Source organism: Pseudoliparis swirei, chromosome 4, assembly GCF_029220125.1.
Source record: "Pseudoliparis swirei isolate HS2019 ecotype Mariana Trench chromosome 4, NWPU_hadal_v1, whole genome shotgun sequence".
NCBI classification, from domain to species: Eukaryota; Metazoa; Chordata; class Actinopteri; order Perciformes; family Liparidae; genus Pseudoliparis; species Pseudoliparis swirei.
In genome coordinates, this window is record NC_079391.1 from 32868415 (window position 1) to 32929362 (window position 60948).

General features: G+C 46.0%; 4 protein-coding genes across 18 annotated transcripts; 2 read left to right on the forward strand and 2 right to left on the reverse strand.

Annotated features, from left to right (window-relative positions):
* Positions 1–6513: 6513 nt before the first annotated feature.
* tp53bp1 (tumor protein p53 binding protein, 1) lies at positions 6514–26106 on the forward strand. Of its 12 annotated transcripts, none has more exons than XM_056413238.1 (29): positions 6514–6604; positions 7099–7310; positions 8124–8211; positions 8292–8373; positions 8450–8517; positions 8592–8729; positions 9044–9098; positions 9167–9348; positions 9990–10104; positions 10183–10268; positions 10363–10550; positions 11077–11965; positions 12091–12207; positions 12308–12496; positions 14364–14430; positions 14748–14840; positions 14934–15171; positions 15754–15798; positions 15871–16023; positions 19852–20063; positions 20388–20558; positions 20693–21066; positions 21801–21992; positions 22077–22244; positions 23532–23729; positions 23812–23906; positions 24794–24990; positions 25560–25696; positions 25782–26106. In XM_056413238.1, the coding sequence occupies exons 2-29, from the start codon at positions 7131–7133 to the stop codon at positions 25976–25978; spliced, it is 4914 nt and encodes a 1637-aa protein (XP_056269213.1). In that variant the 5' UTR covers positions 6514–6604; positions 7099–7130; the 3' UTR covers positions 25979–26106. The 12 variants fall into 12 exon arrangements, with proteins under 12 accessions (XP_056269213.1, XP_056269218.1, XP_056269219.1 ...); XM_056413243.1 differs by having other exon boundaries at positions 23535–23729; XM_056413244.1 differs by having other exon boundaries at positions 14751–14840.
* On the reverse strand, positions 26096–37230 carry tubgcp4 (tubulin, gamma complex associated protein 4). Its single transcript, XM_056413285.1, has 18 exons — positions 37080–37230; positions 36088–36216; positions 33105–33227; positions 32968–33021; positions 32843–32899; positions 32634–32713; positions 31571–31772; positions 31328–31493; positions 30717–30841; positions 30574–30624; positions 30382–30487; positions 30153–30260; positions 29316–29460; positions 29056–29233; positions 28411–28545; positions 28157–28273; positions 26560–26699; positions 26096–26483 (listed from the first exon to the last, which is right to left on the reverse strand). Exons 1-18 carry the CDS (start codon positions 37155–37157, stop codon positions 26477–26479), a joined length of 2001 nt encoding a protein of 666 aa, XP_056269260.1. The 5' UTR covers positions 37158–37230; the 3' UTR covers positions 26096–26476.
* Positions 37231–37737: 507 nt separating this feature from the next.
* cdkn2aip (CDKN2A interacting protein) lies at positions 37738–45783 on the forward strand. Of its 4 annotated transcripts, XR_008831494.1 has the most exons (5): positions 37738–37782; positions 38037–38289; positions 38393–38517; positions 42819–43591; positions 44927–45783. XR_008831494.1 is itself a non-coding variant. In XM_056413351.1 (4 exons), exons 2-4 carry the CDS (start codon positions 38042–38044, stop codon positions 43409–43411), a joined length of 966 nt encoding a protein of 321 aa, XP_056269326.1. In that variant the 5' UTR covers positions 37738–37782; positions 38037–38041; the 3' UTR covers positions 43412–44898. The 4 variants fall into 4 exon arrangements, 3 of the variants coding, with proteins under 3 accessions (XP_056269326.1, XP_056269327.1, XP_056269328.1); XM_056413351.1 differs by lacking the exon at positions 44927–45783 and having other exon boundaries at positions 42819–44898; XM_056413352.1 differs by lacking the exon at positions 44927–45783 and having other exon boundaries at positions 37749–37782; positions 38040–38289; positions 42819–44898.
* Positions 45784–46267: 484 nt separating this feature from the next.
* Positions 46268–51934, reverse strand: cart3 (cocaine- and amphetamine-regulated transcript 3). Its single transcript, XM_056413694.1, has 4 exons — positions 51854–51934; positions 47774–47983; positions 46834–46917; positions 46268–46758 (listed from the first exon to the last, which is right to left on the reverse strand). Exons 1-4 carry the CDS (start codon positions 51932–51934, stop codon positions 46651–46653), a joined length of 483 nt encoding a protein of 160 aa, XP_056269669.1. The 3' UTR covers positions 46268–46650.
* Positions 51935–60948: the final 9014 nt, after the last annotated feature.

The following is a 60948-nucleotide window of genomic DNA, read 5'->3' on the forward strand; positions in this document are numbered from 1 at the left end:
AGAGAGGGAGAGAGAGAGGGGGAGAGGGAGGGAGAGAGAGAGAGAGAGAGAGAGGGGAGAGAGGCACACATCTAAATGAAACAAGGAGGGGACGTTGTCGTGGGAACGGTCGTTACCGATGAGCTGATGAGGTGGCGACACATTAAATCCCTCCAGCCACTCTGACACCAACACAGCCCAGTTATTGTCACCAAGCAGCAACAACAATAACAACAACAACAAACATACCCGCTCGTGGACACAATGTAAAGTACAGTAACTGGCGTCGGGCTGACCTTTGACCTCCGGGGAGAACTGCGCGGTGTGCCTGTCGTTGAACAGCTGCAGCTCCGTGTTCAGGTCGCAGACCGTCGGGTCTATGCTCCAGGACCGCAGACCTGGGACCAGCAGAACCGCATCAGCCCGGATCAGGAACATGGATGCACAACACTAACGTGTGTTTATGATAATGTGTTCAGGTTCCTACTCGTATTTTGGGTTTATAATAAAACACATTCACGTGCTTTGAAATGTTCGAACGACACTCTTATTGTTTTCGTACTGTCTCTTTAAGTGTCCCCTCCCGCTCCCACACTCGTACTGTCTCTTTAAGTGTCCCCTCCCGCTCCCACACTCGTACTGTCTCTTTAAGAGTCCCCTCCCGTTTCCACACTCGTACTGTCTCTTTAAGAGTCCCCTCCCGCTCCCACACTCGTACTGTCTCTTTAAGAGTCCCCTCCCGTTTCCACACTCGTACTGTCTCTTTAAGTGTCCCCTCCCGCTCCCACACTCGTACTGTCTCTTTAAGAGTCCCCTCCCACACCCAGCCTGCTCTGATTGGCTCATGAGAACAAGATGGCAGTACCTTTGCAAAGGTAGATCTCAAACTGTGGGAGGGGCCTCCATTCTTATTGGCTTGTTGAATCACGTGTTTTATAATAAAGTTTACCCACAAAATATCAATATTTCACAGTTAGTGTCGATATCTCCTGAGTGGAAATGTTATGAAACTTATTATTTATGTAACTTATTTGGAGAAATGATGACATTTTCCTAATATTACTTAATATTTGTTCTAAACAATTAGAATGTCCAATATTCAAAGACAATAGATTCATAGAAGATATAATCATATAATAAGTGGGAAGTACACTCAAGTTCTGTATTTAAGTTCTTAACTTTAGTACTTTTTATACATTTCATCGGCCAACATTGCAATTTTAAGAAGTTTACGAAATATGAAGCAGTGTTTTACTGATGCCCCCCCCCCCCTTCCTCCCTCCTCCTCCTCCTCCCCCCACTCACCTCGTGTGATCTGCTCCTTGGCGGCGGCGAGCTGATGGCAGGTGGAAATCTCTCCGATGGCGACCAGCACGCGGTGTTCCCGCCGCCGCCGTGCGTGGCGGTGAGCGCTCTCCTCCGGGATCTCCATGGTAACGGGGCCACCGGCGGCGGAGAGCTTTTCCATCTCCATGACAACTGCATCTGGAGTGAGCACCATGACGGTGCAGGATGAGCTGGGAGGGATCGGGGGGGGGGGGCGTGGCTATTTGGTGGTGGCGTGCCCTGTGATTGGAGCGCGGGCGATGTGGCTATTTGACATCACACCGTCGCTATTGGCCGACGGGGAACAGAAGAGACATCACGGCTCAGACGTGACCGAGGACAGACGGACATGAACCGATTCACTAAAACATGGACGCAAAGAAACGAGAATAAAACATTTAAAGTGAATAACTGTTAACGTCACGTTGCTCTTATTTCTTTCATTCTTTTATTATCACCAGGACAACAAGAAGACCATAGACTTCTATACAACCAGAGGAGTCGCCCATTGGTGGTCAGGAGAGAGAATGCAGCTTTAACACATGAAGCATAGACTTCTATACAACCAGAGGAGTCGCCCCCTGGTGGTCAGGAGAGAGAATGCAGCTTTAACACATGAAGCATAGACTTCTATACAACCAGAGGAGTCGCCCCCTGGTGGTCAGCAGAGAGAATGCAGCTTTAACACATGAAGCATTGACTTCTACACAACCAGAGGAGTCGCCCCTGGTGGTCAGGAGAGAGAATGCAGCTTTAACACATGAAGCATTGACTTCTACACAACCAGAGGAGTCGCCCCCTGGTGGTCAGCGGTTGCCGTTTGGTCTGTTTAGACTGCTGAAGTGTCTCCTTGGTGTTTCAGGGTAAACCGATGACGACGGTTGTGAGAAGTTAAAATGATGTCGGAGTTTCTTTTTAAATCTGAATCTGTCCAACACGTTGAACTCTTAGAGGTCATCTTGTAATCTTCCTCACCGTGTGGAGGACAGTGACTCCTCCTCATCGCTTCTCTCTGTAAATCTCTCCCCAGGAGGAGGTGAGGAGTGAGTCAGCACTCCAGTCTCAGACAGAGCGTCTACTGCCCTCTGCTGGGAGGGGGATGAACGACATGAGCACAGTGTTGTGTTCTGTATTTTATTACTAATAGACCCACAATGTTTTAACCAAAGAACAAAATTAACGATAAATATTATCAGTAATTTTCAGCTAACAACAGCTAAAAAAATCAAATTTGTTTAGAAATGTTATAGAGTTATAGATTAAATATAATAGAGGTTTTTTTGGGGGTCAAATATATATTTATTCATATGAAGAGAGAACATTTTGAAAATGAGGGTGAGAAAATCATAAAAATTGACAATATCTAAGACAAAAATAGGTTATTGCATTAAAATATGGCGCTTTAATATGCACATATATATGTGTGTGTGTGTGTGTGTGTGTGCATATTGTATGTAACATGATGTATGTCATAAACATGTGTACTTTCAAAGCAATACACAATAAAAAAAATACATGTTTTTGTTTTTTGCATCCAGTCTTTTATGATTTATTTATTTCACATATTCCAACATGAATTATTATGAATTATTGCATCTGCAAAATATTAATGTCTATTTTTTAAATTATTATTTTTTTAACCATCTTTATTATATTTTTGTATGTTTGTTATTTTTCAAGTGCCATTTATTTTGCGTAATTTCTGCGTATTTTAAATCAACGTAATCACTGATCCTCATGCACGTGAAGCAGCTGCGCGCGCGCGTGTGCGTGTGTGTGCGCGTGTGTGTGTGTGTAGGGGGGACACACACACTCCAGAGGACGAAAAGGCATCTTCATTTTGAGAAAAAAAAATGCCTTAGCATCTTTACGTGCCATGCGTGTTGTGCTCCACACCCAGACTCTCCACAGAGGCGGCGCGCAGCACGCTGCACGCGCTATGACCGGCACGGCGCGCGGAGGAGGAGGAGGAGGAGGAGGAGAAGAAGAAGAAGGAGGAGAAGAAGCTGAAACATATTGATCTCTGCAAGGTAATATTGTGTTTATTTAGATTTTTACATTGCGGTAGAAATAACACGATGAAGGACGCGCGCGTGCGCGTGTGCGCGGTCTTTCATCTCCAGCAGAGGTGGAGACGATTAGACATTTTATTTTGGGGTTATGGCTGCGCATTTTTTTCTTCATCTGCATCTTCATCTTCGATCCATCCCGACCTGCAGACATGACGATGTGACGCTGAACTTGCGGTCCGGCTACGGTCACGGTGCACGAGGCGGATGCCCACCTGCATCCAAACCCGAGGGGGGGGGGGCTGCGAATGATATATTTCCTGTGTGTGTGTGTGTGTGTGTGTGTGTGTGTGTGTGTGTGTGTGTGTGTGTGTGTGTGTGTGTGTGTGTGTGTGTGTGTGTGTGTGTGTGTGTGTGTGTGATGAATAGACAGCTCTTATTGTTGCATGGCCTCCAGCCTGCGCGGCTCCACCTCGCTCTCATCGCTGCTGTCTGGCGGCGTGAAGACGCCTTCACGTGACTTACAGCAGAGCCGGAAAACACAGAGATCCCACAGACAGGCTGACATTCATGGTTTTTGGGGATTCTGCAGGAAGCCTGCGGGGGGGGAAAAATGCAATTTCCCCCTCTGCAGAATCCCTGATATAGTATTCTAGTCCTGGGGGGGATTACAATGACCTCATCCGGTTGTTATGGGACAACAGAGGGTTACATTAAAAAGATCCTCAATTGGTTTTCAAGGCTTCAGCTCACTCGTGTTGACCTGTGTGTGTGTGTGTGTGTGTGTGTGTGTGTGTGTGTGTGTGTGTGTGTGTGTGTGTGTGTGTGTGTGTGTGTGTGTGTGTGTGTGTGTGTGTGTGTGTGTGATGAATAGACAGCTCTCATTGTTGCATGGCCTCCACGGACTACAACTCCCAGCAGGCCTCAGGTGGGAGTTGAAGTCAGAATAAGATCTGGAGTTGAAACGATTATATCCCTCTGAAGAGCTTTACATAAAGCTAAAGACTTCCTGTTTTCTTATTGGCCAATGGACTGTGTGTGTGTGTGTGTTATACAGTGACCTTTTATTAAGATACAGTTACCTTATTGGGCTTTTATTTTGAAAGAAAAGTCAGCCCAGTCCTAGTTGCCTTATTATAACAAACTGAGTTACAGTTCAGGATTAACTATATCCTAAAAAGCAACTCAGGTAAGGCTGTTTTGTTTTAAAAATAAAAGCCCCGTAGAGTAACTCTACCCAAACAGGGAGCTTCGGATAACAAGAAAATAAAAGCCTTAACTCTCACTCTATGTGATAGGGATGGAACTACCTTTGTTTCAAAATAAAAGCCAGAGAAGGCAAGAGGAATTTAACAGCTAACTCAAGATGAGGGAGTTTCTTTTCAAAATAAAAGCCCTATACATTACCCTTTCCTACCGGGAAGCTGAAGCTGTGGGATGCACACGAAGTAGCAAGGACACTGTCCAATGTCCTTGTGAAATGTTCCCGTCATTGTTTACGACGTGATCGATTTAAAAAAATCAATATTTTATTGTCTCTTCTTTTATTTATATATGTTTTATTATTAGGCACGTTGTGTTTTTTATCCACTCAACTCACTTTGTTCCTGCAGCCTCAATCAGTCGAGCGATCGCCGCTTCAATCCTCTCCCTCTGATCGTAACGCTGCAGTGTTCCAGGACATGTGTTGTCACCATGGCAACAGGGCCTGTCATGGTCATAACAACGTGATGCTTAATATTTGAAAGGCCACCTGCTATTCGTCAAAACCTCTGTGAGCGTCACGCGTTAAAAGCTCTTTCCAAAACCCATCTGGGAGACGGGCACAAAATAATGACCGGACCATTTTGCTTCCCCAACCTTCTTCCAGACGAGTGGAAAACAAAACGCCACAAATACACAATGCATCGCTCATTTTACTACTCTGTCTATATTTGAGTCTGTAATCCAAAAATGTACCGTTAGATAATGTCTCATTTGCATATTTTAAATTGTAATACAATAAATAATCCTCATTTATACATGTATTAATAAAAACATGGAGAACATAGATTTTCTTCTATTGTTGACAGTATTTTCTGAAAATATCCAAAATATTCTGTTAAAACCCTTTAACTAACAATAATCTTTATCCAATGTTCACTTTTCTAAAGAAAAAAATAAGCACATAGACTCATGTTGATTATGACGTCACACTTTCTAAAAGAGAAATACATATCTTTAAAAAAGCGTTCAGCCAAACGGAGTCCCGGCTGATCGGAATGACTGGGAGAGATAACCTATATCTCGTTTTGCCCGGATGTCCCTGAACGCCTCTCAAGGACCTCTGAAGGTCTCAGTGCCCTAGATCTATTTCACAGGATTCCTCAGTACAGAGTACAACTCTACAGTAATGCATCACAGAGAAGGATCTGTATGATTATAAATACTAGTAAGAGGGTCTTAATACTGGGGGGAGGGGGGGGGGGGATTGCAGACGCTACGACAGGATGGGAGTATTTACTTGATTTCTTTCCAGATTACAATATAAATGTCATTGTGCATTCATGTTACGCTGTGTATACTGTGACTATGTACTGATTTTTGATGAAATAAAAATATATTGAATAATAGTATACAAAATAATACAGAATGAATAATCTACAATATTTGTATGGAAGTACATGAACCAAAAAAACTAATGAAAAATAAGTAAATTAAACGTTTTTTCCAATCTTTATTGAAGAAATATTAAAATATACAAATATTGAAAGCATTATGCAACATAATAGTGCAGAGAAAGTAAAATATTAATTAAAATAATCAAAGAAAAGTCAGAAGGTCAGACACTAGACTATGTGAATAATATTAAATCATGATTATGAAAAATTACTTCCTAGTTAAGTTATACTATATTTAGTGGAAATTCATTTGAGTATTAATATATTTATTATTATTATGAATTATATTTATATATTTATTCTAACATGTTACACAATATATATATCGATTTAAAACAGTTATGATTCATTGTTGTTGATTTGGAGAAATATAGATATTGTGTAAAATGTTGATGTGTGCGTGATCTTTAAGCTTTATTCATAACACACGTTTGTTAAAGTGAAAGCATAAAAACCCCACAACCATAAAACTAACCAGGCGTTCTCACGTGACGTCATCGCGCCGTTCTGACCAATGAAACCGCTGCTTGGAAGTTTTTGCCGCGCGTCGCGTGAGCTGAGCTCCGGTGGGTGTGGAGTCGGTACCAACAACCGTGAGCTTCTGAAACAGAATTACGAATGAACCCTCCGGTAACTTGTTAACGTGGGTCGGTCCCGGTGTGGAGGTTTCCGGTAGTCGGTGGTGGGGGGTGGGGGCAGATTGACGACTCCGCTGGGCATAAACCACACGCTTTGTTGTGGGGCGGAGCGTTCAAGCTAACATGTTAGCATGCTACGGTTTAAAGGGCCATCGTGTCAACTGGCGAACACGTAGCTGTCCTCGCGAATGCCGCATTGTTTATTTTTTATAATCTTTTTATTATACATTTATATTATATATATGTGTATATGAATGTATGTTTTATATACACACACATATATATGTATGATGGTATATAATACGATATGGTCTGCCACTGTATTGAAGAATAACACTGCGGCATTCCCGAGGACAACCATGTGTCGAATGTCTCCAGTTACCACGGCCGCCTGTTCAACCACACCACCGGATACTTCCCGGGAACAATAACCGGCTCTCGACTCACATGTCCGCCCTCGCTGTCGTTGTTGTGTCCCGCTCACAGCAGCCCGTCTCCCGTCGCCCCGGCCCGACCTCATGGATCCCGGAGGAAGTGAGCTGGACTCCAGCCTGCCGCAGGCCGACAGCCCGTGTCTGATCGTGGAGGACTCGCAGCCGGACAGCGTCGCCTTGGAGGACGACCCCGAGACCAGCTACCGAGCCCTGCTGGCCCGGCGCCTGTCCAGCCTGCAGCCCACCTCCCGCAGCCCGGTTCTGGTGAGCGGCTGGTTTCTGGGTCCTGATGCTCGGGTCTTATAGTGGATTGTTCTCCAGCCAGTTAGAAACACGTTTCCGTGAACAATGAAATGGTTTTAAATGAAAGTGTTACAGTATTGTATGTTGTATTATTACCGTCGCATTTAAAATGCAGAAGGTTATGTTTTCATCGCCGTGTATTTATTGTATTTTTTGTATGCGTGTTACTCGCATAACTCAAAAAGTATTAAACCGAATCGCATGACATTTGGTGGGATGATTGGTTATTATCCGGGGACCATTTGTTTAGATTTTGGGATTGATCGGGTCAAAGGTCAAGGTCAAGGCCATGAAAAGGTCAAAATCTTCTTTTTACCATAGCGTGGTCAATTTTTATCCAATTGGCAACTAATGCCAACATGTTCATAATTCAATGCCCAATCTTGTGATATGCGAAGGTATGCACTCTACCGAGTGCCCGTTCTAGTTAGGTTATTAATTCAGATTAGTTCATTGCATTTAAGATCACCGTAACATGACAATAATCCCTGTTGTGTAGTTTACTCATTAACAATTCATCACACGTGACTTGATTTCATTTAGCAGTAAATAGTACGATGTTTTCTTCTGAAACACTCCAGTAAAGTACCCTTTATATTGTGCTTGAGTACACACACTTACTGCTGCTCAGACATGTTGTTGACACTTTTCCTAACCGATATATTTTATTGAGATATTCAGGGTCACAAAGCTGAAGGCCGGTGCGATGGCGAGAGAGGAGGAAGCAGAGAGAGCTGTAAACATACAGTTTGATTCTGATTTGTCTGTTTCCAGGAGCTGATATCCTCCCCGCTGGGTAGCAGATACTCTCAGAGTGACAGCCAATCAGAGAGCTCCCAGAGTAACAACCAAGCTGAACCCGGTCAGTGCTTTTCTAACACGTCACGTACCCATAATGCACTTCTCCTGCACAAAGAAACCAACGCTACCTTCTTCATTCAGGCGTTGTGATGGAGGCCGATCCCAGTTCTGCCATCGAGGAGGAAAGTCCGGCTCTCTTTGTTTGCCCTCCCAACAAGAACAAGTATGGAGGCCGGACATGTTTACTTGTTGTTGTTCGCGTGACGTGTGCTCACCGCCTCTGCTCTCTGTGTGCTCAGGTGTGTCCCCGAGGACGGAGACGTGGACCCCGGGGCCGACTCCACCACGCACTGCGTCCAGTCTGAGGGTACGCAGGAACGCCGCCGAGGGCTTCGCGGTGTCTTCACGCGCTGACGCCTTCGCGTGTGTGTCGTGTTTCAGGGGAACCGTCTCAGTTCGACTTCCTGGAGCTCTCCCAGAGTCAGGACCAGAGGGGGGAGGCGGCCAACAGCCGGCAGGAAGAGGAAGAGGAGGAGGAGGAGGAGCCCCAGCCGGGCAGCGAGGGACGCACCAGATTAGGTATTGACCTCTGAACCACGACGCGCCTGAAGGGTTCTTATTGCCCTCAAACTTCACACATTATTATAATGTTATTACATCATTATTACATCATTAATACAACATTAATACAACATTATTACATCATTAATACATCGTTATTACATCATCATTAAAGGAAACGACGCCATGATAGTGAGAGTAGAAAGAACTCAAAACATGTGTTTAATGCAGAATAACACTGTGTGTGTGTGTCTGTCTGTCTGTCTGTCTGTCTGTCTCTGTGTGTGTGTGTGTTTAAAGACTCACTCTAACTTTGACCTCTTCATCTCCAGCAGGTCAGAACTTCAGCTTACGGTCTTCAGAGAGTCAGGACAACAAAGCTTTGAGGTTCGTCTCCACGCCGTGTGTGTGTGTGTGTGTGTGTGTGTTTTATTTAATAACATGTTTGTATTTAGATCCTCGGTTCTTGACAGCGCTCCCCTCGTGTCCTCCAGGTCCGAGGTGAGCTCCAGCAGCTCGTCTGCGAGGCCCCTGGGGATCCAGGCCCTGCTGCACTCTGAGGGCCCGCAGGCCTCCGGCGAGCAGGACGGCGAGGGCCCGTCCTCGCAGGACGACATGTTCGACGCCGACAAGACCGGTGAGTGGCATGCACACGCGGGCTCGAACACCGGCGCCGGAAGTGTAGGAGGCCACGCCCCCAAGCGCCTCGCCAAAAAACTACATTTTACGAGATTAGATTCAAAACACACGATGATGTCATTCACCTTCTTGCTCAATTCCAATTTTTATTCCATGGAGCTTGAACGCATCGTAACGATCAGTTACGCAGTCTGACCATCAGGAGATGGTGGTGGTGGTGATGGTGTTGATTGTGATAATGATGATGATGGTGGTGGTGGTACTGATGATGATGATGATGATGATGGTGAACAACAATTAGCAGGGGAGCTGGTAACGTTGGAAGCACCTGAGGTTGCAGTCGGTTATATGGTGATGCGTTCATGGTCTCGTTAGTAAAAATGAGTATTGGAGGGCAATGTCAATTCTAATATTATCGTGCTGTGTTCAAATGTAATCTGGTAAATCCAGTTAGATGTGTTCACGGGAACAGAATGATTAACTTCACCAGCAGCTTTGGTGTTTGTTTATATGCAAACTATTGACATTTATTTGTTTAAATGTAAATAACCACGATAGACGACAACAAGGTAAACATGTAAATAGTCTGGACCTTTGGATACCAACAACAACAACAACCACCACCACCTGTCCCCTCAGGTGCCGCGGTGGACAGCACGGTGTCCGAGCCGGAGCAGCCGGGCCGGCCGGCTCAGAGCCTCGGCCTGCTGCAGCTGTCCGGCCGGGCGGCGCTGGTCCAGGAGAGTCTGTCCCAGTGAGTCCAGCGCAGAACTCACAAGAACCGCGTGGAACCAGAACCGCCCGTCTCTAATCTGTCCCGCTTTGTCTCCAGGGACTACGTGTCCCCGACCCCGGACCCCTTCCCCCACACGCCGCTGATCATTCCCAGCTCGCCGACCGACCCGGACGCCGAGCACGGTAAACGATGTGAATCTGTTTCACGGCCGAGCGAGCCGATTGGTCGAAAGAGATTTAACGTCGTCGTCCCCCCCCCCCCCGTCGTCGTCGTCAGGTGCCGATGAGCCGATGGACACGTCTCTGCCCCCGGAGGACCGGGCGGGAGGGAAGGGGGAGGAGCCTATGGACACGGAGGCCGCCTCTAAGCCACACCCATCCGCCTCCACTCCCGTCTCCCAGAATGCACCTGGTTTTGCGTTGGAGCGAACGCTGTCGCTGCCCTCACAGCCCGAGTTCTCTCACGTACGTTCTCCTCTCTTTGGTCACGTGACTCTTCACATGTGAAGATAATAATTTAAAATATATTAAATTGATATTAAACATATTCACATTTACAGAACTTGTTTATCAGTTTCATTTGATAAATGAGGAATTTTTTTTTTTTTTTTATCTCATGCAATGATGCGTTTATTGATTATTCAACACATAAATAATTATTCATCAGTTTTGATAATAAAATTGATATTTTTAGTCATTTACAAAAAATAAAACTTCTCTTTACCCTAAAAGACTTCATCAACTTTGAAGTATTTTGTTCTATTCTGTTAAAGTTTTCTCCCTTTAAGTAATTCATGAAGGAGAAATTAAGATTTTTCACTCCATATTTTACGACATTTCTGCTTTTACATCCGTGTAAATTTAAATGTATTTTGAGATGTTGGTGCAGCGAAACGAACCATTTGATTTGATTGGGATATTTAAGTATGTTAAAAAAAAAAAAATCCTTCGTTGCTGCATCATTCATTCCCGATGTTCTTGTTCCCCTCAGGATGCGTTCGCCCCGACTCAGAGCCAGGAGGCGGCGCCGCGGCCCGATACGAAGACGAGCGCCGCGCCGTCGGCGTCCTTCGCGCTGCCGCCGCTGCTCTCCTCGGAGCTGGAGGAGGACGACAGCCAGGCCACGCAGATCGAGGAGCTGGGCGGCGCCGCCGAGAGCAACGGCGTCCCGCCGGAGCCTGCGACGCCCAGCGGCGCTAAAGCCGCGGTCCAACCGGCGAAGCCGCGCGGCGCCGACGACTCGTGCGAAGCGGCGCGGAAGTCCGACGTGCCCAAAAAGACTTCTCCGGATGCGGAACGCGTGGACGCCGAGGACGGCGCGGTGTCCTGTTCGCAGACGAAGCTCGACTCCTCCACCTGCGTGCAGGAGACTCCTCCCCACGCAGAAGCCACGCCCCTCCTCGGGTTTCCCTCGCCGCCGCCGTCCGCGGCGAAGTGTTCCGTGGACTCGGGGGAGGGAGGAGGAAGTGCAAAAGGTCCGGAAGTAAAGTCGCTGCCGCAGGAGCGAGGAGCGTCGGGTAACAGTCAGGCGGCGAAGAAGCAGAAGCGGGGTGACGAAGAGGAGGAGGAGGAGGGTTCGGGAATGGCTCTGGTCCTCTCCCACAGCCACATGTTGTTCCATGAGCCCATGGAGGAGGAAGAGGAGGGAGGAGCAGACGACAGCGTCGTCGTGGTCACAGACAGCGAGCGAGACGCTCGGGCGAGCGCCGGCTCGACCAATCGGCCGACCGGAGGCAACGCGCCCGTCTCCACCAACGGCCACGAGCCGCGGGCTCAGGCGAAGCGGGGCCACGCGGCGCCTGATAGGCTCTCCCAGCCCGAGAGGGCGGGGCCTGAACCCGAGGGGCTCAGAGACAAGAGCCTGAGTGACAGCTCTGGAGGTGAGACATCAGGTCTCCTGCACCACCTCGTACACATGAATCCAGCTTCATGTTGTTGTTGTTGTTGTTGTTGACTGTTGTCTTAAGAATTGCAGTAATGTTTTATTTAATTTTTTATTCACCAGAGATTTCCTTCCACTTCACGCTTCCTAAAGAAGGGGATCTGATTGGTCCTGTCGTTGGAGCCACGCCCCCTCTAATCAACCAGCTGAAGCAGACGCTGAGACACAGCACCCCCATCGGTGGGTTCTACAACAACAACAACAACAACAGCAGCAGCAGCTTGTATTCTCACGTGCTGCTGAGCTGCTTCTTCAACGTTCCTCTATGTTTCTCCTCCAGAGATCTCGTCCTTCTCTGAGAAGTCGGGCGTGGCGTGCGACGCGGCCATGGCGGCCATGACGGCCAGCGACATCGCGTCGGGCGAGAGCGGAGACGACGCCACGGAGAAGGAGGGCGGGAAGCTGAGCCTCAGGATGAAGCTGGTGACGCCGGTGGAGGAAGGAAGCTCTGAGCGCTTCAGCCTGCAGAGTGAGAGGCTGAGACGCACATTATTATTATTATTATTAGTATGTTTATTATTATTATGGTTATTATTATTAATAATAACACACGTATTATTATTATAAATGGTATTATTATGGTTATAATTAATATTATTGTTATAATTAATATTATTAATAATATTATCATGGGTATTATAATAATTATTATTATTATTAATAGTATTATTATTAGGGCTGTCAGCGTTAACGCGTTAATCTATGCGATTAATTTGGCCGCGTTAACGCACTAAAATATTTTAACGCAATTAACGCAAGTTTTTTTTTTTTTTTTTTTTAAACCGCGGCAGTACGGTTTGACACTGTTTCCGTTTTTAAAACAATCATTTCTCCGCGAAAATAAGGAGCAGAAATCAGTTTAACTCGTGGATGAATCAGTCGGGTTTCCTCCTGCTCCTCCTTCCTCCCGTCTCCCCCTCTGATACACAGAGGAACGGAGGGCGACGTGTCGGGTGACGCGGCGCGGAAAGAACGCGACACACGAAACCTTCAACGTGATTGGTCAATCCGTTTATCTGTCAACATTTCGGGGGGAAAAAAACCAATGAACACTCAGTAAATCACAAAGGACCTCCCACCTCACAGGTTAGGCTCATTTAGCAGCCTGTCAGTCAGAGAACCAGAGGACACGGCGCGAGGACAATGAGGCTCATTTCAGAGCTGAGATTGTTCTGGAATGTTTGATGTATAACACGTGGGGGTGTGTCACATGCAAAAGACTTTAAACGGTGAATTTAATTTATTTTGTAAAATGTATAAAATGCCCCCAGCCTCCAGAGGGTTAACGTGACATATGTGAATGTCAGTCAGTTACCAAGGCCACTGGTTCTGCTGCTGTTCAATGTTAAAGATGACAGGACCAATGGGGTCTCAATATACTTCTTTTTTTTTACTAATCTGATGTTTCACTGAAGAAACAATTTATCATCCACGATATTAAATACCTCGCTGGCACTGTATATGTAGGAGCCTCTTTGAAAACACAGCTCTGTGTGAAGTTTGGTCTTTAAAAAGAAGAGAAACACTTTTAACCCTTGTGTTGCCTTCGGGTCATTTTGACCCGATTAAATATTTAACCCTCCCCCCGCCTTTGGGTCATTTTGACCCGATTCAATGTTTCACCCTCCTGTTACCTTTATATTTACTAACATATTTTACCCTTTGGGTTCAATTTGACGCCAGCAATTAAAACCTCCAGAAAATTATTAGAATTAATATTGTTTTCCAAGTTTAAGTGTGAGGCACTTTATGTTTGTTTGTTGACTACCGAAAGAACACCGACATTAAACATTGAATGGGGTCAAATTAACCCGAAGGCGGCAGGAGGGTGTCATATTGATTCGGGTCAAAATGACCCGAAGGCATCACAAGGGTTAAACGGTGAATTTAATTTTTTTTGTAAAATGTATAAAATGAGCCCAGCCTCCAGAGGGTTAACGTGACATATTTGAATGTCAGTCAGTTACCAAGGCCACTGGTTCTGCTGTTCAGTGGTAAAGATGACAGGACCAATGGGGTCTCAATATACTTTTTTTTTTTTACTAATCTGATGTTTCACTGAAGAAACAATTTATCATCCACGATATTAAATACCTCGCTGGCACTTTATATGTAGGAGCCTCTTTGAAAACACAGCTCTGTGTGAAATTTGTCTTTAAAAAGAATGAACTTTTAACTTTTAATCGCAATTTCAAAAGGTGCGATTAATTAGTTAATTTTTTTTAATCGATTGACAGCCCTAATTATTATTAATAATAATAACATGAGTATTATTATAATAATAATTAATAGTATTATTATTAACGTTTCACATTTAACATCCCCCTCCCCCACAGAGCCGGCGCTGTCGGAAGAGGATGGATCGGTTGCCAAGGTTACCGCTGTTGCCAAGGCTGTAACCAGGTAACCGGGAAGATTTCACCTGAGTTCTTTTAGAAGCAGCCGACGTATTGAGAAATATAATAAGTATTTTAGGATGGATTATATATACATAATATATACACACATAATCATATATATATATATATATATGTAATTTTGGGGGGATTTAAAAAATATAAAAATATATCCATCGGCCGAAAGACCATCACTTTGTTGTGGTAGTTTAAATGTAGCTTGTCGTCGGTCGGCCGCCGCTCGTCCTTCACTGGCAACTCGTCGGTGTTTATTATTAAAAGAAGATGAAATGACCCTCGATGACCTTCTGATTGATTTCCCAGCAGCCCCTCTGTGTTCAGTCGAGTCCGGCAGGCGCACAGACAGCAGGAAGCCCGGGAGGAGCTCCAGGCTGCAGGCAACACCACACCTGTCAGGTAAGCCCACTCACCTGTACACCACACACAAACATATAGATAACATATATATTATATATATAATCACATGTGTGTCCCTTGTTTCCCTGCCAGAGGGCCGCTGCCCTCCTCCCCACAGAGGAGCTCCCCGGCGTCCTCTCTGGGGTGCAGCAGCCTCCCCAACAGCCAATCGGAGCCCTCGCACCAGGAAGCGCCGGCGGCGCCGCAGGAGACGACCCGCAAGGCGCCACCGGGCCCCGCCGAGGACGGCCGAGCCCTGGAGACGCCCGCCCAGAGCAGGACGGAGGCCCGGCCGCGAGACGGCACCGTCACCTCCAGCCCGTCCAACAAGGTGAGTCACTTCCTGTCACTTCCTGCTACTTCCTGTCATGTCCTGTCACTTCCTGTCACTTCCTGTCACTTCCTGTCACATCCTGTCACTTCCTATCAATTCCTGTCACTTCCTGTCCACACAAAGGGTAAATGACTGGAATCCAGACCATCTGGCTCCTGCCATGTTTATTATATTATGTGTTTTATATTTATAATATGTTACGTGGCACGGTGGCCTCTTTACAACTTTTTAGTTCTAATTTCAATAAATTGATCCTGATGAAGATATTTAAACTGATTATATTTTTTTGGGAAAGTGAAATAAAATGCAAAAAATTAGATCAGTGTTCTCCTGTTATTTAAAATTAATATATATATATTTGTTATTTATAATAAATGTATATATGATAAATACAATATTTTAAATTTATATATATTTATTATGTGTAATATATATATGATAAATACAATATTTTTTATTTATATATATATTTATTATGTATAATATATATATAATATATACATTATTTTAAGTTTATATGAAGTGAGTTTTAATTCACCAACGTCTCCATTTATTTAGTCACGCTGTCCTGTGTTTCAGCTCCGTCAGCGAACCGTATCCCAGCAGACGAGCTTCGATGGCAGGGTAGGTGTGTGTGTGTGTGTGTGTGTGTGTGTGTGTGTCCCATTGACACTTGTATTCGTTGTGGTCTTAAAGGGGGAACCGGAGTCTCCGTCCTGTAGACGAGCCGCTGGCCCCGCCCACCGCAGACACGTGCGCACCGTCCAGGAAGTGCGCACCACCGTCACGCGAGTCATCACCGACGTTTACTACGAGGACGGAAAAGAGGTGGAGCGCAAAGTCACGGAGGTGAAGAACGGATTCACACGGCTGAGGAAACAGATGACCTCTGGGGCCTCAAGGGGATCGTTAGGCTTCAGAGGAGCCCCCTGGTGGTCAGGAGAGAAAATGCAGCTTTAACACATGAAGCATAGACTTATATACAACCAGAGGAGTCGCCCCCTGGTGGCCAGGAGAGAGAATGCAGCTTTAACACATGAAGCATAGACTTCTATACAACCAGAGGAGTCGCCCCCTGGTGGTCAGGAGAGAGAATGCAGCTTTAACACATTCAATTCAGTTTATTTGTATAGCCCAATTTCACAAATTACAAATTTGTCTCGGAGTGCTTTACAATCTGTACACATAGACATCCCTGCCCCAAAACCTCACATCGGACCAGGAAAAACTCCCAAATAACCCTTCAGGGGGGAAAAAAGGGAAGAAACCTGCAGGAGAGCAACAGAGGAGGATCCCTCTCCAGGATGGACAGAACAATAGATGTCATGTGACCAGAAGGACAGATTTAGAGTTTAAATACATTCAATGAATATGACAGAGTGTATGAATAGTTCATAGTAGGCATATTCCACGATGGAGACCTCCACGATCCATCAGGCAGATGGCGGTGGGGAGGAGGAGTGGGCGGAGTCTCAACAGTGGGCGGAGTCTCAACAGGACAGTGGCGTAGTCGGTAGCAGGAATTCCACGACCCAGACGATCCATCAGGCAGATAGGATCTATGCCGTCTCATAGGGTCCGATGACCCCATGAGACGTGAAGTCAAAAGGACTCCGGGGAGAAAGCAGAGTTAGTAAGGTGTGATTGAGAGATGAAAATTCATCCTTAAGGAGAGAAAAAAGAGGAGATAGGTACTCAGTGCATCCTAAAACGTCCCCTGGCAGCTATAAGCCTATAGCAGCATATCAAGGGGCTGGACCAGGTGAACCTGATTCAGCCCTAACTATAAGCTCTGTCAAAGAGGAAGGTCTTAAGTCTACTCTTAAACGAGGTGACTGTGTCTGCCTCCCGGACTGAAATTGGAAGCTGGTTCCATAAAAGAGGAGCTTGATAACTAAAGGCTCTGGCTCCCATTCTACTTTTTAAGACTCTAGGAACTACAAGTAGTCCCGCATTTAGTGAGCGTAGCTCTCTAGTGGGGCAATATGGTACGACAAGCTCCTTAAGATATGATGGAGCATCACCAATCAAGGCTTTGTAGGTTAAGAGAAGAATTTTAAAAGTGATTCTTGATTTTACTGGGAGCCAGTGCAGAGCAGCTAGTGTAGGAGTGATGTGATCTCTTTTCTTAGTTTTAGTGAGAACACGAGCTGCAGCATTCTGGATCAACTGGAGGGACCTAAGAGATTTATTAGAGCAGCCTGATAATAAGGAGTTGCAGTAATCCAGTCTCGAAGTAACGAACACGTGAACCAATTTTTCTGCATCTTTTTGAGACAAGATGTGCCTGATTTTTGAAATATTACGTAGATGAAAGAATGCAGTCCTTGAGATTTGCTTTACGTGGGAGTTAAAGGACAAGTCCCGATCAAAGATAACGCCAAGATTCTTTACAGTGGTGTTGGATGCCAGGGCAATGCCGTCTACAGAATCCACATCACCAGATAATTGATCTCTGAGGTGCTCAGGGCCGATTAAAATTACTTCGGTTTTGTCTGAGTTTAACATCAAAAAGTTGCAGGTCATCCATGTTTTTATGTCTTTAAGACATGCTTGAATTTTACCGAGTTGGTTGCTCTCCTCTGGTTTTATCGATAGATATAGTTGAGTATCATCTGCATAACAATGAAAGTTTATGGAGTGTTTCCTGATAATATTGCCCAAAGGAAGCATGTATAAGGTAAATAAAATTGGTCCAAGCACGGAACCTTGTGGAACTCCGTGATTAACGTTGGTGGTTATCGAGGCGTCATCGTTTACAAATACAAACTGAGATCGATCTGATAAATAGGATTTAAACCAAATTAGTGCCGTGCCTGAAATGCCAATCGACTGCTCCAGTCTCTGTAACAGGATGTCATGGTCAATGGTGTCGAATGCAGCACTAAGGTCTAACAAGACCAGGACAGAGAGGAGTCCTTTATCTGCTGCCATTAAGAGGTCATTTGTAATTTTCACCAGTGCCGTCTCGGTGCTGTGGTGTTTTCTAAATCCTGATTGAAATTTCTCAAATAAACTATTATGATGTAGAAAGTCGCACAACTGATTTGCGACCACTTTCTCAAGGATCTTGGAGAGGAAGGGAGGTTAGAGATCGGTCTGTAGTTAGCCAACACCTCTGGATCCAGAGTGGGCTTCTTCAGGAGAGGTTTAATAACAGCCACCTTGAAGGAGTGTGGTACGTGGCCTGTTAGCAGAGACACATTGATAATATCTAATAGAGAGCCGCCAATTAAAGGCAAACGTCTTTAAGCAGCCTCGTCGGGATGGGGTCCAAGAGACAGGTAGACGTGTTCGAAGTAGAAACCGTTGAAGATAATTGGTCACGGTTGATGGGAGAAAGGCCTCCAAATATACACCAGGGCATACAGCGGTTTCCAAGGCCATTCCACTTGAGGACAGATTGGCACTGGTTATGGGCAAGAGAATATTAATCTTGTCCCTAATAGTTAAAATCTTTTCATTAAAGAAGTTCATAAAGTCATTACCACTAAGGTTTATAGGAATACTCGGCTCCACAGAGCTGTGACTCTCTGTCAGCCTGGCTACAGTGCTGAAGAGAAACCTGGGGTTGTTTTTATTTTTTTCTATTACTGATGAGTAATAGGCTGCTTTGGCATTACAGAGGGCCTTCTTATAAGTTTTAAGACTATCTCGCCAAACTAAGCGGGATTCTTCGAGATTAGTTGAACGCCATATGCGTTCAAGCTTTCGTGACGTTTGCTTTAGTTTGCGGGTCTGAGGGTTATACCAGGGAGCAAACCTCCTCTTCCTCACTGTCTTCTTCTTCAGAGGGGCTATCGAGTCCAGTGTCATTCTCAAAGAGCCTGTGGCACTGTCAACAAGATGATCAATCTGGGACGGACTAAAGTTAGACCAGGAGTCCTCTGTTATATTGAGACGTGGTATCGAATCAAATACAGAAGGAATCGCTTTACATCTAGCTACAGCACTGTCAGTTAGACATCTGGTGTAGAAACTTTTGACTAACGGAGTACACTCCGTAGTATAAATTCAAAAGTTATGAGGTTGTGGTCTGACAGAAGAGGATTCTGTGGGAAGACGTTCAAATGCTCAATGTCAACGCCATAAGTAAGAACAAGATCAAGCGTGTGGCCAAAGCTGTGAGTGGGTTTCTGTACTCTCTGACAGAAGCCAATCGAGTCCAACAAGGAGATGAATGCAGCACTAAGGCAATCATTATCAACATCCACATGGATATTAAAATCTCCAACAATAATAACTTTATCGGTTTTAAGAACCAAACTTGATATAAATTCTGAGAATTCAGATATAAACTCTGAATATGGACCTGGTGGCCGGTACAGAATCACAAATCGAATTGGCTGTAGTGTTTTCCAGGTTGGATGTGAAAGACTAAGAACAAGGCATAGACTTCTATACAACCAGAGGAGTCACCCCCTGGTGGTCAGGAGAGAGAATGCAGCTTCAACACATGAAGCATAGACTTCTATACAACCAGAGGAGTCGCCCCCTGGTGGCCAGGAGAGAGAATGCAGCTTTAACACATGAAGCATAGACTTCTATACAACCAGAGGAGTCGCCCCCTGGTGGTCGTGAGCTTTACGAGCAATTTTGAAATATATATCCATTTTTTCCTTGGCGTTACATCAGCGTCCCCCGTTGTCTTTGTTTATTTGTTGTTGTTGTCCCCAGGAGAGCGAGGAGCCGGTGGTGGACTGCCAGGTGCTGGACGGCGACGTCTCTCCGTGCCGTACGGGCAACAGCTCCGTGACCTCCGGCGACCTCGCCGACATCAGCTCTCTGTCGTCCAAGGCCTCCAGCCTGCAGCACAGCTCGGGGGGCACCAGCAGCAGCGGCTTCGCGCGGCCCGACTTCATCATGCCGCCCATCCGCGGGGCGTTCAGGTACCCTCCCACTCCTCCTCCCGCGGGGTGTTCAGGTACCCTCCCACTCCTCCTCCCGTGGGGCGTTCAGGTACCCTCCCACTCCTCCTCCCGCGGGGCGTTCAGGTACCCTCCCCCTCTGGTGCCTCTGTCCCTCCTTCACCTCATTTGCCTTTTCTAACACTCACCGGCCTCTCAGTGGTTCCCTGACCCCGGCCTGCGGGGGTGCAGGTTGCAGCTGGGCACACGTCTGGGGGGGGGTGGGGGTCCTTATGTAGCGCTGACCCCAGATCAGTGCCCCGTGCAACCTGACCCGATTCCATTGGTCCCTCTGTGTGTGTGCAGTCCCAGGAGGGGAGGCGGGCAGCAACAGAGGGGTCAGCGGGGTCACAGGGCGGGGTCAGCGGTCACGCTGGACAGAGGCCTCGGGCCCCCGGGCCTCCAGGCTCTCGGCCCCACGACCCCCCGAGGGAGGGCGAGGAGGGGCCGGCCCCGGTCCCGGTTCTCCACCTCCAGGTGAGTCCTCCGCCGCGTCTCACTTTTTCCTCTTCTCACTAATCCTCACGCTCAATCATCTAGAACTCGATCAATAAATCCATCGATTTGACGCCGCCGTGTTTCTGACCCGCCTCTTGTCTCGCCGTCTAAAGGGGCGTCGGCTCCCCGCGGCCGCTCGACGCCCGCGGCCCGCCTCCTTCCTCCTCGGAGGACGAGCCCTTCTCCCGCATGCTGCCCCCCCGCCTCCCCGCCGACGGCGAGCTCCGCCCCCCCCTGCGCTCGTCGCCGGAGGAGGCGAACTCGGCCGGCGGCAGCTTCGTGGGCCTGAGGGTCGTCGCCAAGTGGTCGTCTAACGGGTACTTCTACTCGGGGTGCATCGTGGGGGACGCCGGCGAGGGGAGCTACCGCCTGAGGTTCGACGACGGCTACGAGTGCGAGGTGGCGGGGAGGGACATCCTGCTGTGTGACCCCATCCCCATGGAGACGGAGGTCACCGCCCTGCTGGAGGACGAGTACTTCAGCATAGGTGAGGGGGAGGGGCTAATGTGGTGACCTCTGACCTTCAGCGGGGGGGGAGGGGCTAATGTGGTGACCTCTGACCTTCAGCGGGGGGAGAGGGGATAATGTTGTGACCTCTGACCTTCAGCGAGGAGGAGGGGCTCGAATGAACCTTTGACCTTCCGCATAGGTGAGGGGGAGGGGCTAATGTGATGACCTCTGACTTTTAGCATATGTGAAGGGGAGGGGCTCTAATGTGATGACCTTTAGCTTTGGGAGGAGTTTATGTGATGACCTCTGACCTTCAGCGTAGGTGAGTTGGCTCTAATGAGATGACCTCTGACCTTCAGCGTAGGTGAGGGGGAGGGGCTCTAATGAGATGACCTTTAGCTTTGGGAGGAGTTTATGTGATGACCGTGAGTTGGCTCTAATGAGATGACCTCTGACCTTCAGCGTAGGTGAGGGGGGGCTCAATGAGATGACCGATGACCTCTGACCTTCAGCGTAGGTGAGTTGGCTCTAATGAGATGACCTCTGACCTTCAGCGTAGGTGAGGGGGAGGGGCTCTAATGAGATGACCTTTAGCTTTGGGAGGAGTTTATGTGATGACCTCTGACCTTCAGCGTAGGTGAGTTGGCTCTAATGAGATGACCTCTGACCTTCAGCGTAGGTGAGGGGCAGGGGCTCTAATGAGATGACCTCTGACCTTCAGCGTAGGTGAGGGGCTAATGAGGTGACCTCTGACCTGCTGCCCGTCCCTAGGTGTGGTGCGGGGCCATAAGACGGAGGGCCAGGAGCTGCTCTACAGCGTGGAGAAGGACGGCGAGCAGCAGTGGTACAACCGCACGGCCATCATCCTGTCTCTGGAGCAGGGCAACAAGCTGAGGGAGCAGCACAGCCTGGGGCCCTACGAGCCCCGCCCCCCGGTGCCCAAGGCCTCCGACATCAGCCTCGGTGAGACCCCCCCCCCTTTGGGCCCTCCGAGGCGGAGACCCCTCGTCTCCGGACCTTTCTTTAACCGCTGTCGTTCTCCCGTAGACAACCTGGTGGAGGGCAAGCGGCGGCGCAGAGGGGCCCCCGAGGGCCCGGCCACGCCCGACCGCAGCCCCCGGACCCCCGGCCCCTCCGGCAAGAGGAAGCTGATGGCCTCCGACAACACCAGGACGCCGGCCAAGAGGGGGCGCCGGGGCGCGGGCGCACGAGCCGGTACGGAGACGCCGACCCCGAGCCGAGGGGGCGGGGCTTAGTTCATGTTTTTACTTCAGGGTTTTAATCTGTTTTTATAGAGTTTTCTCTTTGTTCATTTAGTGTTTTTTAATCCTTTTAAAGTAGTTTTTAGATTTTAAATGTTTTATTCTCATGTTCTATTTTAATCAGGTCGAGTCTTTTGTGTCTAATGACTCGTTTTAATGTTTTTAGAAGAATTATTTCTATAATAAATGTATTTTACTGTGAACCCGTTAAACTTGAGCTCCTGGTGCTTTGAGCTAAGAGCTCCAGCCGGTTCTGGGTCTCGGTTCCCTCGCCGGTTCCTCCAGCCGGTTCCTCTGGCAGTTTGTGTACTGAGCTCGTTGAGACGTGTCGGCGGTCCGTCGCCGTCGCCACCGCCGTGAGGCCGACTGGGTAATTAGCGCTGTGTGTTACCACGGTGACGGTGTGTTACCACGGTGACGGTGGAGGTTCAGACGGTGGTTTTGAGTCACGGTGTTTTTTCTTTTTTTATAAAGTCAGTTTATTTATTTATTTGATGCTCAAACGGGTCGGTTCACCTAAATGTTTAGAACATCAATCTGACCGTCAGTTTGTTATATTTATATACGTTTTTTACATTTTATTTTTATTGTCAATTTACAAACGTCCAAATATCCAAATAATATTTTTCTTTTCTTTTTTTTACACATAGGAGATGCACATTTACCCTACATGTATTTATACATATTTTGTAATATATATATTAATATTTAAAAATATATATAGAGATTTTTTTTCCATATATATATTACATTTATTTATTTAGTTTAAATATATATATATATGTGTGTATATCTCTATATTTTTTCATATATATATACTTTAAATAAATATGTGTGTGTGTATATATATATACATATATATATTAAATAAATATTTATATATATTTTATATATATATATTAAATATATAATATAATCCAGTTTATTAAATATGTCCATCTCCAATGTGGAAAGGGAAGTGAGCTTCTCCATCGTGTATTTCTAATATTTAATATATAATATATATAAACTAATACATCAACCTTGAGGACTCTTCGTGTCTTCATCGTTCTCTTGATCTGAAGAACATGAGCGACGCCGCGTCTCTGAAACATCGACGATGATGATGATGAAGAACTTTCTGGGTGGTTTAGATGAACTGACTCTTTATTCTTTAAGTCTCCTGCCTCGACCTCTTTGCTTCATCTTCATCATCATCTTCCTCACCGCTGTCCGTCTCCCCCCCCCCCCCCCCCCTCAGCAGCCCAGCGCCCCGGGCTGGTCAACACCTCCGGCAGCGGCACGGACCTCGCCGTGCGGCCCGGCGCCGTGGCGGAGACCCACGGGCCGCCGCCCCAGAACCCCACGCTCTTCATGGGCTTCGCCTTCATGCTGACGACCTCGTCCGAGATCGACCGGCTCGCCAACCGGCACGGCAGCGACGACGAGGACGACGACGGTGAGGAGGAGGAGGAGGAGGAAGAGGAGCGCCCGCTGCAAGCCGCCGGTCAGAAATCAATAACGTGTGTGTTTGTCTCCAGACGCCGTGCAGACCGGCCCGTACAACAAGGCGTACACAGAGTCCCAGCTGCAGGCGGGGGGGGGCTTCGTCCTGCAGGACTTCAACGAGGAGCAGGTGAGTCCTGATGAGCGGTTGTGATGATATAATGGATGTTGTTGTTGTTGTTGTGCTACTTACTCAACTTTAATAAATCAAGCTGCAGTTTTGCCCTCAAATAAACAGATAAGTCAGATTTCAACCTCAAAAGGATTTTTTCTTTTTTGTCGTCTGTAAAACTAGATTATTTCAACATAATATTATATATATCATATAAACATCTCAGAAATATACAATTAATTTAATTTGAGCAACAAGTACACATATCATTGTTTTTATATTAAGACATTAATAACGGTCCGATAAAGGACTTTCCCTATATTCTCTCTATAAAATATAATTATTATTATCATTATTATTATTATTTTCTTTCCTCACAGATCAACACAAATATCTAAACGCACTGAAAAATGGAAAAGTTAAATGTTTATTTATTAACCATTATTAAAAGTTCAAGAGAATAATAGAGAAAAAAGATAACAGTATTAATCATAATAAATAAGGAAATCTGTTAAAAATGTCAAAAACTGCCACGATTAGTCACGCATGTATATTTATTATAGAAATATCATATTTATTATTTCACTGTTTATTGTTGTGGAATAAATAATATTTTCACATTTATATATTTAATATAATCATATTTTGATGCCCTCGTAAAGGAATAAAGCCGTCCTGTGGAATAATCAATCAACTCCTCAGCTCCATTTACCCAGAATGCCGAGTTCTCCCGCTCGTGCCTACATGTACCAGGATGCATTGCTCTCGGGCCTCTCTCACTGTAAGTCCCCCTCCATGACGCTACGGAGAAGGGAACGAGGAAGGTCGTCCACAGGCCACGCCCCCTTAACCGCTTCCCGTTCTTCGTGGCCACGCCCTCATTGTGCCTCTCCCCCGGTGCGCAGTGCAAGGCGGCCTACCAGAGCCTGCTCATCGCGGACCAGCACTGCCGCACCAGGAAGTACCTGCTGTGCCTGGCGAGCGGCGTGCCGAGCGTGTCGCACATCTGGGTGAGAGACTGCTGCCGAGACAACAAGCTGCTCAACTACCGCAACTACCTGCTGCCGGCCGGCGTGGGCCCCGACGACGCCATCGTGGAGTGGTGAGCACCCTGAGGAGTTATGAGTTCTGACTCTATGGGTTCATGGAGTTTCTCAATTCTCAGGCAGTCAAACTAAATATATATATATTTTTTAATCTTTAATAAAGCGTATATACATTTTTTATGAAATATATACAGTATATATATACACATCATTAAAATATATATATTAAATAAAATATAGATCTTTAATAACATGTTTCAAATTAAATTATATATTTTTTATTAAAGATAATATAAATGTTTTAATTCAAATATATACTTTATTAAAGACAAAACATTTTTTATTTAAATCTATACATTTATAAATAAATTATACATCTTTCATAAAATATATTTTTTAAAATAAAATATATATATATTTTTAAATAAAACATCTTTAAAAAAACCAATAGATTAGATTAATAAAATCAATATATATATAGAAGTCAAATATATATATATTTTACTGTACTTTCTATGCCACACCCCTTTCCTAAGCAGAGGAGACCCTCCTCTGCAGTTCTTCCATTGTTCTCTGTTCCCGCTCGGAGCCGCCTCCTCCTCAGATATTCCTCCTTTACCGTCAGGCATCCGCGCAGCAGCCCGTTCAAGGCCCTGCGGGTCCTGCTGGTGTTCGAGCAGCCGGTGGAGCTCTGGGTGCAGCTGGTCGCGCTGGGCGGAGGTTCCCCCGTCCGGCAGTTCCCCACAGACAAAGACGCCTCGGGTACAGAACGCCGCCGCGTGACATCATCACACCATGTGACATCATCACGCCGCCGTGCTCACCCCCCCCCCCCCCCTCTCCCCAGACGTTCCCGCCGGCCGGTTCGACGTGGTGGTGACGGACCGCTCCTGCCCGGCGGCGCTGGAGAAGGCCGTGACCTCACAGGAAGTCCCGCTGGTGTCCCCCGAGTGGCTCATCCAGAGCGTGATCCGCGGCGAGCGCCTGGGCTTCACCGGCAAGCCGCAGTACCGCCACGACTTCTCCTCCTCCTCTTCATCGTAATCCGAGCCCACGGCCCTCGCCAGACGTTCCGCATCGTTCCGCTGCCGCATGCCTCCGCTGTACAGACGCCGCCATCTTTATCCACCATGTTTTTAACGGCTAATAAATTGTGACTCGTTTCATTTTAACAGATTTCTGTTTTATTTCCTCATTTATATATTTACAGTTTGTAAAGCAACAAGTTCAACTTCCTGTTTCCTGCCTTAAAGGAACAGCGCAACATTTAGGGACTCGGATGAGGTTCAACAGCACGGGTTAGCTTAGCATAAACCTCCTGCTTGACCTTTGACCTCGTAACAACCAGATGAGAGCGGCGTACGTCTTTAAAATCTTTTACTCTCGGCAAACAGATCTAAACACGTTGAATTCTTCCTTAAATAAAACGTAAACCGGGCTCCAGCGTTGCTGTGTTTCAGATCACGGGAACGTTCCCCGTTGTTTCCGGGCAGATTAGCGCGGTTCCACCGTCGAGGTTCCCAGCAGCTCTTCTGGTTCTCCTTAAACACTGAAACACAGACGCCGGGTTAGCGCTCCCCTTCCAGGTGGTGTGTCCCGGTGCATGCTGGGAGTCGGGGTCCTACCTGCCCAGGGTTCCCCCGGCCTGCGTGTAGTACTTGTTGTAGTCCAACCTCAGCAGCAGCTGAGCCAGATCAGAGTTGATCTGATGGTTCCTCACGCTGGACAGGATCTTGAAGAGCAGCGAGGACTGGCGCCGGAAGCCCTGAGGACGCCACGGAACACGTGAGAGGGTCACGGAACACGTGAGGACGTCACGGAACACGTGAGAGGGTCACGGAGAATGTCACGGAACACGTGAGGACGCCACGGAACACGTGAGTGTCACGGAACACGTGAGAGGGTCACGGAACACGTGAGGACGTCACGGAACACGTCACGGAACACGTGAGAACGTCACGTGAGAGGGTCACGGAACACGTGAGAGGGTCACGGAACACGTGAGAACGTCACGGAACACGTGAGAGGGTCACGGAGAATGTCACGGAACACGTGAGGACGTCACGGAACACGTGAGGACGCCACGGAACACGTGAGAGGGTCACGGAGAATGTCACGGAACACGTGAGAACGTCACGGAACACGTCACGGAACACGTGAGAACGTCACGGAACACGTGAGAGGGTCACGGAACACGTGAGAACGTCACGGAACACGTGAGAGGGTCACGGAACACGTGAGAACGTCACGGAACACGTGAGAGGGTCACGGAACACGTGAGAACGTCACGGAACACGTGAGAACGTCACGGAGAATGTCACGGAACACGTGAGGACGTCACGGAACACGTGAGAGGGTCACGGAACACGTGAGAGGGTCACGGAACACGTGAGAGGGTCACGGAGAACGTCACGGAACACGTGAGAACGTCACGGAACACGTGAGAGGTCACGGAACACGTGAGAACACGGAACACGTGAGGGTCACCGGAACACGTGAGAACGCCACGGAGTCACGGAACACGTGAGGACGTCACGGAACACGTGAGAGGGTCACGGAACACGTGAGAGGGTCACGGAACACGTGAGAGGGTCACGGAACGTCACGGAACACGTCACGGAACACGTGAGAGGGTCACGGAAACACGTGAAGACGTCACGGAAACACGTGAGAGGGTCACGGAACACGTGAGAGGGTCACGGAACACGTGAGGACGTCACGGAACACGTGAGGACGTCACGGAACACGTGAGGGTCACGGAACACGTGAGAGGGTCACGGAGAATGTCACGGAACACGTGAGAACGTCACGGAACACGTGAGGACGTCACGGAACACGTGAGGACGTCACGGAACACGTGAGGGTCACGGAGAATGTCACGGAACACGTGAGAATGTCACGGAACACGTGAGAACGTCACGGAACATGTGAGGACGTCACGGAACACGTGAGGATGTCACGGAACACGTGGTTCTCATGAGGTCTCACGGAACACGTGGTTCTCATGAGGTCTCACGGAACACGTGGTTCTCATGAGGTCTCACAGAACACGTGGTTCTCATGAGGTCTCACGGAACACGTGGTTCTCATGAGGTCTCACAGAACACGTGGTTCTCATGAGGTCTCACGGAACACGTGGTTCTCATGAGGTCTCACGGAACACGTGGTTCTCATGAGGTCTCACGGAACACGTGGTTCTCATGAGGTGTTACGTGGGCTCACGTTGACCAGGAGGTCCAGCTGGGCGGTTCCCCTCTCGTCCAGCGGCGCTACGCTCTGACTGACCAGCGAGCAGAACGTCTGGCACAGGTCCAGGATCTCGTTCAGACAGTGGAACACCTGAAGAGAACCGGAGAACCGCAGCCGTCAGTTAAAGCTCAGATCATTGAAGACAGACTTTCCTCTGAAGTTGACTTTACTAAACCGTAAAGTGTGTTATGACGGTTAGCTCACACGCTACACACACACACACACACCGGCTTCAGCAGGATGAAGGACTGGGCCAGCAGGTTGCTGAGGAAATGGTCGTGGGCCAATCGGACGCTCTCAAAGTCTCTGGTGGAGTTGATCAGCTGGAGAAGCTGAGAGAACTGAGACTCCAGAACGTCCACCTGGGGGGGGGGGGGGAGAGGAGAGGATAGGAGGAGAGAAAAGGAGAGAGGAGAGGAGAGGGAGGAGAGGATAGGAGGAGAGAGAAGGGGAGGAGAGAGAGGATAGGAGGAGAGAAAGGAGAGGAGAGGAGGAGAGAGAGGAGAGGAGAGGATAGGAGGAGAGAGAAGGGGAGGAGAGGATAGGAGGAGAGAAAAGGAGAGGAGAGAGAGAGAGGAGAGGAGGAGAGGATAGGAGGAGAGAAAAGGAGAGGAGAGGAGGGGAGAGGAGAGGGAGGATAGAAGGAGAGAAGAGTGGAGAGGGAGGAGAGATAAATAAATATAAAAAAGGTTATTCAAACTTCTATGGAAATTTGTTTTTGTCTCCAAGATTAAATGTGACGTTCATCACACACACACACACACACACACACACACACACACACACACACACACACACACACACACACACACACACACACACACACACACACACACACACACACACACACACACACACACACACACACACACCTGCAGGTAGTACTGCAGGTTGTCGATGAGGAACGCCATGTGGTTGCGTAGCCGCCACTTCACGGCGTCCGTCTGGTTCGACTTCAGGTGCTTCCTCTGCATCTGCAGCGCCCAGCAGTGCTGCAGCTGAGACTGCACACGCCGCACGCTCAGCAGGTACCTGAACACAACGTTGTACCTGGAGGAGGAGGAGGAGGAGGAGGAGGAGGGTCACCAGCTGGACTCAAACATGAACACTTCAACGCCAGACGGGTACGCACTTCTCCAGGATGGCCGGCGTGAAGAGGATGTGCAGCGGCCATTGCACCTTGTAGGTGAGGCCGAGCACCGCCCAGCCGGTGGGCGGGGCCTCGCGGGGGGAGGCGTCCTGTGGGGGCGTGGCTCCGTCTCTGGGGCCCGTGGCCTCTGGAATAAAACGTGAACCGCATTAACGTGTGTGTGTGTGTGTGTGTTGTTGGGCCAACAAATTAAAACAATTAACTAAATATATTTAAGTATATGAAAGAAGCCACAATTAGAGGATCTGCTGAATTTTTTCATATTAAATTAACTATTTAAAGAAATAGCAACGTTAAATATTTTTTATCTGCTTGTTGGAAAATGTGTTTTCATTCAGTTGAGTTTCTTTTAATCGCCTCACCACACCACCGGGGGCGCTACACACCAAATAAAGGAGAGGTTTTCACTTCTGTGAACACACATTTCCTCCTTCAGTCCCCTGAACAGGAAACAGGAAGTGTCCTCCTCCAGGCCCCTAAACAGGAAACGGGAAGTGTCCTCCTTCAGTCCCCTAAACAAGAAACAGGAAGTGGTCTCCTAAACAGGAAGTGTCTTCCTACAGGCCCCTGAACAGGAAGAAGGAAGTGTCCTCCTTCAGTCCCCTAAACAAGAAACAGGAAGTGGTCTCCTTAACAGGAAACAGGAAGTGTCCACTTTCAGTCCCCTAAACAGGAAACAGGAAGTGTCCTCCTTCGGTCCCCTAAACAGGAAGTGGTCTCCTTAACAGGAAACAGGAAGTGTTCTCCTTCAGTTCCCTAAACAGGAAACAAGAAGTGTCCTCTTTCAGTCCCCTAAACAGGAAACAGGAAGTGGCTCACCTTTGCCGTCTTTGCCCTGGTAGTCGACTGTCAGGTGCAGCAGAGGCAGCAGTTTGTCGTCGTCCAGCAGAACTTTGTGAGCCGCCTGCTGGAAGGCCACGTTCACGTCTGGGGAGCACAACACGCACAGGCGATGAGGTCATCGCTCTGACGAGGTCATCGCTCTGACGAGGTCATCGCTCTGACGAGGTCATCGCTGAAGAGGGTTCCGGTGGAGTTGTCAACGCACCGTGCTCGCTGACGGCCGTGGGCGGCGTCTTCAACATGTGCTGCGCCAGGTCGATGAACACCTGGTAGAGCTCGCCGCGACCCAGCAGGTAGAAGTCCTTAATGATCTGGAAGGAGACGCCAACATCAACAACAACAACAACCTGTTTATTATCGTTTACGAGCCAAACACAAACAACGGAGCGCCCGGTACCTTCAGCTGCTCCAGCAGGTCCGACTCCTCCACCATCAACGTCCAGAGATGCTGGAAGAGAGAAGGAGACGTTCACCGAGGGTCACCTCCAGCCCTTTGTTGTTCAGTTGAGAGAGTAAACAAGTGTTTGTTTTCATGCCCACCTCCGCCACGGTGCTCCTGATGCGATCGATCAGGTTCTCAAAGTCCACAAGGCTGAAGAGCGGCTGCTGCTTCAGGCGGTGCAGCTCCGCAGCAAACAGGTCCTCCTGGTGCTTCAGGATGGAGGCTGGAACAACAACAACAATGAGGAGCGTCCTCTGAAAGGACAACAAGAGGTCTCTCAATATATATATTTTTTTAATTAATCTAATCTATTTAAAAATATATATGTTAAAGATTTTAGAAACAAAATATATAGATATATAAATTTTATGAAAGATATAGATTTTATTTATAAATGTATATATAAAAATATATGTATTAATATATATTTGTAATAAAATAAAATATATAATTTAACTTCAAACATATATTTTATGAAAGATATATATGTTATTAATATATTTAAATATGTATATATTTCATTAATATGGTTAATTAAATACAGTATATATATATATATAATTTAATATCTATATTTAATCTATGCATAAATATATATATATATATAATATTTGTAAAATATATATATATATATATATATATTTATAAAAAATAAATATATACTTTATTAAAGATATATATATTTTAAAAAACAGGAACGATACGCCACCGGCTCTGGACGGGCTGTGGTTGTCGTTCTCGAACATCTGGACCGACTCTCCCACGAAGAGGATCTTCTCCGCCACCCGGATGGGGATGTAGAATGGGAGCATCTCCGCCCGGAGGGAGAACTGCTGCAGGGACGGAGCCAGCATGTTCTCCTCCTCCACCAGCCTCTGCACACAGCACACCTCTCACATGAGGACCCGGGACCCCCAGCGGGTCACATGAGGGTCTGGGTGTGAATGCTCACCAGGTCCTGCAGCTCCCGGAGCTGCTTCCCGCTCAGGCCCCCCAGCCCCAGGTCCTCCTCCTCCTCCTCCTGGTTGGCGGCCGCTCCTCCTGCACTCGGGCCCTGCTTCACGAAGAACTCCTCGCTCTGGTCCAGCAGCAGGCCGTGCAGCATCCAGGCGGCCAGCTGCTTGTACATCACGCCATGACACACGGCCAGGATCCTGCACAACAGGTACAAAAGCAATATATTTATAGAATATACAGAATATATATTAAGATAATACATATATGTATATAAATATTATATAATATATTATAGATCCATATATATATATATTTATAATATTCATATATATATATATATATATAAATATGATATATATATAAATATGATATATATAATACATACATATATTATATACATATATATTATATAAATATGATATATATACACTACCGTTCAAAAGTTTGGGATCACTTAGAAATGACTTTATTTTTCAAAGAAAAGCACTGTTTTTTCAATAAAGATAACATTAAATTAATCAGAAATACACTCTCTACATTGTTAATGTGGTAAATGACTATTTTAGGTGGAAGTGTCTGGTTTCTAATGAAATATCTCCATAGGTGTATAGAGGCCCTTTTACAGCAACTATCACTCCAGTGTTCTAATGGTACATTGTGTTTGCTAATCGCCTTAGAAGACTAATGTCTGATTAGAAAACCCATGCAATTATGTTAGCACAGCTGAAAACAGTTATGCTGGTGATATAAGCTATACAACTGGCCTTCCTTTGAGCTTGAAGTTTGTAGAACAAAATTAATATTTCAAATATTAATCATTATTTCTAACCTTGTCAATGTCTTGACTATATTTTATATTCATTTGATAAATAAAAGTGTGATTTTTCATGGAAGACACGAAATTGTCTGGGTGATCCCAAACTTTTGAACGGTAGTGTATATATATTATATAAATATATAATATATTATATTAATATAGTATATTTATATATGAATATTATATATATATATATATATTATATAATATATATATATATATCCCTGAAAAGGAGCCTTACTTCTCTAGGGCCATGCGGACAGGAGGAAGTCCTCCACAGCTGTGCTTGTAAACCGTCTCCAGGATCTGACAGCCGTGAATCTGAAGCAGCAACACACAAGAACAGAGAATAACAGAGGTGAGCCCGGTGGCCCGATGTCCCGGCGGCCCGATGCCCCGCCGGCCTGGATGCCGCTCTCCCAATGAAACACTACTTGAAACCATCCTTACCTTCTGTGATCTGATCGACTCCACCACCACCATCACAGACGGAAACAGCAACTGGAACTTAAAGGAGAAAGACAGAGTTTTTAGTATAATAAACATATTAAATATAAGTTTGAATGGAGCTTCACCTGATCGAGCTTATAATTCACATGAGATATCGTCAGATGTGGATCTCCGAGGAACTGAAACACACACACACACGGTTAGATGAGCATTACTCCACCTGCTCCACCCTTTATTCTGGATGTGCACGACGTGGTTCCACCTCCTGCTCCAGGTCCAGCAGGGCCTGCCTGTAGGGCTGCAGGATGGAGTCCAGCCCGGTGCAGAACGCCCGCAGGTAGATCCCATGAAGCCCCGTCTGGCTGGGCTGGTTGGCGTGGTGCTCCTGGAGAGAAAGAGTTGACGTCAGAGAGACGCTGTTGAGGAGGGAGGGGACTCTAGAGACTCTGTACCGCCCTCAAACATGCAGCTAGGGGAACATAAATAAATATATAAATTAGGGCTGTCAATCGATTAAAAAAGATTAACTAATTAATCGCACATTTTGAAATTCATTAATCGCGATTAAAAGTTTTTTCTTTTCTTTTTAAAGACAAAACTTCCCACAGAGCTGTGTTTTCAAAGAGGCTCCTACCTATAAAGTGCCAGCGAGGTATTTAATATTGTGGATGATAAATTGTTTCTTCAGTGAAACATCCAGATTAGTAAAAAATAAAAAATATATTGAGACCCCATTGGTCGTGTCATCTTTAACATTGAACAGCAGCAGAACCAGTGGCCTTGGTAACTGACTGACATTCAAATATGTCACGTTCACCCTCTGGAGGCAGGGCTCATTTTCTCCATTTTACAAAAAATAATAATAATTGTTTTAAAAACGGAAAACCGCACTGCCGCGGCTTGACACTCAGAGGAGTGTAAACCCTTCAACGAACACCGGAAGTAAACAAAGTTGCGTTAATTGCGCTAAAATATTTTAGTGCGTTAACGCGGCCAAATTAATCGCATAGATTAACGTGTTAACGCTGACAGCCCTAATATAAATATATATAATTAAACTTGCAGCTAGGGGATGTACAGCTAAATAAATACTAATAAAAATGATTATATATATTTGCATTTTTATATATTTATTAAATAATATATAAGTTATATGATGATAATATATATATATATATACATTATTATTATTAATATTAAACTAAATAAATATACAAAAATAAAAATAAATGAAAAGATGTTTATATATATATATAGATATATTTGCATTTGTATATATTTATTTAGCTTTAATTTAGCTAAATAAAAATGCAAATACCGTATTTTCCGCACTATAGGGCGCACTGGATTATAAGGCGCACTGTCAATGAATGGTCTATTTTCGATCTTTTTTCATATATTAAAGCGCACCGGACTATAAGGCGCATTAAGCGGAAAAAAAACAGTCAGATAAGTCAGTCGATCAAACTTTATTAATCAACATTATTCAAACGTTAATGAACCTTATTCAGTTGTAACACGAATACAACACAATACACTCACTTTTTCAGTTTATTCCTCGCCACAAATCCTTCAAATTCTTCATCTTCAGTGTCCGAGTTGAACAGTTGGCGATTCATAGCGATTACGCACCAACATGCCGGAATTCCCCTAAATCATTATCGAGTCGTGTCGTGCTGTTAGCTGGCAGTTCAGTGATGATTCCGCCTTTGTGAGTCGGCCTTGTGAAGGACCACAGTTGAGACTGATACCTTAGCCCAGGCATCCACGATCCATTGGCATATAGTGGCCGGCGCTGTCTCCCTGTCTTGGTGAATGTGTGTTTGCCTTCTGTCATCCACTGCTCCACGCAGCTCGCAGTTTAACTACTTTGAACTGCCTTGACACCAATATCTAGCGGCTGGAGTTCTTTAGTTAATCCACCTGGAATGATGGCAAGCTCGAATTAGTTTGCTTCACTTGGTTTTTGACAGCATCGGTGAGATGGGCGCGTGGAGGAGTCAGGATCAATAAAAGCCATCCGGTCTCTTGACGAATTTCTCTCAGCCACGCAATCATCTGATGATGACGCCGGCTGGAAAACGTTTTGGCAAAGTCACCATGGGTGAAGTTTCTGGCCATCAGCCTGGCAACTGAGAACTACAGTGAAGGATGACTTCGCCCCTGTGGTGCGAGAGAAGACCGCTTCCATGTTGGTGATGTGCTCTGGCTGGATCTTCTTTTCAGTGATCTTGTTTTTGCAGTATGCGCGGAAATGACCAACTTTTCTTTGTAATCTTTTGGCAGTTGCTGCGGGCGGTAGTGCGGATAGAGATTACGTCTTTTTCATAAAACGAAAGCACCAAGAAGGACCGCCTCGAAGTCATTGATATTCATGTCCCGTGCTAACGCTGTTGCCTTCAGTCGAATAGAGACTGTAGAGCCACTGTTCAATTTTGTCCTCTAACTGTGCCCATCTCGCTTTGTTCCGGAAACTCTGTGTGGTCTTCTTTACTTGGCGCGGTCATCTTCTTGCTTCCTCCACTTCCGTGCCATTGATTCATTGATGTTGAATTCTCTACGAGCTGCTCTATTCCCATGTTCTTGAGTTTGAAGTCCGCGTCGTAAGCGTGTTTTGACAGGTGCCATTTTGGGATCCGTAAACGTAACACTGTAATATTATGGTGAAGAAACCAGAATTAATCCATATATACGGGCCTTGGTTATAAGGCGACTGTCGCTTTTGAGAAAATTAAAGGCTTTTAAGCCTTAGCCTATAAAAAAGAATATATATATATATTTGCATTTATTTAAATTTATTTAGCTGCATATCCCCTCGCTGTTTGATAATAATAATAATATATATATAAGTGTGTGTGTGTGTATATGTCAACACCTTTAACATGACTGTACTAATACTGTAGTTTTAATTAGATTATGTCCACTCATACTTTTTAACTGCATTGTATATTGTTTTATCACAATTCAGGATGTTTTTAACTATCGCACATATTCTATTGTTTTTATTATTCCAGGATACTTGACAACTAGCCTTTCAGCTAACTCAGGTACTTTTACATGTATTTTAATGTTGATTAATGTACATTGAATAAAAAATAAATGATTATTATAGATGTATATAAATATATTATAACAATATGTACATAATCGGTTGTGTGACTGAATAATTAGTGTTCGTGCAGAAAGGTGCGTCGGAATGTAAACGATGACGAGCTAAATATGAAGCGTGGCATCGAGGGACTCACCTGCGGGTGCACGTGGCCCGTGTGTTGCTCTATGAACTCTGTGAAGCGGATGTAGTCTGTGCCCAGTTTAGAAAGCCGGTTGAGGACACTGGTCTCACTGGGATGGAGGAAGGGCAGGTCCTGGGACACCTGGGGGGTGAGGAGGGGAGGGGGGTCATGTTCTGGAGGCTCGAAATGTAATCAATAAAAGTAATATAATCTCAAAGAGAACTTTATTCAGCCTGAGGGAAATTATTGTGCAGCAAAAAGTCAACTGCAGACGATAAAGATTATCAGGAAGGTACAAAACACCAGAGATGTATCACTGGGTTGGAGGAGTAAGAAAACATCCAGCTATATCTCAATATACTGCGACAGGCATCGTTTTAACTATAGCTTTTTTGTATAATATAAGATAAAATAAGTTAATCCTTTATTAGTCCCGCAGTGAGGAAATGTTCAGGATTTAAAGCAGTAAGAGACATAAAGAAACAAGATCAAAACAAATATTAGAAATAGCAAATAAGCAATAAGAAACAGTAAAGAATAGATAGATAGATAGATAGATATATACTTTATTAATCCCCAAGGGGAAATTTGTCGTGACAGTAGCAGCAACACACAAGAATAAAAACAAAACACAAAATATAAGAAACAGGGATGAAAGATATAGAAGTATACAAGTAAAATAAAAGTAAAATACAAACTAAATATATATGTAAATAAATATACAACACACATGCATACACAACACACAACAACACTGACAGATCAAATACAAAAAGATTAAAAATACACACTCACGGCAATATTGTAGCTACAGACAGATACACTATAATAACTATTATGACATAACATTGTAATAACGCAACTTATGCTCGCACTAATGTATGACTACGCGCAAACCAAAGACAATAATCAGAGCAAATGTTAAGTGTTAAAAAAATAAAATGTAAAGCCATGTATTTAACAGAAACATATTTTCGCGCCCCGTCACCGTGTTTGGAGTTCACCTGTAAACCGGTGCGTTTGTTCCAGGTGAAGATGGTTCCCGGGTAGCCGCTCAGCGCCAGCAGCAGCTCGTGAATCATGTTTATATTCAGCTTTAGTTATTTAACGTAGATAAGCGCAGCTGTCGGGCGTCGCATTCAGCCACCAAAACAAAACCGCCGCCGCGCCCCCGCTGTCGCACGTTGAACGCGTCACGACGTAAAGTATGACGGGGCGGGGGCGGGGGGCTCACGGATTGGTTGCTAACCAACGGTAACCATGGATGTAGTAACGGGCGATCTGTCGCTTTCCCTTTTCTTTTTTACGTTACTGTTAATGTCACCAAAAGTATTTACTGTTATTCCACTTTTTAGATGTATGAGACTCTACAAAAATCAACCACTATTATGTTGTATATATTTTTTAATGTTAACAAAAGTAAACCGAGCGATAAAGCGCTTCTGGGAAATGTAGTTTAAAAAACTGTATTTTTTAAAGTTCATTTTATACAAATGTCACAAAGGTGACTACTATTATTCAACTGTTTGGATATACGAGATGACACAAAAGTATCTAACCTTTTATTTTATTTGTATGTGTTATGTTAGCGAACGTTAAGGTGGCTTCTGGGAAATGTAGTTCGTATCTCTCGTAGCGCCGTCACAGTCCCGCGTCATCATTCGACCATGTAGCTAGCTAGCAACACCTCGCAACGGAGAGAGCTCGGTATGTCGTAGTTACCAGTAAAACCATAAAAACGGCTTCATTCGACCTGTAAAAGCTACGGTTGGCACCTTACTCACATTATGATACATCTTGAGCCCGTTGTTGTCATAAATGTGGCTTCTAGCGGCGCTATCGGGGGCTAAGTTTAACTTAACGTTAGTTGCTAAAGTCCGTATGTCAGTTGCACGCCGGGAAATGTTCCGTTAAATGCTCGTTTTCCGTGTTGTGACGTCGTTATGTTTTGTTTTTTTAAGCAGGGATGGCGTGCGAGACGGGCGAAGAGGACGTTGTCTCGGAGTACCTGGGCCAGAACCCGCAGCTGGAGCGGTGGGTCGACACCCTGAGGACCCGCTGCGAGAGCAACAAGCAGTGGGTGGCCCGCAGGGAGTTCGTCCTCCGGAACATGGAGGCTTTCCCCGCGGTGGAGCCCGGGGTCCCCAGCGGCAGCCTGGACCAGCTGCTCTCCCTGTCCATGGTCTGGGCCAATCACGTGTTCCTCGGCTGCATGTGAGGCACACAGCGAGAAGATGGGGATGAGGATCAGAGAATACGAGGAGGTAAAGACAACCTACGTGGAGGCAACTTGTGTGTGTTTCTCGTCCCCTTGCAGCTATCCACTGGCCGTCATGGACAAGGTCAAGGAGATGGGCGACGGCATCGTGGTCATCGACGTTCCGGTGCACAAAACCACTAAAGATGGACTCCTGGCCAGAGGAAAGCGGAGCGCCACGGCCGGTAATGCACACGTTTAAATACGAATAATAAAACAAGACGACCGGCGCCTACGGTTCGTAGGTCGGATCTTTTAAGTGAACCGAGGGCCGTTCATGTGGACGGTGACACCAGACACACATTCAACTCTCACGACTATTATTTCATAATTCCAGCTGGTTGGTAAAACACACAGCGGCAGATTGACGGGCGGATGGCGTCGGCGTCTCGTTTATAATCGTACATTTGCCAAATCAGAATCAGAATCAGAAACAGTTTTATTGCCAGGAATGTTTACACAAACGAGGATTTTTTTTTGGTGGAAGGTGCAACATTTGGACATGACAAACAAACAACAATCAACACGACAGAAAGACAACAAATAATGTGAAAGTGTTTGGGTGTGTGCTTCAAGTGGTGTGTTTTAGTTAAAGTGTATGTTACGCGTGGCGTGTGTTTAAGTTAAAGTGCATGCAAATAAAGTGGCATGTGTGGAGGAGGCCTCAAGTTAAAGTGCATGTTAAAGTGACGTGTGTGGAGGAGGGAAGAAGAAGGAGGAGGGAGGAGGAGGAGGAGGAGGAGGAGGAGGAGGAGGAGGAGGAGCGGGAAGAAGGAGGAGAGAGGAAGGTGGAAGAAGAGGTGGTAGTCCTGGGGGTGACAGTCAGTCAGTCCCGGGTTCCATTGATGAGCCCGACTGCCGACGGAAAAACTTTTGGTGTGGCGGGTGGTCTTTGTCATGATGGACGCAGCCTCCTCCCGAGGGAGGGACTCGAACAGGAGTGTCCAGGGTGGGAGGGTCAGCGACAATCTTTCTGGCCCGCTTCAGTGACCTGGAAGTGAACAGGACCTGGAGGGAAGGCAGATTGCAGCCGATAACCCTCTCGGCCGAGCGGATGATGCTCTGCAGCCTGCGCTTGTCTTTGGCTGTGGCTGCAGGGTGCCAGACGGTGATGGAGGAGCAGATGATGGACTCAACGATGGCCGTGTAGAATTGTACCATCATTCTCCTGGCAGGTTGAATTTCCTCAGCTGCCTCAGGAAGAACATCCTCTGCTGGGCCTTCTTGGTGATGGAGCCGATGTTCAGCTCCCACTTGAGGTCCTGGGTGATGATGGAGCCCAGGAAGCGGAAGGACTCCACAGCGTCGACGGGGGAGTCACACAGGATGAGAGGGGGGGGGGGCTGCATTCCTCCTGAAATCCACAACCATCTCCACTGTCTTTAGAGCGTTGAGCTCCAGGTTGTTCTGGCTGCACCAGGTCACCAGGTGGTCAGTCTCCCACCTGTAGGCGGTCTCGTCCCACCAGAGATGAGCCCAATGAGGGTGGTGTCATCCGCAAACTTTAGGAGCTTGACGGACTGGTGACTGGAGGTGCAGCTGTTGGTGTACAGGGAGAACAGCAGAGAGGAGAGAACACAGCCTTGGGGGAACCGTGGTCCGGGAGCCTGAGACGTGTTTCCCCAGCCTCACGTGCTGCTTCCTGTCGGTCAGGAAGTCTGTGATCCACCTGCAGGTGGAGTCGGGCACGTGCAGCTGGGAGAGCTTGTCCTGCAGCAGGGACGGGATGATGGTGTTGAAAGCAGAGCTGAAGTCCACAAACAGGATCCTGGCGTAGGTTCCTGGGAGTCCAGATGCTGGAGGATGTAGTGAAGGGCCATGTTGACTGTGTCGCCTGCAGACCTGTTGGCTCTGTAGGCGAACTGCAGGGGTCCAGGAGTGGGTCGGTGATGGTCTTGAGGTGTGACAGGACCAAGCGTTCAAGGACTTCATGACCACAGAGGTCAGGGCGACGGGCCTGTAGTCATTGAGTCCTGTGATCTTGGGTTTTTGGGACGGGATGATGGTGGAGGCCTTGAAGCAGGTTGGAACGTGGCATGTCTCCAGGGAGGTGTTGAAGATGTCGGTGAACACCGGAGACAGCTGGTCAGCACAGTGCTTCAGGGTGGAGGGGAGACGGAGTCCGGGCCCGCTGCTTTGCGGGGTTCTGCTTTTTGAACAGCCTGTTGACGTCTCTCTCCAGGATGACGAGGGTCGTCGCTGAGTTGATGGAGGGTGCTCCAGAGGTGTGAGCCCCTGATGGGCTGGGGAGGGTGGGCTGATGGTCTGTGGCTTGTTGGTGGGGCTGTGGGGGATGGTCTCAGGACTGCTCCATTGTCTTTCAAAGCGGCAGTAGAACTCATTGAGCTCGTCTGCCAGAAGCACATTGTTCATGGAGTGGGGTGATTTGGGCTTGTAGTTGGTGATCTGCCTGAACCTCTCCAGACAGAAGCAGAGTCGTTTGCTGAGAGCTGCTGTTGCAGTTTCTCAGAGTACAGTCGTTAGCATCTCTCACCGCCTTGCTAAACCTGTATTTGGACTCTGTGTACAGGTCCTTGTCCCCACTCCTGAATGCCTGGTCCTTCTGCAGTCTTAGCTTCCTGAGCTCCGCTGTGAACCAGGGTTTGTCGTTGTTATAACTCACCCTGGAGCTGGATGGAATACAGCTGTCCTCACAGAAGCTGATGTAGAAGTTACAGCCTCTGTGTACTCATCCAGGCTGTTGGTAGCAGTCCTGAAGACATCCCAGTCAGTACAGTCCAAGCACGCCCGTAGATCCTCCAGAGCCTCACTGGTCCACTTCTTGAACTTCCTCACCACAGGTTTGCAGAGCTTTAGTCTCTGCCTGTATGAGGGAATCAGATGAACCATGACGTGGTCAGAGTTTTCCAGTGCAGCTCGAGGGACGGCGTGATAGGCCCTGCTGATTGTTGTGTAGCAGTGGTCCAGAATGCTCTTCTCTCTAGTAGGGCATTTAATTAACTGTCTATATTTAGGGAGTTCTTGGCTGAGGTTTCCTTTGTTAAAATCCCCGAGTACAATAACTAAAGAGTCCGGGAAGGTTGCACATACAAGGAATTTTACTTTGGTGAAAGGTGCATAGCAGTAAACATAGACGTATAATACATATAACAGATACATATAATAACTAGAATGGGCACTCGGTAGAGCGCATACCTTCGCATATCACAAGATTGGGCATTGAATTATGAACATTTTGGCATTAGTTGCATGCCAATTGGACAAAATGTATCGTGCTATGGTAAAAAAAGAGTTTGACCTTTCCATGACCTTGACCTTTGACCCGATTGATCCAAAAATCTAATCAAATGGTCCCCGGATAATAACCAATCATCCCACCAAATTTCATGCGATTCAAGAACATTTTGACCTGTTCATGACCTTGACCTTTGACCCGATCGATCCCAAAATCTAGTCAACTGGTCCCCGGATAATAAACAATCATCCCACCAAATTTCATGTGATTCGGTTCAATACTTTTTGAGTTCTGCGAAAGATTTTGACCTGTTCATGACCTTTGACCTTTGACCCGATCGATCCCAAAATCTAATCAACTGGTCCCCGGATAATAAACAATCATCCCACCAAATTTCATGCGATTCGGTTCAATACTTTTTGAGATTTGCGAATAACACGCATACAAATAAATAAATAAATACACGGCGATCAAAACATAACCTTCCGGCATTTTCAATGCGAAGGTAATAATACATTCAATTTCTATAGCGCTTTTCATAGTACTCAAAGACGCTTATACATATGGTAAACAACAAACCAATAACAGTACTTTAATACTAGATAGAGGTATTGTCTCGGATTGTAGTGTCTAAACATTTATTTTAGTTTTTTTTGCCATGTATTGCAGCGCAAAGCATTTTGAGTTAAAACATTTTTTGGGGATTTAATATATAAAATTCAGTTTATAAATATACACTTAAATATTATCAAATATTTATAAAATAATTAAAACGAAATAATTTCAGAATTTATACTTATTTAAATGTTTTTTTTAATTTTGTATTTCTCACGTACCCCCTGGAGTGCCTTCAGGTGTCCCCCCAGGGGTACACGGGCCCCCTTTTGAGAACCACTGCATTGGTGGATGGACAAAATATTAGAAGCACCTTTCTTTTTTTTTTTTAAGCGATGCAGCATTTAATAATGACTCATCGTCTTGGAGTGATGAAGGTTTTCTTGCACACGGTGAATCTCGCGGATAGTAGGACTCACATTTCTTACTTTCATTGCTGTGTCTGTTGTTGAACCACGTCAGTTGTTTTATTTCTGCTCATTTAAAACCCCGTGAGCTCCGAGGAGGAGGCGGCGGTGGCCTGGAGTCACGTGACGGCTCTCCACCAATGAGTGAGTTGCTTTTCCTTTCCAGCCGAGCCTTCTGCGCAACGACCTCCGAGAAGGTCGTCGTTTCTCTTTCCGGCCTCGGCTCCCTCATTAATCCCCGTCTCCCGCCGCGTGTCGTTATTTTCAGACGGCGACGCCGACGGCGACGCGAAAAGAGCCAGATGTGGATCCAACGAGCTCGCCGGCCGCGCGGCTTCGTGGTCGGCCGGTCAGAAGTCGGGCCCTCGGCCCCAGGCGCCGGCGCAGCGCCAGCCCTTCTTCAACCGCCTCTACAAGGCCGTGGCGTGGAAGCTGGTGTCGGCCGGCGGCTTCGGGCCCAACCTCGACCACTTTGAGATCCTGCGCAGCTGCGTGGAGTCGTGCAAAGAGACGCTGACCAGCGTGTTCGTGCCGCTGAAGGACATCGCCGGGCTGCCGGCCGGCCGCACGCAGAAGGAGGGCCACGTGTGCGAGATCCGCTGCCAGACCGTGTACATGGGCACCGGGTACGGCCGCGACGAGGCCGCCGCCCGCGCCATGGCGTCCAAAGAGGCGCTGAAGGTCTTCCAGGGGCGCAAAGTGTCGGTGAAGATCTGCCGGCGGCGGTTCAGAGGGAAAGACGTGGAGGACCTGATGCTGCTGGACGAGCAGCCGCGCAGCCAGGGCTTCCCCCCCGCCATCAGCTACCCCTTTGAGGCGGAGCCGCCGGAGGGCGGGGCCTCGGAGGGCGGGGCCTCGTAGGGCGGCGCCGAGCCACCGGAGGAACTCGCGACCGCGTTGTGTGTGTTTTTTTACCCACAATGCTTTGGTGCTGCAACCAGAAGGAACCCGAGGACGTTCACAACCGCCTTCAGCGTGACGGCGTGTGACAGCGGGCGAAAACATCGAGAACTGAAAGAAGAAAAGAAAGAGACGGTGGAGGTGAGTTCATCTCAGAGTACGTACTTTACGTACTTTACGAACTTACGAACTTACGTACTTGGTTTTGATGATGTCACTTTGTTTTGACGCCAAAAAAACAAAAGCAGAATAGTTTTTCTAATTACTTCCGACTTGTTGACACAAACGTAGTGAAACACGAGGAGCGACGTCACAGACGCTGTTTCCGGTTTTTTTTGGAACCTTTTTTTAATTTTTCAACTTTAATAGAATTTTCTTTTCTTTTTTTGTACCCTTTGATCTTTTGTTTGGCGCTCTAGGCGTGTTTCCGTCGCGTCGTCGTTTCTGCTAACTAAGTGTTCGTCGTTGAAAAGACATTTGATTCAACATTTACCTACGGTTAAAAACAAAAAGAAAAAAAGTGTTTCTTTAATCAAAGTATTCCTTCAAAGAATCGACCGGTCGGTTTGAGTTGATCAGTTTATTTCCTGACGGGATGCTTCAGGAAGCCGACGGCAGAACCCTTCATGTCACGGTGATCATCACCGATTAGAAAGAAAGAGCCACAGAGGAAAGACGTGTCACGCCCAGAGAACCCCTCCGCCTGGGCCACGCCCACACGGGTCTCATGGGGGTGGCGTGCTGCTGCGATGGTTTCTGATTTATTTTTGTTTCTAGTCTCTTCGGGTGGAGGATCGAGGGTGGAGGCCTGAGGATCGAGGGTGGAGGATCGAGGGTGGAGGCCTGAGGGTGGAGGATCGAGGGTGGAGGCCTGAGGATCGAGGGTGGAGGGTGGAGGCCTGAGGATCGAGGGTGGAGGCCTGAGGGTGGAGGATCGAGGGTGGAGGCCTGAGGATCGAGGGTGGAGGGTGGAGGCCTGAGGATCGAGGGTGGAGGCCTGAGGATCGAGGGTGGAGGCCTGAGGGTGGAGGATCGAGGGTGGAGGCCTGAGGATGGAGGGTGGAGGCCTGAGGATCGAGGGTGGAGGATCGAGGGTGGAGGCCTGAGGGTGGAGGATCGAGGGTGAAGGCCTGAGGGTGGAGGATCGATGGTGGAGGCCTGAGGGTGGAGGATCGAGGGTGGAGGCCTGAGGATCGAGGGTGGAGGATCGAGGGTGGAGGATCGAGGGTGGAGGCCTGAGGGTGGAGGCCTGAGGATCGATGGTGGAGGCCTGAGGGTGGAGGATCGAGGGTGGAGGATCGAGGGTGGAGGCCTGAGGGTGGAGGCCTGAGGGTGGAGGGTGGAGGCCTGAGGGTGGAGGCCTTCTCCGCTCTGTCCCGTGTGTTCCTGTCCGTTTACACCAGTGATTCTGTTTCTAAATCTATTTTTAAATAAACACGATAATTTAACCGAGTCGCATTTTATTTTGTTCTGCAGACGAAACGTTTCCCTGACGTCACGGCGAGCGTCGCCTCGTTGGCGCTGGTTGAGAGAATAAATACACAATCATAAAACCCTCCGAGACATTCACACACACACACACACACTCAGACTCACACACACAGTAACCAGAGTGGTGGTCGTGGTGGGCGGGGTTCCCCACGGCCTCATCACCGCGGTCCACCGGGCTTCATTCCACTTCACCAGCTGATGGGTTCTGACCAGTGGACACGCAGTACAGAGGAGCTCCTCCTCCTCCTCCAGAGGAGCTCCTCCTCCTCCTCCAGGATTTAGGGATCACACAAATAAAGGACGTACTTCTCCACACTTAAAGAACCACTGAAGTGCCCCCCCTCATCCCCCCCCCCTTATCTCTACCCCCCTTTAGCAGATGATGTCTCTGTCTCACTTTGTCAATGACTGTTATTGAATAAAGCTTTTTCAAGCAGACACTGTGACGAGATCGACCAACAACACACGACACGTGTTGTTGACACACACACACACACAAACCCCTACAGACACGCTCACACACACTCACACACAGACACCACACACACTCACATGTCTCCGCTGCATTATTGATGAATGATGGCCGCTGACCGGCGGCAAGAGGAGGAGACAAGAAGGAGGAGACAAGGAGGAGACGAGGAGGCGACCAGTGAGCTGGAATACAAAGGAAAAACCTCCAGGATGCAGAAACGTATTATTTGTGAATAAACCGTCAAATGTTGAGTTTATTAAACTCTTTTATTCACGTTCCAGATCAAGGATTCAGCTCCTTTAGTCGTAACGAGTCCTTATAGTGAACGGGTTCAAGATATAAATTAATAATAAACTTACACATATTTACACTTTTGTGTGAAGATAATTATTTTTTTGTTCCACATGTTTTCTTATTGTTTGAATGTTTGAATTTGTTTTCATTTCCATCTCACATGACGTAGTTTACATAAAGTATGAAGTAAAACCTGTTGGGATGAACACCAAACACACCTGAAGGCTTTGTTTACGTACATTTATTCTCCTGTTTTTATAATTGTCCTTTAATCTAATTCATTTTAAATGTTTATACATATTTGAGTGTATAATGTTTCCTTGAATTCATTATTGAAAAAACCAAAGTCCTAAATATAGACGCGTTCTTTAGTTTCGGGGAATGAAGGCGCGGCTCAGTGTGAGACGCCCCCCCCCCCCCCTGGAGGTTATGTGACGTCACAACCATCACTCCTCAAACACTTCTTTCAAATAAAAAAGTTCTGCTAATTGAAAGAAGCTTTTTGACATGAAAGGAACCTCACTCAGTCCCTGCCTTACGAAACAATATGATGTTTATTATATTATTATTATTGTGATTATTATTATGATTTCATACACAAACATTCAGCTCACAAAATAGATCAACAGACAAAGTTGTGGAGGAAGAATCACGAGAATGTTCATGATGTCGAACAGCAGGTGGTCCTCTGACAGTTTCCTGTGAATTGTGGGTAATTCATCGTCACAACAAGTGGTTTTGGATATTATACTTAAGGGTCTTAAAGTTTTCTCCTGCGTCACAATCAATCAATCAATATCATCACAGACCACAGAAACCTGCTCCTCAGCTGTATCATACAAAATATGACCGTAATTACAAAGGAATAGAGTTTATCTTCCATCTCTTTCTTCTCTTTCTTCTTCTCTCCATCTCGATGCTGCAGGTTCGGATCCCGCGAGGCTCATAAGCACTTCAGCAGGAAGAAGTTGCAGAAGGCTCCGCGGGGGCAGTCGCACATCTTCCCGATGCGCGCGCCTTTCCTCACCGCGCACTGCTCCCCGACGGCACACTGGGGGGGGGGGGGGTCATTCAGTTATCTGTACACACACACACATGCTGCTGCGACATGAACAGTGCAGCTTACCGTTGGAACTTGGCCAAATTTCTTCTCCCACGAAGGAAGTCGTTTGGCTTGAAGCTTCTCGAGAACTTCTTGGAGAGCTCCGAGCTGACCGACACACAAATAACAATAAAGCAATAAATACAAATAAATAGATAAATAAATGTGCCTTTAAAAAATAATATTTAGAATTTTTTTTAAAAGATGTATCTGATTATTAAAACATTTTAAAGTATTTGACAGATAAAATAAATACTTTTTGCAATATTATATAATAACATGCAATATAAAAAATCTAAATAAATGTGCCTTTAAAAATATATATTTGTAACTTTTTAAAATATGTATTGGATTATTAAAAAAATGTAAAAAGAATCTGACAGATACAATAAATACCTTTGCAATATTATATAATAACATGCAATATAATAAATATCAATAAATGTGCCTTTAAAAATATCAATATATATTTTACCCACAAAATATATAACTGATTATTTAAAAAATTGAAAAAGTATTTCACAGATAAAATAAATACTTTTTGCAATGTTATATACTCACATGCGAAATAAAAAAATATCAATAAAAGTATTTGACAAATAAAATAACTGCTTTATATATTTACTTATTTTTCAAAGGCACATTTATTGATATTCTTTTATGTTGCATGTGATTATATAACAAATAAAAAATATCAATAAATGTGCCTTTAAATATATATATATATGTATGTATACCCACAAATAGCTTATGAAAAAAATATGTAAAAGTATTTGACAAATTAAATATATACTTTTTGCATTTAATAATTATAACAGTTGCATATTTTGTTTTGTAATAAAACACAACTCATCTGCACAGAAAAAGTCAAAATTGACTAAAAATGCAGAGATTCAAATGAACCTGCAAAACAACAACAACAAAAACAACATTGAAGTTGTTGTTGTTGTTTGTTTGTCTTTACCAGCTGCTTCTCGCTCGTGAGGTTGGGCCCTTTGGGGTAGAAGTCCCGCAGCGCGCGCGGGCTCAGCTCCTCCTCGGACCCGGGCTCCAGCGGCTCTCCGGCGGCTCCGCAGAGCAGTAGCAGCGCGCCGAGCAGCGCCGCGCCGCGCGTCCTGGAGGTGGTCTTCATGGTCCCGATGCGCGGTGGATGTGGACCCCCCTTCCTCTCACTCTCCTCTCAAATAGTCCCCCCCCCCCCACCCCCACTCCTCCTCCTCCTCCTCCTCCTCCACACCTTTTCTATGTGACTCCCGCCATCTGCTCGCTCCACCTTCTTCTTTTATTTTTTCTTCTTCTTTTATTTCTGCTCATGCGCATCAGAAGTCTCCGGTGAGTCATCGCGTAAAAGTTGCTGGGCAAAATATGCTTAAAAAATAAACAACAACAACAACATATGGATACGTGGATGTGTTTAAAACACCGGAAACAAATACAAGATTATATGTGATTATAATTTGAACCAGAGGCTTAATGATCCACCTGCTGTGTTCATATCCCACGCGCATCACTCTGATACTCTTCCATTATGACGTCACAGGGGCATTTAAAGCAGTGACTCAGTCGGTCCTTTTCATTCAGCTGAGATGATGAGGAGCTCATTCTGCATTCAGGGGCCCGGAGCAGCTGTGAGGCTCCACAGCTTGTTATTAACAGCTGGAATCAAGTTATTATTGAAAGGGAAATGTTTGTGAGCCACATCATCAGTAATAAACTCACATTTAAAAAGAAGAACCATGTCAAAATGTCCTTATTGTACATCGATGTTTCACTAAAGCATTATGCCCGACAATAAAACAATAAAACAATGTCTAATTGTTCTTATACGCCTCAGAATAAAGCTCCACATTAAAGGGATGAGTGACGCGTTCAATGGACGCAGGACGAGTTGGAAACGAGAAACTCGTGTACACCAAAACACACGTACGCCCTTGAACCTGTCTTGACCTCCCGGGTCACGGCGTTGACCTCCCAGTTTGGGGTCCATCGGCTGACGGAACATGACTCACACTTCTCTCTGCCGAGACGCCGATTCAACATTTCATCCTCGACAACCAGACGACACGACTTCATCAGTCTTTGTTACAAGTCGCCCCCTGGTGGTCAGGAGAGAGAATGCAGCTTTAACACATGAAGCATATACTTCTATACAACCAGAGGAGTCGCCCCCTGGTGGTCAGGAGAGAGAATGCAGCTTTAACACATGACACATAGACTTCTATACAACCAGAGGAGTCGCCCCCTGGTGGTCAGGAGAGAGAATGCAGCTTTAACACATGACACATAGACTTCTATACAACCAGAGGAGTCGCCCCCTGGTGGTCAGGAGAGAGAATGCAGCTTTAACACATGAAGCATAGACTTCTATACAACCAGAGGAGTCGCCCCCTGGTGGTCAAATGAGAGAATGCAGCTTTAACATATGAAGCATAGACTTCTATTAGTGCAGAAACATTGTATAGTTTGATAGTCAGGGCTGCACGATGACGTCCGTGAGTCTTTTCCCCTAATTGTTAAAACATAATAATTGATACGTGCAGCTTTAATCACAGGAGAACTCATTATTAATAGATCGGGTCCTCGCTGGTTTGACAGTTCTTTGCCGCTAGTGGACCATTTATTTCTATTTTTAGGAAACAATTCGGAGCGGTTGCCCCAAAGGAAGCGGAGTCCAAAAATGTTCCACTTCCAATCAAATAAGGATAGTTTTCAGAAACAACCACACACACACACACACACACATTTTAAATTACAAAATATTTTCATTACCATTCATAAAGAAACGTAGAGGAAAAAGAGTTTCTCTCCTCATTTTTATTTAGACATGAATAAGAAAAGGAAAGAAAATTGTAAACTTCAAAGAATTAAAATGATAATCACATTCAGGCCCACAGGCCGTTCGTAGAGTTTCTATTTGACGGCAGAAGAATAAGAAAAAGAGTTTGAGACCCGGCAGGAGGAGAAAAGTAACAAATTAAATGTTCTCATGTTTCCGTGTAACGTAACAGGCAAAAACCCAAAGAAGCTCTGAATTAATATGAAGGAGGACGAGGATGGAAAATAAACTTTGCAAGTTTGATATCGTTAGTGGAGGACTCGTTAGTGGAGGACTCGTTAATGGAGGACTCGTTAGTGAAGAAGTCGTTAGTGGAGGACTTGTTAGTGGAGGACTCGTTAGTGGAGGACTCGTTAGTGGAGGACTCGTTAGTGAAGAAGTCGTTAGTGGAGGACTCGTTAGTGGAGGACTCGTTAGTGGAGGACTCGTTAGTGAAGAAGTCGTTAGTGGAGGACTCGTTAGTGGAGGACTCGTTAGTGAAGAAGTCGTTAGTGGAGGACTTGTTAGTGGAGGACTTGTTAGTGGAGGACTCGTTAGTGGAGGACTCGTTAGTGGAGGACTTGTTAGTGGAGGACTCGTTAGTGGAGGACTCGTTAGTGAAGTTCTTCTCACCCATCCAAAGCCGTACTCTATGGTTCACTGATCGGCAGCGACTAAATATCTTGTAAACAAGAATCCGTTCAAACCAGATTTCTCTTTTTTGTTGTTTTATGATTTTCATTTATTTTAATTCATTCTATTTTAATTTAATTTGATTTAATTTAATATTTATTATTTTCATTATTATTTCGCTGAGAAAACAGCACTTTGGTCCATTGTGTAAAAAAAAAGGAAACAAATAACCTTACCGACGCTTTTAGTAAATTATGTTGTTAAAGGGTACCTGTTGTGATCTCGAATGTGTAGCCAGATCAAAAGATAATGTGTTTCTAAAGGTTATTCATGCACTGACGGTCCAGTATTCAATAACAATACGTAGTTTAGGCTGTTCAAAGTCCTCAACTCCGACAAGCTTCATTGCACTGGTGCTTGAATATGGCGCCGGTGGTGTGACGTCACATCGTTGATAGATCGACAGCCAGCCACAGCGGATGTGTTCAGAAACCAATGTAAACAACGTCGAGCGCTCGCAAACAAATGCTGAGAACTTGATAATAATATAGAAAACGGGCGAAATATGGACGATGAAAGATTGTCTGATTCAGCAACTGGATACTTGTTTGAACCTTTAAAAGCAGACTATCCCCATTTAGTGAATTGTGACAGCGATAGCGATGATTCTGATGAAGTTGATGCCGAAGGACCGCGGTCCAGATGCTTCACCGTGCGGACCGTGCACGCAAGTCGGCGGACGTTTGGTGCAGTTGTGGGAAATGTGTGCCACAAAAAACAGACATAGAGTGCATTTGTTGTAAAGAGCACGAACTTATGTCCGATGATATAGTGTCATTAGACCTCATCTGCTTCACACAAAAGCGTGAGCTTGATAGCTACATCGCGCATAAGCCAGCGCTGGAGATGTCTTTCATTGATGCAATGTTCGGCCGACATGTTTCGGTGTGCTAGTGACTTTTCTTTGCTCCGTCCGTCCCGATGCGCGCAAACCGGTGTCGGAGCTCCGCGCGCACGAGACGGCGGGCAGAGGACTGTCAACGCAACACGTAGAGACAGAAATGACATGCTGCTGCTGTAATGTGGCGCTATAGAAAGTGACAGGGGCGGCCAATTTTTTTTAATGTCATGCGATCTACCAATACTACGCCGCGATCGACTGGCAGGTCGCCGCGATCGACGTATTGAGCACCCCTGATATAGATTGTGTAATTCTTGAGGCCACCGATCTATCCCAAGAAGCAACGCGTGTAGAAGTGGCTCCGGATTGGCTGAATTCCTTTCAACGACTCTACGTCATAGTGACCTTTGACATGAGTAAATAACTGGCAAGATGTCTGCGCCCTGAAGCGTTCACGGACTCGGAATGTTGACAAAGAAATGTAAAGCCTGGGGCTATGCGTGACTTGTTGACAATAGCGGCAGGGAAAATATGATTTATTTGATGCGCCTAATGGATGTAGCACGTTGTTGTTTTTGACTACTGGTACCCTTTAAAGAGTTCATTGAAAAAAATAAAATACAAATATTTTTGACAGATGCAGAAATCTAATCTCATGCTTATCGTGTATTTTTCATTCAGCAGACAGAACTCGCCTCTCGCCTCTCGCTCACGGGAACGATCCGCCCGGCGCCTTGGAGGAAACGCTCATTTCCGATGCCGCTGTCGTCCGACATGCCGACCGGCGCTGAGGTCGTGACCCCTGACCGCTGACCTCTGACCCCTGGCTCCTGACGTACCGTCGGCTCTAACCAGATCCATCATCTCCCGGCAGCAGCTGCGGCCGACCTGCCGCTTTCGGTGATGATGAGAATTCAGTGTTGACCGCAAACAGCCGAAGGAAGGAGAACGGAGAGAGAGCGTGACATCGAGCCAGAGGGGGCGGAGCCACGGTGGCCATCAGAGGACCTCACCTTCACATCTGAATCTGACCTCAGGTGGTAGAACCTTCCAGATCTATTACAGCTCAGAGCTGTTCCTGTTGTTCTGGGTCCACACCGTTACCATGGAGACACGGAACATACGTGTGGAGCAGCTGGTGTCATGTTACTTCTCTCCATTCATCCATCCATCCTCTCCTTCATCCATCCATCTTTACTTCTCTCCATTCATCCATCCATCCTCTCCATTCATCCATCCATCCTCTCCTTCATCCATCCATCTTTACTTCTCTCCATTCATCCATCCATCCTCTCCTTCATCCATCCATCCTCTCCTCCATCCATCCATCCTCTCCTCCATCCATCCATCCTCTCCTCCATCCATCCATCCTCTCCATTCATCCATCCATCCTCTCCACCATCCATCCATCCTCTCCTTCATCCATCCTCTCCTCCATCCATCCATCCTCTCCATTCATCCATCCATCCTCTCCACCATCCATCCATCCTCTCCTTCATCCATCCTCTCCTCCATCCATCCATCCTCTCCATTCATCCAGCCATCCTCTCCTCCATCCATCCATCCTCTCCATTCATCCATCCATCCTCTCCACCATCCATCCATCCTCTCCTTCATCCATCCTCCTCTCCACCATCCATCCATCCTCTCCTTCATCCATCCTCTCCTCCATCCATCCATCCTCTCCATTCATCCATCCATCCTCTCCACCATCCATCCATCCTCTCCTTCATCCATCCTCCTCATCAGTACACCATGAATCATTCTTACTCCTCGGTCTTCTTTCGTTGTTCTGTTTTCCCGGAAGCAGATGATAGTTTTTGGTAAATTGAATGTTTTCTGTCAAAAGAAGAGGAGAGAGAGAGAGAAGTAAAGAAAAGAGGGCAGGCTGGTGGAGGAGGGGGGGGGGGGGGTCGGGGGGGGGGGTCTATCTGCAGAGTCTAATTAAACCAACAACATTAAGATGCTGCTGAGTCTTGTTAGCAAGAGGAGGAAAGATAAGGTGACATATAGGAGGATTACATCAGAGCCTGTAGATACCTCACACACACACACACACACACACACACAGACACACAAACACAGAGACACACACACAGAGAGACACACACACAGAGACACACACACAGACACACACACAGAGACACACACACAGAGACACACACCCTCAGGATTAATGAGTGGCATCAGCGTGGGATATGAAGCCGTGTCTTAAAGGCTTCGTGTGTCACATCTGGTTTAACGACCCGGTGAATCATCGGCCTCGTGGGATCGTCTCCTGAACGCCGTCCTTCTGAGGCCTCGCTCACCAAGTTAGGCTCTGTTGTTGATGTTGTTGTTGTTGTTGTTGTTGTTGGACGTATCAGGCGCTTGATTAAGAACTAACGATGAACGACTGCAGATGGTTCATAGTCCGTATGCCGAGGTGTCAGGAACAACATTTTGATTAAATGAACACTTTGACCCCAATGACTCGTGACTTCACAACAAATGTATTACAATGTGCATCCATTCACTTCCATTCACTTCCATTCATTTCCATTCACTTCCATTCATTTCCATTCACTTCCATCCACTTCCATTCACTTCCATCCACTTCCATTCACTTCCATTCATTTCCATTCACTTCCATCCACTTCCATTCATTTCCATTCATTTCCATTGAGTTCCATCCACTTCCATTCACTTCCATTCATTTCCATTCACTTCCATCCACTTCCATTCATTTCCATTCAGTTCCATCCACTTCCATTCACTTCCATTCATTTCCATTCACTTCCATCCACTTCCATTCACTTCCATCCACGTCCATTCACTTCCATTCACTTCCATTCACTTCCATTCATTTCCATTCACTTCCATTCACTTCCATCCACTTCCATTCACTTCCATTCAGTTCCATTCAGTTCCATCCACTTCCATTCACTTCCATTCATTTCCATTCACTTCCATCCACTTCCATCCACTTCCATTCACTTCCATCCACTTCCATTCACTTCCATTCATTTCCATTCACTTCCATTCACTTCCATCCACTTCCATTCACTTCCATTCAATTCTATTCACTTCAATTCATTTCCCTTCATTTCGTGAATCAACGAAAGATAACGACATTCCTTCTGAGCAAGCCAACACTGAAATGTAAAAATTTCAACAGCATCCAGAAAACCCAGAAGGAATGACGCTTACGGAGCGCCTGTGGTAAAACAACAATATTATATATTAGCGCAGCCATAATCTGCGACTTGTAAACCCTTCACAAAGGTCGCCTCAAAGGTCATCTTGTCTTCTAAACAAGAGCATTTATCAGCAGCAAAAAAGACCATTCAAAGCATAAAAACATCAACACGCAAAGCAAATAAAAACCCAAATTAATCCCATTCATGAAAAGAAAGAATACAAACACGCCTGCGGCCTGAGAGCTGGATGAAAACGAGTCAGGTGTTTAACTCCTCGGTTCCCACCAGTCTCGTGACTATCCGACGGGATTCTTCTGTATCGACGGCCTTGACCCAATAGACCTGACGTCCACACGCATGCAGGTCGCCCCACATTCATATCTTCATTTAAAACATTTATATTAGTTACATAACTCTCCACCAAGTTTGTAGAAATGCCCGAAGCTCAATGAACGCGCTGAAGCAGCAGCTGCCTCCTGCCACCACCAACCCATCACGGCCTCCGTCAGATACATACGCGTGTTGCTCTTTATGGAGCTCATGGTTGATTTGACACAATCTGCATCAAGGAGGGGGAGGGGTATTGTGCTAAAGTCCCTTAGCGTGATGCTAAAGCCACTTAGCATGATCTAAAGGCCCTTAGCATTATGTTAAAGCCCCTCTAGCATGATGTTAAAGCCCCTTAGCATGATGCTAAAGCCCCTCTAGCATGATGTTAAAGCCCATTAGCATGATGCTAAAGCCCCTCTAGCATGATGTTAAAGCCCATTAGCATGATGCTAAAGCACCTTAGCATAATGCTAAAGCCCCTCTAGCATGATGTTAAAGCCCATTAGCATGATGCTAAAGCCCCTTGAAGGCCGAAGACAGGAGTTGTTTTCAGGACGTCTGTTTTTTAAACATTTCCAGCATGTTGAAGATGATGAGGAGCATGCTTTGATCTTCTCCTCACTTTTATGAATTGAGAGAACTTACAATGAAAGCCCATAATGTCAAAGAAGAGAGAAATACGCCTTTCTGGATAATAAACTGAACATGGAGGGAAAGTTCCTCGCTCCGCTTCATCCTTTTTGAACACTGAGTTCACTGGATCGGTAGATAACACTCACTTGGACAAGTTGCCCCTGTCAGCGCGGCCTCCTCCAGAGGCGGCGGTGTGCGTCACTGTGATGTCATTCAGGGTTGTGGGTTCTGCTCCTGTCTGCCTCCAGTTGGCCTTAAATAATGCAAACCGGTATAAAGAAACAGTCGGGTCACAGTTTGTGCTGTATTGTTAAGAAGTTCACTCAATGTTGCTGCTTCTCCGCATGTGTGTGTGTGTGTGTGTGTGTGTGTGTGTGTGTGTGTGTGTGTGTGTGTGTGTGTGTGTGTGCTTGTACAGCTATCATTGTGTGGACCAACTTTCAGAGTGAGGACTATTTGGCAGCAAACCTCTGATTCTGCTGAGTGCAGCCAATGAGGAAGTGTCTTGAAACATTCTCTCTTCTGACCACATGGGGGCGACTACTCTGGTTGTATAGAAGTCTACGCTTCATGTGTTAAAAATGCATTCTCTCCACTGACCACCAGGCGCGACTCCTCTTTCATCTACGTAATATTTCAAAAATCAGGCACATCTTGTCTCAAAAAGATGCAGAAAAATTGGTTCACGCATTCGTTACTTCGAGACTGGATTACTGCAACTCCTTATTAGCAGGCTGCTCTAATAAATCTCTTAGGTCCCTCCAGTTGATCCAGAATGCTGCAGCTCGTGTTCTCACTAAAACTAAGAAAAGAGATCACATCACTCCTGCACTAGCTGCTCTGCACTGGCTCCCAGTAAAATCAAGAATCACTTTTAAAATTCTTCTCTTAACCTACAAAGCCTTGATTGGTGATGCTCCATCATATCTTAAGGAGCTTGTCGTACCATATTGCCCCACTAGAGAGCTACGCTCACTAAATGCGGGACTACTTGTAGTTCCTAGAGTCTTAAAAAGTAGAATGGGAGCCAGAGCCTTTAGTTATCAAGCTCCTCTTTTATGGAACCAGCTTCCAATTTCAGTCCGGGAGGCAGACACAGTCACCTCGTTTAAGAGTAGACTTAAGACCTTCCTCTTTGACAGAGCTTATAGTTAGGGCTGAATCAGGTTCACCTGGTCCAGCCCCTTGATATGCTGCTATAGGCTTATAGCTGCCGGGGGACGTTTAGGATGCACTGAGTACCTATCTCCTCTTTTTTCTCTCCTTAAGGATGAATTTTCATCTCTCAATCACACCTTACTAACTCTGCTTTCTCCCCGGAGTCCTTTTGACTTCACGTCTCATGGGGTCATCGGACCCTATGAGACGGCATAGATCCTATCTGCCTGATGGATCGTCTGGGTCGTGGAATTCCTGCTCATGACTACGCCACTGTCCTGTTGAGACTCCGCCCACTGTTGAGACTCCGCCCTCCTCCTCCCCACCGCCATCTGCCTGATGGATCGTGGAGGTCTCCATCGTGGAATATGCCTACTATGAACTATTCATACACTCTGTCATATTCATTGAATGTATTTTAACTCTAAATCTGTCCTTCTGTACACATTACATCTATTGCATCTGTCCATCCTGGAGAGGGATCCTCCTCTGTTGCTCTCCTCCAGGTTTCTTCCCTTTTTTTCCCCCTGAAGGGTTATTTGGGAGTTTTTCCTGGTCCGATGTGAGGTTTTGGGGCAGGGATGTCTATGTGTACAGATTGTAAAGCACTCCGAGACAAATTTGTAATTTGTGAAATTGGGCTATACAAATAAACTGAATTGAAAATTGAATTGTATAGAAGTCTATGATTCATGTGTTAAAGTTGCATTCTCTCTACTGACCACCAGGGGGCGACTCCTCTGGTTGTATAGAAGTCTATATAATGACTCTACTTCTCTCTTGATGTATTCCCTCAGTAAACATTGTAAACATCAGTTTATGTCTCAATCTCTAGTTTCAAGTCTTCTTCTATACAACGGAAATATTTGTGAAATAATATTTATTTTAGCCTTCAGATTTGTAGGCATTTTGTCTTTGTTAAAATAAGTGCAAAAAAAATGAATATTTGATAACAGTCAGTGTCTTTAATTAATTAAATTCAGTTAAAGTCCCAAATGTCATCCTGTTAATAAATTCAGGGGGTCTTTATGACCTGGAGCTGACCCAGGATCAGTGTGGACCTGCAGAAATGACCGGTTAGTTTCTGGTTCCCTCCCAAACAGAATGATTAGATCCTGGTCCTCCAATGGGCCTCAGATCAATTGCAATCAGACGTTCCTGTTACTGCCAGGAGGAACGTACCAAGTCATCGCTTGACACTCATGATGGGGAGAAAAAAAAATCAATAACTCCTGAACCATTCCAGGCTTTTCAAAGCCAACTGGAAGTGACAAGGGAGGTCACATGGAAGACACCAACCGGCTGGACACCGGGCTGCAGCTCCGAGACCGACACCGACGAAGAAACACGCAGAGACGATGTTGCTCTGGTGAAGGAGGATAACGTATTTAATGCTGAGTCATCAGACTTTGTGAATAATAAGAAGTGGACATCGTCGTCGTGATGTCGCCACGTTTCGAAGCCTTAAATTCGTGGATTTCGCCATTGCCGTCTTGGCTTCTTTGTAACCGCTGAACAGGAAGAGACCACATGAGGACATAAAGACGCTGTATACGTCTCTGGTAGAGCCCTGTCAGTCACCTGGTAGCCCCGCCCCTAAAGCGTCCTTAAGACTAGAGACTGAGACATAAACTCATGTTTACAATGTTTACTGAGGGGATACATCAAGAGAAGTAGAGTCACTATATAGACTTCTATACAACCAGAAAAGCCCCCTGGTGGTCAGGAGAGAGAATGCAGCTTTAACACATGAGGCATAGACTTCTATAAAACCAGAGGAGTCGCCCCCTGGTGGTCAGTAGAGAGAATGAAGCATTAACACATGAAGCATAGGTTTCTATACAACCAGAGGAGCCCCCTGGTGGTCAGGAGAGAGAATGCAGCTTTAACACATGAATCATAGGCTTCTATACAACCAGAGGAGTCACCCCCTGGTGGTCAGGAGAGAGAATGTAGCTTAAAAACATCAATCATGGGATGAAGGTGGAGAGAAGACAGGAAACGCTCTTCACACTTTCCTCGTGATGCGTTCAGGGGACATCATCGACCGTTAAACAAGTTTTTTTTAAATTTCCACCTTAAATTGTGCAGATAGAAACTGAAGTGGCGCTCTCCATCGAGCGTCCCTCACTAATCACGCCCCCTGAATAATGGATGGTGGCGAGCGGCCGTTATTGGAGTCGTGGTAACGACCCTCATTCGTCCCCGAGGTGCTAACCCTGCTGGAGGTCACCAGGGTCACGCCTCCAATCACCTGGTGAAACATCCGTCACGTTGGGTGGTTCCTCCGGGAACAGGAAGGAGGGAGCGAGGCTCCTGCAGCACTTATCATCACTTAGCGGCGGAATGGAAATGAAATGGACTTTTTTTGTTATTCGTCATTATTATTGAACGCTTTATAAAATGTCAACGCCGGTGACAACGAACTCGGAAGCAACGTTGTCATTTGTGTTCTTCTCACACGGCAGCGGTGACATTCAAGAGAAGCTTCACTTTAAAAAAACATGTTTTAATCTTTGCTATGAGTCATCACTACGAACTCACCTCTGCCACGCGGCGCTCCACCAGTCCGAGGCCCGGCGCTCAGCGCTGCACATGTTAGCGGCGGTTTCCGGAGCGTTCGAACGCGCCACGTGACCTTCATCCACGTTGAAAAGAATGAGAGAGACGAGAGATTTTTGTCTTCCGATCTAAAAGATGAGAAGGTGTCTGAAGGTTGAGATTATCTTTCTTTAATTTCAAGTGTTTGAAATCATGAGAAATAATAAAACTTGAACAATATGGAGCCCGCGTTGGTTTTCAATTTTAAAAAAGAACTTCCTCCTGTGTAAGAAGGCGAGAGAAGACATCTAAAAACATAACTATTTAGATTTTCTTCTGCCGACACACGAGAATATAAAATCCCAGATTAGGACTTTACGGACTTTCAGGACTCAAAGCAGCGATTCCATCTTTACGACCACCTGATGACGTGTTGTTCCTCACCTGACCACCAGGGGGTCCTCAACCTCTCAGGAGATGATCGGAGGAATAAAACCAGGGGACCAGAGCCAGAAGCACAGGTTTCAGTGGGTATCGGTGAAGAAACGGCGCCATCTGCTGGTGGACCAACGTCATGACAACCACTTCACCCATTGGCTCCACGTTTTTCTAAAAAGTTCATGCAAAGAATGTGCCGACATAAAAAATGACCTCCTAAGTAAGGAAGTAAATACGTAAGTAAGTAAGTAATTAAGTAATTAAATAAGTAAGTAAACAAGTGAGTGAGTGAGTTAATAAGTAAGTACTTGAGTAATTAAGTAAGTAAAGTTTATTTATTTTGCACTTATCACAGACAAAGGTTCACAAAGTACAGTTCAGTAGTTAATTAAAACCATTTGTCCATAACGTCTCAGGTTACGAGGTAAACTTTCATATTTAGTTTACAAAATGCATGAAAATAAAAATACACATGAATGGTCTTTTTTTTAAACTATTTGACACATGCCCATGGTATAAACAGGGTAATACACCTAATATGTATACCCCTTTAAATATTATTTATTATTATTTATTTTATTTTATTAATGTATTAATTATTTATTGTATGATGATTTATTATTATTATTTATTAATTATTATTAATTATTTATACCCCTATTTAATATTTAGTATTATTATTGTGTTTTGTGTTTTATTTTGATCTTTTATTTTCATTAAAGCTCTAATGTGCTGCTGGGATCCTGAAATGTCCCCACTGTGGGACTAATAAAGGAATATATAATCTTATCTAATCTAATCTTATCTTAAAGGTGCATTATCAGAGATTAATGCACTTTCTCTTGTTTCTATTCGTGCTCGTGTTATTCTCTTGGGTGAACGCTCATATCTTGTCTGTTATAAGCTGAAGGACATTTCTACTGACATTAGATTCACAATCTTTCATTTAAATAAAACTGATGACATTTCCAATATATGGTGCATGACACTTGTAGCCGAGTCACCCCCATCACTCTGGAGAAAACACTTCAGTATTCTGTATTAACTCTTCCCCTGGAAACCGTGTGAAGTAAAGCCGTCTGCAGGAAGCTCTTCATCACCACTCTTCATGACCACTCGGGGCCAACGCAGATTGTGTTTCCCTCCTGCAGGTTATCGGCGTCCCAATAAAACGCTCTGCAGCCGAGCTCCGGTGATTGCGTCCTCACTCTTGTTCATCGGGTCCATAAAACTCAGAGAGGAGGACGTGTTCGTTGAGCTCTAAAAAACGAAGCTTTGCCTCGAGTGATATTTGATTGACGTTTCCATCTCCTGGGTTTCTGGTTCCGGAAACCCAGTTACTGGCTCTGAGCCAGAGGAACACACCAGAGTCAGAGTGGACTCTCCTGGTTTCCTCCTCCACGCCCGGCGCGTTATTAGGTCTGTTGACCCGCTTCGTGCTTTATTGACAGTATAACACACAGAAGATGACTCAGGACTCCCATCACTCGTTCATTATTTGGATTCCCCCC

Bases quoted from the DNA above. Each gene is read 5' to 3' on its own strand.
- cart3 (XM_056413694.1), bottom strand. From the start codon at position 51,934: ATGTCGGACGACAGCGGCATCGGAAATGAGCGTTTCCTCCAAGGCGCC. The intron at 46,918-47,773 runs GTAAAGACAAAC...TGTGTCGGTCAG, and splicing joins TCACGAGCGAGAAGCAGCTG to CTCGGAGCTCTCCAAGAAGT. The intron at 46,759-46,833 runs GTAAGCTGCACT...CCCCCCCCCCAG, and splicing joins AATTTGGCCAAGTTCCAACG to TGTGCCGTCGGGGAGCAGTG.
- cdkn2aip (XM_056413351.1), top strand. From the start codon at position 38,042: ATGGCGTGCGAGACGGGCGAAGAGGACGTTGTCTCGGAGTACCTGGGC. The intron at 38,290-38,392 runs GTGAGGCACACA...GTCCCCTTGCAG, and splicing joins CACGTGTTCCTCGGCTGCAT to CTATCCACTGGCCGTCATGG. The intron at 38,518-42,818 runs GTAATGCACACG...CGTTATTTTCAG, and splicing joins AAAGCGGAGCGCCACGGCCG to ACGGCGACGCCGACGGCGAC.
- tp53bp1 (XM_056413238.1), top strand. From the start codon at position 7,131: ATGGATCCCGGAGGAAGTGAGCTGGACTCCAGCCTGCCGCAGGCCGAC. The intron at 8,212-8,291 runs GTCAGTGCTTTT...TTCTTCATTCAG, and splicing joins TAACAACCAAGCTGAACCCG to GCGTTGTGATGGAGGCCGAT. The intron at 15,172-15,753 runs GTGAGTCACTTC...CCTGTGTTTCAG, and splicing joins CCTCCAGCCCGTCCAACAAG to CTCCGTCAGCGAACCGTATC.
- tubgcp4 (XM_056413285.1), bottom strand. From the start codon at position 37,157: ATGATTCACGAGCTGCTGCTGGCGCTGAGCGGCTACCCGGGAACCATC. The intron at 30,625-30,716 runs GTGGGCATGAAA...TCTCTCTTCCAG, and splicing joins TCAGGAGCACCGTGGCGGAG to CATCTCTGGACGTTGATGGT. The intron at 29,461-30,152 runs GTGAGCCACTTC...GTTTTATTCCAG, and splicing joins CCAGGGCAAAGACGGCAAAG to AGGCCACGGGCCCCAGAGAC.